This window comes from Oreochromis niloticus, linkage group LG17 (assembly GCF_001858045.2).
Source record: "Oreochromis niloticus isolate F11D_XX linkage group LG17, O_niloticus_UMD_NMBU, whole genome shotgun sequence".
In the NCBI taxonomy this organism is placed as follows: Eukaryota; Metazoa; Chordata; class Actinopteri; order Cichliformes; family Cichlidae; genus Oreochromis; species Oreochromis niloticus.
Window position 1 is genome coordinate 34,288,326 of NC_031981.2, and position 60,948 is coordinate 34,349,273.

At 40.1% G+C, this 60,948-nt stretch overlaps 4 protein-coding genes across 4 annotated transcripts; 3 read left to right on the top strand and 1 right to left on the bottom strand.

Moving 5' to 3' along the window:
• Positions 1-486: 486 nt before the first annotated feature.
• On the bottom strand, positions 487-2,605 carry LOC100694279 (C-C motif chemokine 20). The gene is made up of 4 exons (XM_005460445.3): positions 2,457-2,605; positions 1,246-1,357; positions 1,011-1,099; positions 487-923 (listed from the first exon to the last, which is right to left on the bottom strand). Coding segments are annotated over exons 1-4 (267 nt in total). The 5' UTR covers positions 2,521-2,605; the 3' UTR covers positions 487-921.
• A 12,465-nt stretch (positions 2,606-15,070) lies between these two features.
• LOC100701494 (plexin-C1) lies at positions 15,071-29,380 on the top strand. The gene is made up of 17 exons (XM_025899878.1): positions 15,071-15,086; positions 17,160-18,120; positions 20,025-20,147; positions 21,077-21,211; positions 21,286-21,386; positions 21,463-21,568; positions 21,647-21,812; positions 22,080-22,182; positions 23,056-23,131; positions 23,529-23,570; positions 23,674-23,807; positions 24,184-24,363; positions 25,627-25,735; positions 28,153-28,332; positions 28,415-28,582; positions 28,978-29,074; positions 29,231-29,380. Exons 2-17 carry the CDS (start codon positions 17,239-17,241, stop codon positions 29,281-29,283), a joined length of 2,655 nt encoding a protein of 884 aa, XP_025755663.1. The 5' UTR covers positions 15,071-15,086; positions 17,160-17,238; the 3' UTR covers positions 29,284-29,380.
• A 3,449-nt stretch (positions 29,381-32,829) lies between these two features.
• On the top strand, positions 32,830-47,199 carry LOC102078415 (plexin-C1). Its single transcript, XM_019347265.2, has 16 exons — positions 32,830-34,274; positions 34,704-34,826; positions 39,171-39,305; positions 39,380-39,480; positions 39,557-39,662; positions 39,742-39,904; positions 40,048-40,150; positions 40,339-40,414; positions 40,802-40,843; positions 40,962-41,095; positions 41,602-41,781; positions 42,571-42,679; positions 43,292-43,471; positions 43,556-43,723; positions 46,232-46,328; positions 46,940-47,199. Exons 1-16 carry the CDS (start codon positions 33,270-33,272, stop codon positions 47,023-47,025), a joined length of 2,808 nt encoding a protein of 935 aa, XP_019202810.1. The 5' UTR covers positions 32,830-33,269; the 3' UTR covers positions 47,026-47,199.
• A 9,056-nt stretch (positions 47,200-56,255) lies between these two features.
• Positions 56,256-59,773, top strand: LOC102078315 (kinesin-like protein KIF1B). Its single transcript, XM_025899689.1, has 4 exons — positions 56,256-56,342; positions 58,543-58,657; positions 58,756-58,889; positions 59,042-59,773. Exons 1-4 carry the CDS (start codon positions 56,326-56,328, stop codon positions 59,196-59,198), a joined length of 423 nt encoding a protein of 140 aa, XP_025755474.1. The 5' UTR covers positions 56,256-56,325; the 3' UTR covers positions 59,199-59,773.
• Positions 59,774-60,948: the final 1,175 nt, after the last annotated feature.

A 60,948-nucleotide genomic window follows, 5' to 3' on the forward strand; every position in this document is an offset into this window, starting at 1 on the left:
ATTATGTGGAAAATGTACCAAGTGTGTCGGAATGTAATATAAAATGAAATAAATACATTTTCGTGGGAGTACTGTGAGTAATGTGGGCACATGACTAATGTTGGAAACACATTTATAATGGAGCACTGGCAGCTAACAGAACTAGTTTTAACATGTGCATGTGACTGTTGTGAAATATGTTGAATCTGTCCTTTAATCCCGACTGGATTGATTGGTTGAGGCAACACATTCACTTTTAACTCAACTCTGAATGTTGGATTAAGTGTACAGTAGAACAAATACCTTGTTTAATGTATTTTACAGTTGTAGCACATAGACAATTAACAGCTCAAGATGAGGCCAAAAGAATATGTCAGAGATTACTGGATCAAAGGTTGGTTGCTTTACTTCATCTGGGCCTTCTAGAAAACACCAGAACAGGGATTAGATATTTAAAACAGATCCAGGCTTTTCTGATTAATTACAAACTTTTATAGAAACCAGAGGTTTTGTATGGATTTGCTTTTTATTGGCAATAGAAAAACACAAAGTACAATTATAGTGCTGATACAAAAATGAGCAAATCTGTTGTGTATATAATGACACAAAGTGTATGTTTCTCTCAGAGATGCACTTTGTACTCATTCACGATTCAAAGCTGAATAGTACAGTATCATATATGTTTTATATACATTCATTTTTCCCACAACGGTTCTAACATTAACGTCTTAATGCCAGATGCATCTTATCTGAAATATACATGGGTGTCAAAAAATAATTAGAATTTTCTGACGGTTATTTATGGTTCAGCCTTTAAAAGGATTAGGATACAGTATTTTTCTGTACTGGTGAACTGTGCGCATGGCTAAAGATGATATACGATGTCTGACAGTTCGTTGAAGCGTCCGCTGTCCTCTCTGATCTTCCTTTTCTCGCTTAGCGTTCTGTAAAGAGGCAGGAGTTATGATGATTCATGTGCATAACCTGTGAAAGTGTATGCCATTTTAAGAGCATGTTGTGTAACTTCTTACATAATAAATCCAGCCTCCTCATCTCCTTCTGGACCCAATGATCATTTGGATTGGCACACACAGGTTGTTCCCTCTTCTTCAACTTAAACCTACACATATGAGTATCGTTATTAAAAATCTGTGGATAAATGGGGATCAGTCACTTCCTCGGTCTGTGCCAAGTCATTATGATGGAATTTGACAGTGTGGGAAACAAAATGTGCCAAAAGTGAAGGACTTCACAGTCGATACTCACAAAACAGCTCTGATGTTGCAGTCCCCATCTGTTTCCTGCATAGTGTAACTGACAATGTATCTCTTCTTTTTTATCTCATTAACGTAGCCAAGGCAGCAGTTGGCATACGAGCCTGGAGAGAAAGTTAAAGAGAATTATGATCAAATAAACCAGCCCACTTGAGAATCTCACTGGAATTTGACCGTTTTGACAATTTGAATAGATTTGAACGTCTGTCAGAGCAGTCCAGGAAGATTCCCACATCCCCTTACTAGGGGATCTATTTCAGGATCTATTTCAGCAAATTTCTCTTGCTCCACTGCTCACTCCTCTCCTTGGTTTTATTGTTGTTTTTAGCTGACTTCACCTTAACCTCACCATCTCTGCCTGAACTGATGCTGCTGATTGAGAATCCCTCTGAACAAAGCCAGCTTACACAAATACTGAGATAATATGATGTGTGTAGACCTGTTGCACTTGGCAGCAGCTGCAAATAATTTCACAGCATGCACAGAAAAAAAAGTGAAAGCACTTGAACGTGAAAGGGCTGGTTTTACATGAAAAGTATTTGGATCCTTTAGGAATCTTTACTTTAATCAAAGTAGCAATACTACAGTATAAAGGTATCAATAGTATTTAGTCAGATAAGCAGCACTCATTTCAAAATCATACCCACATTACTGGTTCATGATTAATGTCTGTGTCCCTTGAACATTGCAGCTGCATCAAACAATCATTTTAGACATAAACATGCAGTACTTAATGAAATAATTTTGCTTTAGTCTAACTTTTCTTTTATTATTTAATTGTTTAAGGAATGTTTTTAGAATTTCATTTATTATTTAAGTCCTATGTACAAGTGACAGCTGTCCTTATGACCTTTTTAAAATTCTGCATCTTGCCACATTTAAGTGATCTATAAAAGCAAGATGACTGAATACATGTTCATTTAAAGAGTTGTGATAAACTGCTTTGAAAAGAATCTCATTCACTTAAAAATTGTCCTCACAGTTTCAAAGAGACGTGGCTTCAGGAGCTGTGGTTAAACCAAGACAGGGCATAAAAAGAAGCACTCAGGTGCATATTTTCAGTAATTTGCTTTGTCCAGAAAATGCTTTTGAGATACCATGAAGAGCTGCATGGTTAAACTTTTGTGAATTCTCTTAAAAATACATTTTTAAGTGGAAATGTTAAAGTAGTAATTTGAAACCAGACAATTCTGTTTCACTTACCTTGTACCAGACTCAGGTACGTGCAGAGGAAGAGCAGCATGAAAACAAAAGCATGAAACTTCATGGTTGCTGCTGCTGTTCTTGTGTTGCTCACTGCACAGAAAGTTAGAGGCAGAATCTATCACCCCCACTGTCTTGAAATTGTTGGGCAAATATATAGTTTTTTCTCAAATCCCTCCCTCAGTGCTATTATGAAAGAGCACAGAGGGAGGGATTACTTTTTGTTTCTTTAGCTGAATCAACAAAAAATCCCAAAGATAACACAGTTTGACATACATAAAGAAAGAGTTATTAGCTAAAAAATACAAATTGATATCTGCAAGTATCCCTTTTAAAATCTGAGGATAATCTAGCTTTCATGTGAAAGGCTAGCTCAATTGGGGAAATATGACCCAGTTCATCAAAGGTCATAAACATGATACTGGAGTCATGCGAGGATGATGAATTAAATTGAGGGACATTTTTTAAATGTAAAATATTGTATTTTATTTATTTATTTTTCCATCTGTTTTTGTAATAGCATATCTATTTCAGGCACGCAAGGGACTGAAGCTTAGGTAGACCCTGGAAAAGTCGGGGCTAACGTAGAGAGACACAAACATTCTTGTTCACAAATACACGGCTGCCAGTTAACCTAACATGCATTTGGAGTGTGGAAGGAGACCAACATGAGATCCAGCCATTAATCAAAAGACATCAGTGTAAAATATTGGGGAAGCCTTTGAGCTGCAATCTTTGGGGATTCGGAGAAGAACCAGTGGCACTAGAACAACCGTTAACACTATTAACTTTAATACTTAGACAAACATTTACAGGGAGTGCAGAATTATTAGGCAAATGAGTATTTTGTCCACATCATCCTCTTCATGCATGTTGTCTTACTCCAAGCTGTATAGGCTCGAAAGCCTACTACCAATTAAGCATATTAGGTGATGTGCATCTCTGTAATGAGAAGGGGTGTGGTCTAATGACATCAACACCCTATATCAGGTGTGCATAATTATTAGGCAACTTCCTTTCCTTTGGCAAAATGGGTCAAAAGAAGGACTTGACAGGCTCAGACAAGTCAAAAATAGTGAGATATCTTGCAGAGGGATGCAGCAGTCTTAAAATTGCAAAGCTTCTGAAGCGTGATCATCGAACAATCAAGCGTTTCATTCAAAATAGTCAACAGGGTCAAAAGAAGCGTGTGGAAAAACCAAGGTGCAAAATAACTGCCCATGAACTGAGAACTGAGTGCCCAAAAGCACAAGGTGTGCAATACTCAGAGACATGGCCAAGGTAAGAAAGGCTGAAAGACGACCACCACTGAACAAGACACACAAGCTGAAATGTCAAGACTGGGCCAAGAAATATCTCAAGACTGATTTTTCTAAGGTTTTATGGACTGATGAAATGAGAGTGAGTCTTGATGGGCCAGATGGATGGGCCCGTGGCTGGATTGGTAAAGGGCAGAGAGCTCCAGTCCAACTCAGACGCCAGCAAGGTGGAGGTGGAGTACTGGTTTGGGCTGGTATCATCAAAGATGAGCTTGTGGGGCCTTTTCGGGTTGAGGATGGAGTCAAGCTCAACTCCCAGTCCTACTGCCAGTTTCTGGAAGACACCTTCTTCAAGCAGTGGTACAGGAAGAAGTCTGCATCCTTCAAGAAAAACATGATTTTCATGCAGGACAGTGCTCCATCACACGCATCCAAGTACTCCACAGCGTGGCTGGCAAGAAAGGGTATAAAAGAAGAAAAACTAATGACATGGCCTCCTTGTTCACCTGATCTGAACCCCACTGAGAACCTGTGGTCCATCATCAAATGTGAGATTTACAAGGAGGGAAAACAGTACACCTCTCTGAACAGTGTCTGGGAGGCTGTGGTTGCTGCTGCACGCAATGTTGATGGTGAACAGATCAAAACACTGACAGAATCCATGGATGGCAGGCTTTTGAGTGTCCTTGCAAAGAAAGGTGGCTATATTGGTCGCTGATTTGTTTTTGTTTTGTTTTTGAATGTCAGAAATGTATATTTGTGAATGTGGAGATGTTATATTGGTTTCACTGGTAAAAATAAATAATTGAAATGGGTATATATTTGTTTTTTGTTAAGTTGCCTAATAATTATGCACAGTAATAGTCACCTGCACACACAGATATCCCCCTAAAATAGCTCAAACTAAAAACTACTTCCAAAAACATTCAGCTTTGATATTAATGTGTTTTTTGGGTTCATTGAGAACATGGTTGTTGTTCAATAATAAAATTATTCCTCAAAAATACAACTTGCCTAATAATTCTGCACTCCCTGTAGAGTCACAGATTATATTACATAAAAAACATACAGTAACTGCGTTATCTGTATGTACAGCAGAGTTTCAGCAGAGAGAAAATCCAGTTCACACATTACACATAAAGAACTTGTCTGGCAGTACCTGTAGTCTGGGTTTGATGGCAGTTATGGATTTGTCCAAAACCAAATGATAAACAATGAATGTTCATTAGAACAACCGCGATCCAACCACTCATTAGAACTTTCTAGCCACACATATGTACTTCTCAGTATATGTGGCATTGCTGTCAGACTTCTCTCTTTTCCCTTTTGACTCTTCAGCATGGAACTCAAGGGCAACTGGATAAACATCATTTTAGATATTATGTTTCCATCCAAGTATGAAAGTTTTTAATACTTGGAGGATTTAAGCCTTGTCTCCTCTCCTATTGATGGTTTACTTACTCAACAGTGAACTGTGATATATTAAAGGTGTTACCCTGATATATGAATGGAAACGTTTGTAAATAATACAATTATTTATTTATATATTATTTTATTACTGTAAAAATGTCCAACATATGTTCACAGCTATAATGATCGTAATTACTGATTTTATATATAAAAAGACAACATGAAGGCAACATGAAGCATTCAGTGGATTTTATTTAATTCATTTATTTAATTCATTTAATGTACATAATTCACCTACTTACTACACATAATGTCCCCCTTGTATATATTCATTTTATTGTATATAATGCTCTTCTCTCCCCTTTTGCACAGTTGAGGAGCGTGTCAGTCGGGTTTTCAGGATGACAGAGGCGCGCACAGAGGGCAACAGTGGTTAGCACTGTTGCTGCACAGCAAGAAGGTCCTGAGTTCAGTTTCACCATCAGGCCGGGGTCTTTCTGTGAGGAGTTTGCATGTTTTCCCCGTGTTTGCGTGGGTTCTCTCCGGGTACTCCGGCTTGTTCTCACCGTCCAAAGACATGCAATGAGTGGGGATAGGTTAATTGATTAATCTAAATTGCCCATAGGTGTGAATGTGAGTGCTAATGGTTGTCTGGTTGTTAGCACTGCGACAGACTGGCGACCTGTCCAGGGTGTACCCCGCCTCTCGCCCTATGACAGCTGGGATAGGCTCCAGCGACCCTGAAAAGGATAAGCGGAAGCGAATGGATGGAGGAGCGTGTCAGGATACATTTCACTGCATGTTGTACTTGTATAACTATGCATGTGACAAATAAAGAATCTTGAGTGGCTCAAGTGCGCCATCTAGTGTTGGTGTGAATTACTTCTTGCAGAAAAGGATCGTGATCTTTTCTTTTCGTACGAGTTTCTTACTGATACTTAAAGAATTAGATTCAGATATACTTATAGTCTCAAGTCCTGTTTTCCTTAAATGGCATAAGATATCCCTTTATTGTTAATACACCAACTTTGAGGAAAAAAATGTTCACTTGGTTGGTATAAATATATATATATGAAGAGATAATCAGTGTTATTCACGTCACTGTCAGTGGTCACTTTTTTATGTGTGATCAATTTAAAAAGAAGAATTGTTATCCGTGTCATCCGGATAGCACTGTGTCATCCGTTTCTATTGACGTACTCTAAACCTGTGACTGCTATACTTTTTAAAAATACAGAATACTGATAGAAACCAGATGTGAAAGATGAATCTTTGCGAATCTCACCATCACCATAACAGGAGAAAGGGTTTCTGTTGTTTGTTTCCCTCTGTTGTTTTTCCTTGTTTGTTTAATGCAGCCATTGCACATTTCTGTACTTTCAGACAGCTCTTCAGGTAACTCATCAACACTTTTCCAGTGTCTGTAAGAATAATTACTCCTGTCTGACCACCTCCAGGTGTCTCTGAACAGACCGATCCATGATCGTCGATCTGGGCGATTCAATTTACTGACTGCTTCCTTTACTGTGCACATCCACTGGCCAGGTCTCTGTGGTGTTCTCTCCAGAAGCCCTGAGCCTCATCCCACTTTTTGGAGTGTCAGTCAAATTGAGCGATTTGTCTTGTTCTGTGGAATGAACAGAAAAGTCAAGATTAATAACAAAGAATTTACATTTTTGATCTGAGAAAATTCTTTTCTTTTTCATCCGAGTGTCGAGGTACAGGAGCTCACGTGGACTCTGCTCCAGTGCCTCCTCACAACCCACTCTCATACCACTGGTCCCCCCGCCAAGTCCCATCAACCACCATCCAGCCCCTTAGCTCATGTACATAGTGTTTCACGTCACCTTCATAGTTCATAGATCATAGCATGTCCCCGTGTGCTCATAGCTTGTCTTCATAGTCTCCACTTCATTCATGTCTCCTTAGTATGCCACAGTTTGTTCTTAGTTTGCATTCACTGCATTTCACAGTTTATGTTCTTACCCCGTTGTTTTTTCATATCATTGTAAATAAAATCTTTGTTCACGTCAAAGTTCTGATTCTCAGCTTGAATCTGTTTTTTTGGTCCACTCCATGTTTTGGCTTCCAGCCGTGACAGTTACTTTGAGTACGATTCTTTAAGAAGTGACAAAAACATTAGCGTCCGCTGTAATCTCTGCTTGGGAAGAAACCTTTCTACAGTGAAAAATTAAACTTCAACTCTGAGCAAGCACCTTGCACGCTGCCACGGGAATGTGAAATTCACAGAGAGGCGATAGGCCCCCACACCTAGGGGGTACCTGAGACGTTTCTTAGAGAGGTGGAGTCTAGTGTGTCTAGTGTGGACGGAAGGCCAAAATGGAGAGAAAAAGATGCATTTTCAAACGAAAACATATTAGTATGGACATGGCCTAAGACCCGACCTGACACAGACACACAGACAAACAGGCACACACAGACATGCATTCCACATGCATTCCACCCTCATGTACACACATATACAAATACTCAGCATGGAGAAAAACAGAAATGAACACTGTACACACACTCACACTCCCCAAACATACTTCATACCCCCAGGTCCAGATACCAGAAGATGTTGCCCATTGCACTGGAGTGGAGACAAGCAGACTGCCCCCGGCCATGCAGCAGCAGGGAGGCCCAGCATCCCAGACCCCGACCAGACAGCCAACTCGTCCTCCCGGCTACCGGTCCCAGAGAACGCCACTGGGAGAACTTTAAAATATACACCGTTCAATAGTTGACCTTAATATTGCAGAGAATGTGGCAATTTTATGGATTAAAGTTAGTAATATATCCACAAACAAGCTGAAAGTCTGTAAAGGCTGCCTGGTTTGCAGTCCTGAATATCACGCCACAAGCAGAAATCACTGCACTGTTAATGTTAGCTATGTTATTTTGCTGCATCTGTTCAGTGGCGTCGAGCCAAACGGACTTTTACTTTTGTATCAACGAGCTGAGTCCGAGCCCGTCACCGTTCTGTCTGTCTGTCCTGCACTGTCTCTCTTTTTCTTTCTCTCTGATTGTTTAATAAAAGTACGAACATGTATTTATAAGTTACACTTGTGTTTGAATCCTGCAGCTTATCACACATTTGATTTTCATGTGTGACTGACAACTGCAAGTGTCCAGAGTGAGGACAGACTGAGGGACCCACTGCTGCACATCATCTGTGAGGCTTTGCACCCCGATGATCCACCCGGACAAACTCAGCAGTGTCTCAGGAAGAACCAGCACCCGCTGAGTTGCAGAGAGTAGACAGACTGTTCTTCCTTCGTGAAGTACTGCTACAAATGTTTAGAATTACTAATTATCTTTCCAGAATCAGTCTTATTAAGTAATGTTAAAATAATTTTATCATTAAGGTGTTTTCAGTGTGAGAGAAAGTACTCAGGGCCGGCAAGTTAAACACTATCAAAGGCAGTAAAAAGTTTTATATTCAGAAACTTAAAGTATGTGCTGCTGATACTTACATACACAGCTATTCTAGCTTTCCTAGATGTTGCACTTTTTTCTTCTTTTTTCTACCTCTACATCATGTCTTTGGCTCTGGTGTCACCTTCTGGTATGACATGGAACTACATAAACTTACTACAAATACTTCCTGATCATTAAAACCACAACAACTTTAGTTTTTTCTTTCAAGACGCAGGTGATTCTCGGCATTGCAATACAAAGAATGATCTTTAAAACAAAACTAATTACTCCAGCTCTGCTTTTCGTACTCTGTCTGGAGTTTGTAATATCTGCCTTTCCCAGCAGAGGGAACAGTGAAGCAGCAAGGTGCTATAATGCAGGACACCTGACGCAGTCATCCAACAGCATTTTTAATGAGCACTTTTTTCTCAAAGTAAAATGACAAATGCTTCATCAATTCATATGTCAAGTCAAAAAGAGATATTTTACAAACACCTAAAAAATAAAGCTTCAGCATCAAGCAAACAAATTAACAAAAAACCGTTTGTGCACCAGTATATGATATTGTCGCCATGTGGAAAAAATGGGCCTCATCTGAAGCTTTCTTATAGCTAAATTCATTAGGGAAAGACAAACAGGAAGCTCAGAGAAGCCTGAGTACTCACCTAAATCCTACCCGTGACTCCCCAGCCCAGGTCAGTCACAGTGGGGGATCTAAAATGTCATTGAAGGGAATTTTTTTCAGATCTTGGTACACTAACTCACAGACCATTAGGGAGACAGATACACAGGCACAGGATAGCTTTTCTTCCCCAAAAGTTGATTCTGTTCATCTGGATGTAGCGTTTTCAGTGGGAGAAACATTTCGTCACTCATCCAAGTGACTTCTTCAGTCTCAGCTGACTGCAGGTTTCCCCAACCTTATAAATTGTGCAACTGTACTGTTTATAAGATTATCTGCCGATACCGATATGAATCCAATACATAATGAATAACTGTTTTTATTTAATGTCTTGCTGCATTTTGTACAAGTTTATACCAAAGTTTTAAAAAACAAAACACTTAAGCTATTCTGTTATACCTGTATGCAAAAAATGCACTACGCCCAAAATATTTCGCAGTTCAGCAATAGGCCTACTGATCTTTTTATTTTAACTTTTAGCAGAACTTTAAATACTTTGTTTATTTAAAGTAATATTCAAAAAGTAATTTAAAATGCAATTTTATGCAGTTTTCAAAAACTCTTTGGTTCTGAAAAAAAGAAGTGCAATATCAGCACAAAATAATGTTTATATTCAACAACTTAAAAGAATAAATGCAAACACGGTTTCACAACACTCGTCTTTTATCAAGATGGATGTCAGTGTAAGCTGTTTCTATCACATTTAACCTGAGAATTTTCTGTACAAAACTTAACACAAGTATGAAAAAAACTGTTTTTCATAGTTTTTTTTTTTTTTAAATTTTAACCACAAAACTGTTTAGTCTGCATCACTGCGTTTTGCAAAGTCTATCGATTGTACGGTCAGGCTTAGCAATGATAACGCACACATGTCGGAGCTCCATATATCGGTTGTTAAGCTTAACGTGGGAATGTTTTGCACACATTCATAGATGAACTTACACACTTGCTTTACGTCTCTGGGATAGCTTGCTCGGAGATGAAATGCCGGTTTGGAAGCATGTAGCAAGGCTCCAAATGCTTTCAGTGTGAAGTATCTCCAGACAGCCAACATGCAAGGAAATGTCTGTCCCCTTCCTGATTGCCTAATTTTTTTGTATGTTTGCCACACTTAAGTGTTTCAGATCATTAAAAATGTAAATATTAGACAACACAAGCAAACACAAAATGCAGTTTCTAAATAAATCCAAGCCTGCATGCAGACTTCCCATGTCTCACTTAAGGTCAGAGTTCATGACTCCACGAAAAGAAAGAGACTGGGCAAAAATGGCGTGCATGGCACAGTTCCAAGACAAAAACCATTGCTGAGCAAAAGGAACATGATGGCTCATGTCAGTTTTGCCAGAAAACATCTTCTTGATCACCAAGACTTTTGAGAAAATGCTCTGTTGACTGTTGAGACAAAGGTTTACATTTTAGAAAGGTTTGAGTCCCGTTTCATCTGGCGTAAAAGTAACACAGCATTACAGAAAAGGAGCATCATACAAACAGTAAAATAAGGTGGTGGTAGTGTGATGGCCGGGGTCTGCTTTGCTGCCTCGGGGCCTGGAAGACTTGCTGTGGTAAATGGAACCATGAATTCTGCTTTACCAAAATGTCCTGAAGGAAAATGTCCGGCCATCTGTTCATGACCTCAAGCTGAAGCACGGTTCTGTAGCATGCCAATGATCCAAAACACACCAGCAAGTCCACCTCTGAATGACTTAAGAAAAACAAAATGGTAAATGGACTGGTTTTTATATAGTGCTTTTCCACTCTGAGCACTTTACACAACTTGCCTCATTCACCCAAGCACTTTTTCTGGGCTCTAAGTGCCTTCTATCTAACATTCACAGTCCGATGGCTGCATCAGAGAGCAATATGGGGTTAGTATCTTGCCCAAGGATATTTGGCATGCAGACTGGAGTAAGGTATCGAACAACCAACCTTCCAGTGAGTAGATGACCTGCTCTATCACCTGAGCTACAGACACCCCAAAAGTGAAGACTTTGGAGTAACTTAGTCAAAGTCCTGGTGTAAATGTGACATAGGTGCTGTGGTTTATACAGGAAAACCCTCCAATGTGGCTGAATTAGAACAATTCTGAAAAGATGAGTGGGCCAAAATTCCTCCACAGTTCTATAAAAGATTCATTGCTAGTTATCACAAATGTTTGATTGCAGTTGTTGCTGCTAAGGACGAGCCAACCTTTTTCACACAGTGCCGTGTACGTTTGGATTTTTTCCCCCCTCAATAATAAACACTATAATTTAGAAACTGAATTTTGTGTTTACTTTTGTAATCTTTGTCTAATAGTTGCATTTACTTGATGACCTGAAACGTTTAAGTGCGACAAACATACAAGAAAAAATAGGAAATCAGGAAGGGTGCAAATAGAGACTTAGACTTAGACTTAGAGCTTTTTATTGTCATATTGCAGTTTCTTGCACAGCGAAATTGGGTAGCTGGACCACAAAGGTGCTAAAGTAAGAAAAAGAGAAACCGATACACATCGAAGGTGGAAAAATAAATAAATAAATAAATCGAATAAAATAAAAAGCAGTGTATATATATATATATATATATACATGTGTGAGTGGAACTATATACATGGTGTATGTGTAGGAAACATTGAAACAGACTGGGATCAAAATAATTGCACTTGAGCCAAAAATATTGCACAGAACATGGAAAGACTGAGATATTGCACATAGATGATCAACAGCAGTGTCAGAGTGGATGTATTGGGGAAGTCTTTACACACTCTTAGTTTCCATTAATAGTTCTGACAGCCCACGGGAAGAAGCTGTTCTTTAGTCTGTTGGTTTTGCACCTGATGGATCTGAGCCTTTTTCCAGAGGGCAGGATGTTGAAGAGGTGGTGGTTAGGATGGAGGTGGTCCTTTATAATTGCCCTGGCTCTGGAGAGACATCTTGAGCTGGCAATTAAGTCCAGGGAGGGGAGTGGACAGCCGATCACCTTCTCTGCAGTTCTGATGATCCTCTGTAGTCTCTTCTTGTCAGCTGTTGTGCAACCAGCGTACCACACAGGGATGGCGTGCACCAGCACACTCTCGATAGCGGCACGGTAGAAGGACACTAGGAGTTCAGTCTGCAGCCTGTTCCATCTCAGAACCCTCAAGAAATGGAGGCGCTGCTGGGCTTTCTTTACTAGGGCTGATGTGTTTGTGGACCAGGATAGGTCCTCGGATATGTGGGTGCCGAGGAACTTAAAGGAGGACACCCTCTCCACATAGTCACCTTTTATGGAGAGGGGGGGAGGATCAGTCCTTGTTTTGCGGAAGTCCATGACCACTTCCTTGGTTTTCTTGGTGTTTAGGGTGAGGTTATTGTAGTTACACCATTCTGACAGCCGCTGGACTTCATCCCTGTAGGCGGTGTCATCATCGTTGGTGATGAGCCCCATCAGAGTGGTGTCGTCTGCAAATTTGATGATGATGTTGCAGGGGTGCGTAGGGGTGCAGTCACTGGTGTAGATGGTGTATAATAGTGGACTCAGCACACATCCCTGTGGTGAGCCAGTGCTGAGCGACAGGGTGGATGATTGCTGGTTGCCAACCTTGACTGATTGTGAACGGTCTGTGAGGAAGTTTTTGATCCATGCACATGTGGAGGGGGGGGAAGTCCAAGTTTACCAGCTTGTCTATAAGAATGTCTGGGATGATAGTATTGAAGGCCGAGCTGTAATCAACAAAGAGCATCCTTACTGATGTCCCAGGATTCTCCAGGTGATGCAGAGCAGAGTGGAGAGCAGTGGAAATTGCATCCTCTGTGGACCTATTTGCCCTGTAGGCAAACTGGTGGGGGTCGAAGCTGGGTGGGAGGCAGTCCTTTATGTGTTTTAGGACCAGCTTCTCAAAGCACTTTGCAACCACTGGAGTCAGTGCGATGGGTCTGTAGTCACTGAGGCTACTGATGGTGGTGGACTTGGGGACTGGGACTATTGTTGATGATTTCAGGCAGTGAGGGACAGTGGCATGTGTCAGGGAGAGGTTGAATAGTCTGGTGAACACAGGAGCCAGCTGGACGGCACAGGCTTTGAGCACTCTACCAGGTATTCCGTCGGGGCCAGCAGCTTTACTTTAGTGAAAAATACTTTTTCACACCACTGTAAATAACTTACCTCACCAACACTTTTGGGAAGGCATGATGTGGACGGTACCTCACCACGGTCCCCCAAAGAAACATAGACATCCAAAGATATTCCAGACATCTGAGGACTTTAACAGTAAACATCATTTTACTGAGAAATCTTGTAAACACAGAAATTACAATGTGAAGAACATCAGGAAACTAAATATCTTAAAAAGCAGGGAGAACACAAGAAGAGGGTAGGACCACAGACAGTTTATAAAAACTGACACACTTGGGCTAAGCAGGAAATAGGAAGCATAAAACTGAATTGAATTGAATTGAAGTGCAGCACAAGAAGTTAAAATATGACACATTGTTTTTAGTCAAAGGACTTTGCAGAAAGTGCAAATAACAGAAAACAAAAACACCAATGAAATTAGTATCTCTAATAACCATACAGCTCTTAATCTAATGTGTTCATAAGAGACACATGAAGCGGAAAATAAACTTTGTCTAGGTTTTTTGAGTATTAATAGTATTCATACATGCAGCAAATATTTTCACCCATTGCTCTGCTGAGACCTGCCTCTATGACATTCCTTTAACCTCTTTCTAGATAAAGTATGATGACAGGGCAATAAGACTTGGGCCGCAGTCTTCTTTACACAAGGTCCTTCAAATACAGCTGATGCCTTGTGTTATTGTTGTGATTTGATGCTGTCTGCTTTTTATTTTGCACCTTAAACCTGAATCAAATAAAATATTGTTTTAAATTGATCTTACATTTCAAACAACTATTTTCAGAAAATTAAACGTGGCAGATAAGTAGTTTATTTTTTCTACTCAACTTTATTGATGATGTTTTAATTTTCTGCTGTGTTTATATAAGCTGCTCTTTGTCTTTCAGTGTTGGTGGTTATCTTACTTTGGCAGAAGACATTCACAACTGAAATGAATAAGCTCTGACTGCTGACTGGTTATATTCTATAACCAGGCCAGTAGATTATATATAGAATATATACTATAACCTATAATACTAGAAGTGCTGGGTATACAAGTCTGGCCTAAGTCTTCGGTCAGAAAGACTGCAGCAGTCCAGGAGTTGAGTTCACTGTCTTTAATTAAGCTCCACAGAAGAATTGGTTACATCAGAGCTTGCCATGTGTAATCCAAATGTGGTGCAGCCATACATGAACTTATAGTTGTAGAAGATACAGTATATGTGAATATGAGCTTGGATGTAGGTTCATTAACAGACACGTCATCACACCAAACCGTGTTACAACTGTGATGCACTGCTTCTGCTCCTTCCGTCTCTCACTCTCCCTCTGCGTGCTGCGCACATGACCACTGATGTGCTCATTGCCTTTGGGTGCGCTTGATTCTTTCCTCTAGACATCCCGAGGCTGAGTCAGCAGGGAATTTGCTGTATGACTGGTGGTGACTGAGAAAAAGTTCCCTCTTTGTCTCAAAATATGTATTACAGGGGTGGGGAGCTCCAGGCCGCAAGGGCCGGTGTCCTGCAGGTTTTAGATATCACCCTGGGTCAACACACCTGAATCAAATGATTAGTTCATTACCAGGTCTCTGGAGAACTTCAAGACATGTTGAGGAGGTAATTTAGCCATTTAAATCAGCTGTGTTGGATCAAGGACACATCTACAACCTGCAGGACACCGGCCCTTGAGGCATCTGTGAGCAAGTTCTGAATTGTTTAACATAGATGTAGTTTTATCTTATAAGCTACTTAATAGTTTTGACTGTTGACTGGAGGAACAATAGAAGGGTAACAAGGCAGAAACAAGAACGTAATAATGTAGTAATTTAAATGCATGCCAATAGATGTATGTAATTCCAAACATAAAAAGGTTTTTAAAATGATACAAAATAAAGAAGAAAAACTAAAAAGTACAAGAAAAGGGTGTGTTTCCTGAGGAGGAAGAATGGGAAGCAGAGAGAGGTGGTCAAATTGTCCCAGTTGGGCGAGAGATGTCGCTCTGTAGGCATACTTGATGTTACTGTACAAATGGTCCAGTGTCCTGTTTCCCCTGGTAGGACACTACCATGCTGGCAGAATTTGGGGAATACAGATTTCAAACATACCTGATTAAAGTCCTCAGGAACAATATGGACACCCTCCACAGTGGCCTCTAAGACCGGTGAGCGGTCACTGTCTATAATTCTACTGTTATGGCACCAACCCTGAAGCACATAGCTCTATGCCCCTTCCCTTAGAGTCTTTGTTGCCGTCATGGCAGTGTAATGTCCGGCCCGGTACCTCCACTGATGCATCGGGGATGTTTGGACGAAGCCAGGATTCAGCTACAAACAACACTCACAGAAAAAGCAGTTGTAGTAAATCACTGATTGCAGCTCATCTGGTTTGTTTACCAAGGGACCTGGCATTGGTGAGATGGATGGAAGTATGAAATGCATTTATTAAAGTGACTCTGCATCAGTTAGAGATATTTCTTGAAGGATGGTCAGTCATTAGGTCCTGCTGGCCCAACAAGAAGTGAAGTCATTTTGGATAACATCAGCAATGTCATTCTGATAATTCTCAGTCAAAGCTGAACTTAACTATGCATATTTATTTTTGGGTATTGTTTTAAAAAAAAACATGATAGCACTTCATTAATTTGTATTTAGGTCTTTGTTTGTAAGATAAAATCACAAAGTGCTTCACAGAAGCTAGAACATAAAACAACATCAACCAAAGCCAAGTTTAAAAAGATGGGTTTATAACAGTTTTTTAAAATAACTGACAAAGTCTACAGATCTCAAACTCAATGGAAGAGAGTTCCAGAGTCTGGCAGCCACAGAAACAAAGGCTCTGTAGGAGACATGTCACTTGATGATTACCACTTTATTCAGAATTTTCTATTCAGCTTTTACTTATATAGCACCAAATCCCAACAACAGTCACCTCAAGACACTTTATATTGTAAAGGAAAGACATTTATAACACAGACAATCAGACATACAACAATAAGAAGAATAGAAATGCAGCAAAGATTAAAACTAAAAGTGTGTTTGTACTTGGATGTAGTGGGTCTCACTGAACTTCATGCTGGATGCCATCTGAATGTCCTCCTGGGAACCGGAGGAAAAAATGTGTCTTTGTTTAACTTTTGCCTACTTAGGAGGACATGTTTCAGGAGGATAAGCAGTAAAAAGTTTTTAAAATCTTTCTTTTTGGTCACTGACATTTAATGCATGATAGAAACCCCAGAGCTGACACTAGATGTCACCATTGTTGTCCTCCTGTTAGAACATGTGATACTTTGTTCAATACTGATGGAAAGGTCATTAGATCCAGACACACCGCACAGTATCGTGTCTTTGTTAACGTCTCAGCTCCTAAGTGCTCCTTAGCTCCTAGCTGAGAGTTTCCGTTACATTCCTGAACTTGGGACTGAATGGCTTTTGTGTCAGAATCATTTCTCAGTTCATATGTTTCCATTGATTTAAGCCAAATCTGACATTACACTAACATTTATGGAAGGTTTAAAGAAAACGCCTTAATACAGCTGAGGGGTCTAATTGCAGTGATTTTGCTTAAGGATGCACTATATCAGAGTTCCTTTGTAACATTGGCCTGTACAGAGATACGGGGTGGAAATGAGACGAAAGCAGCTGAGTGAAAATGTTCAAATATTTTCACTTGCACTTGGCATGCTCCAGCCCTCCTGCTTCCAGCAGTTCTCTTTTCAGCTGCGCGCGCTGCACTTTCCACACCAGTTTAGAGACACAGAGAGCAGAGTGCCACGCAGAGCATCGCTGTGTGAGCGTGTCCCAGGTAGAATTATTGTTATTCTAAGATGATCCTGCTGCTCGCTCTGCTTTCTGTTTTCTCCAGAGAACTGGGTCTGTGCTGGAAGGAGGATGGAGGCTTCACCTTTGATGGAGACATCCGCCAATTTGCCGTAACCTCCAACATGCTTTACATTGCCACAGAGGAGAGGCTGTACCAGCTGAGCCACAACCTGACTCTGATCAACAGTCTGACCCAGAGAGGAATCTTAAAGACCGGAAACAAGCAGGATGATGTGCAGTTTTATCGGGTTTCTGACACAGCTGAGTGGAACGATACTTTCAGCATCAACGTGTTGTTGCCTTTCACAAAGAATGACTCTCTGATCAGCTGCGGTGGGACTGGCGATGACTGCGGTCACTGCGAGGTTCTGGACCTGAAGAACATCTCCAAGCTTCTGTACAGAGAACAGATCCAGGTGGGGCCTCTGAAGAGCAGCAGCAGGTCAGTCAGCTTTCTGGTGGATGTGAAGAAGAAAACAGAAAATGACACGTATATTCTCACTGCGATACAGAAGAAAGGGACGTTTGAAAAGAGGTGCCCTTCTGATTCCGAAACTATCAACCTTCATAATACAGATAACAAACAGGGTGGAGGTATATTTTCTCTAACTGATGGAGCTTCAGGCACACCTAGGATTAAAAATAAAGGTGATGTGGAGTTTGTTGACGGGTTTCAGATTAAATCAACCATCTATCTGTTCTCCAACGTGCTCTCAGCTCAAACAAACAGAGTCCGTCTCATTTGGGTCGAAGGCGAAAAAAGCAAAACTGACACACTCAAGTCTCTGCGGGGCGCAACTCTCAGTGTCTCTGACAGTGAAAGCAGCAGACTCGTGGCCTCCTCGGTCATCCCGGGAGAGCAGCCGGTGCTTTGGAGCGGCGTGTTCAGTGTGGATGGAGGAGACACCAACACCGAGCTGATGGTGTTTGACATCAGCCCTGATTACAGCAGGAACACCGACAGAGATCCAGACTTCTACACCTCTGTGCCATCAGAAGTGACGGTGAGAGCTTTTTAAACTCTGATTTAATGGTTGTTCATTTAATGGCTCCAGTATCCTCCTCTGGTCATGCAAAGTTAGCTAAATATCCCTTTAAAATAGAATAAAAGAACTAAAATATGCATTTTAACTACAACAAAAAGAAAGTTTTGTTCTTTTGTGCTTCTTAATAGAGTTATTTATGTAATATCATTTCAGCTGCTGGAAAAATCTCATGTTTGAGCATCATAGACTGAAGAAAGATGAGAGAGCAGTTTAAGACTTTTGTACAATTGGTGATAAAATAATCCATATATTTGTTTCTCCACACATACTATAACAAAAAAATTTGTTATCTATGATCCAGCATAACTATTAAGCCAACTACATAGAGCCCACTCACACCTGGACAAGGGAAAATTCACGGTCAAGATCCTGTTTCTTGACTTTTCAAGTGCCTTTAATACCATTCGGCCCTGTCTGCTTCAGGAAAAACTAAACAGGATGCAGGTGGACCCCTGCCTGGTTGCTTAGATCTACCTCACTGACAGACCACAGTACGTCAGGCTGAAGGACATCATGTCTGACACTGTGGTCAGCAGCACAGGAGCACCATGGGGAACTGTGCTTTCCCCGCTTCTCTTCACCCTGTACACCTCTGACTTCTGATACAGCTCTGAATTATGCCATATTCAGAAGTTTGCGGACGACAGGGCCATCATGGGGTGTATCTGGGATGATCAGGAAGAGGACTACAGGAGTCTGGTGAGGAACTTCGTCACATGGAGTCACACAAACCACCTGCAACTCAACACCTCAAAGACCAAGGAACTGGTTGTGGACTTCGGGAGGTCCAGAGCAGGTCCACTGCCGGTTTAGATAGAGGGAGAGGAGGTGGAGGTGGTCAACAAGTACAAGTACCTCGGGCTGTGGGTGGACAACAAACTGGACTGGTCATGCAACACAGAGCATCTGTATAAAAAAGGCCAAAGCCGACTGTACTTTCTCAGGAGGCTGAGGTCTTTTAACATCTGCTAGAAGCTCCTGAGGATGTTTTACCAGACAGTGGTTGCAGGAGTACTGTTCTATGCTGTGGTGTGCTGGGGGAGCAGCACAGCAAAGAAGGACTCATCCAGGCTGGAAAAGCTGATCAGGAAGGCTGGCTCTGTGGTCGGCATGAAGCTGGACACTCTGGTGACAGTGGCAGAGAAAAGGACACTAAAAAAAACTGCTGAACATTATGGACTATTCTGGGCATCTTCTGCACAAGGCCATAAACAACCAGAGGAATCTGTTCAGTGACAGGTTGCTTCTCCCAAAGACAAGAACCAACAGACTTACAAACTCCTTTGTCCCACATGCCATCAAACTGTTTAACTCCTCTCTGGAGGGGAGAGGTAGGGGAAACAGGAGGACAAAGGAGGGGGGAAAAACTAAGCTGTAGTGCCTTTTCACTGTGCAATACTTTTGTTAATAACCAACGGTGCAATAGACTCACAATACTTGAAATGTGCAATTCCCTTGTATTCTTATTCCTATTTATTCTATTTATCCCTTTGTATACTCTGTATTTATATATGTCTCTGTATTTATATATGTGTATATATGGTATATTTCTGCTCACATTCTGTAACTTCTGTTGGTGTTGTGCTATTGGAAACCGAATTTCCCGGAGGAACCCACCCGAGCGATTAATAAAGTTTTATCTAATCTAATCTAATTTAATCTAATCTAACTGTGGGATGTCCTAATGGCCACACTTCATCTCTGAACCTCATATTTCAAACTAAAATGACAAAATCAAGAAATTCAACTGACTTTGATGACAATGCAGCAACAGACATGCTTCAGTGAGGCTTCAGTACTTTCAGTACTACTGATGTTCAGTTCTTCAGGTCAGTTATTTCTGATGTTTTCCTGTTTCTCAGCCAAAGATCCTCAAACCAAAGGCAGTGATTTTCAGGCAGAGCTACATGACCTCAGTGCTGGCAGTGAGGCAGAGAGGCTGGATGGTTTTCTATATTGGGACAGGAGACGGACACCTCATTAAGGTTTGTATAAATTATCATACATCAGTTATTATTAACAGAAAGAAATAAAGCTAATGCTCAGTATTTCAGAGCCCATCTAGTAGCAGTAGGGTGTCTATTGAATAAGCTGTTAACTAAACACATTTATTGCATTAACTGTTTAGGAATTACAGCCATTTTTATACACAGGCTGTCATTTTCAGAGTCAGTTGAGGCCTAATTTCGTTATGTCGCAACAGTTCGCTGGAAGTCAACGTATTAGGCCTAAAGAAGAGTCAGTGCAAGTAAACAAGGCTGAACAAGCAAAAGCAAGCAGACAGAGAGCAGAGCCTGTAGGAGAGGCCAAATCAACATTCCAGGTCAGGAACATCCAACAAGTCTGAACAAGTACAGAAGACAACCATGTGGATGTTTGCAGCAGTGTTTCATTAGTTTACAGCTACAGAGCGTCTTGGAATCCCAAGAACACCCTTGGAGAAGTAGTTCTGTCTTCCTTTATCAAACTGTGAGCTCAAGAGACACCTTCAGGAATGTAACTACGGAAACCATTGTTTACACTCGGGCACAGGAAGACCAGATTAGACCTGGATGAAAACATCTCAAAGAGGCCCGAAAATCAATATTTGGACAGAAACAAAGATTTACTGGATGATGGTTAATGGAGGGGGGAGAAAAGTGTAAAAGCTCTATAGTTTTGTTTTTAGTGTAAATTCTAACACTTAATATTTTTTTATTGATTGCGTTTGCAACACTTGTGAACTTAATTATATGATTATCAGATTTAGTTTCTTTACATTCTTCCTAGAGTCCCATGTTTTTGAAAGCAAGGTTGTAACTAGATTGATCACTCTCACTGCTTCTTATCTGACATAAACAACCAAACAAAAACCAAACAAAAAAACCCCACTGAGTACAGAAACAATAGTACAGTCTCTCCTTCTTGTTGTCAGCTGTCTGTGGACAGGAAGTATCACGCTGCCTGTCCCACGGTGCTCTACAGGACCAGTGATGACCGCAAAGAGTTTCTCAAATTACATCTGGATCCAGTGGATCATAAACATGTGTATGTGCCATTTAGAAACCAGGTACTTATATTATTTACTGATTATCTTAACATCACATGTACCTGTGCTGCATTTAAAAGTGTTTGTTGTTCTAGATGAAGCGAGTTCCTGTGTCAAACTGCAGCATGTACACAAATGTGCAGGAGTGTTGGTCTGCACAGGATCCATACTGTGGTTGGTGTGGCTCTAAAAGCAGGTGAGAGATACAACTTCTGTAGCTGACGTCTTCAAACAATTCTGGACTTGGTGATCATTTCTTCTTCTTCTCCTAGCTGCACATTTGAGGATGACTGCACAGATTCGGACTGGCTGTCCATTCCTGATGAGTCCCAACACAAAATGATTTCCCACAAAATTGAAAAGGACACAAACGGACAGGTACAGCTTACAAACACACTCGGGACTGTAATCATTTCTGGTTTTCATTTATTGTTCACTTGTGATCTTCATTTTCAGATTTTATTAAAAATCCACACACACCTGACTGTGGGCCAGGAAGGGCCGTCTAACTTTGCCTGTCACTTCGCTGCAAGGTCCGGCTCGATTTGTGCTTCGAATAACCCTCCTCCACAGTTCCCACAATGCACCTGCATCCTGTCCGATCGTACACTTCCTGCTGATGGTCAGTGACTTTTCATAAATAATTCCAGGAATAAAATACTTCACAACAAACGTTATTTATTGATTTGGAGTATTTGCCAAAACAAGAAAACTGAATCAGAAATATTAATGACAGAGCTACTCTGCCTGATGAAATATTCTTTACCAGCTGACAAATTCTACCTGTTTATTATTATAGTGGTGGAGCTCATCCAAACATATATATTTGTAATAGTAGAGACTTTGACACTTATAAGGTTTTTTTTTTTTTAAATTTTTTAATTTACAGGTCTGCATGTCACAGTAAAATTCAGACTTGGGACATCACGACTGTCAGAACAACTGAGGTTAAACAACTGCTCTAACATGAGTGGACCACCAAGTTTCATGTTGTAAGTCCATAAATACCAGAAATTATTCAACGACTCAGACTGTGGACAGAAAGATCAGACAATCAAGTCGCAGTTAGAAATCAAAGAGAATGAAACCTTCTTGATGAAAGCTAGAAAAGTTGAATATTTGAATGAAACTGTACGGACAGGATGGACAAGAGATGAGTGGTCTTGTTGTGGGAAGTCTTTATGCAGGTTTATTTCAGGGGAGCAAAGCCATGAGTTACAAGTGTTTACAAGTAAGCACTTGTAATGTGCTGTGGCCCGGAGCTTACTTGAAAACATATTTCCATTATTACATGTTCTTGGCAGTCAGCACAGTAAACTCATACAGCTTCCTCAGTTCAGCGGAGTTTGGTTCAGTAGAACTTCTTGGCTGAACATCAGCTCTCTTCTTGTTATTCATTCAGGATGACTCAGACTGAATGTTTCTGTTTCTGCATGAAAAGTATGGCAGTCTCTTTTCATTCCTCTCATTTCCCAAACTGCATGTAGTTGATTCCTCTCCTCGACTCCTTTCCTTGGCATCTTGGTCCCTCCTACCAGCTGTGGCAGCAGAGGAAATGAGGAAGAGAGATATTTAACAAAATAAGACATCCTGTCAGTTGAGACATAAATAAATCATAAAGAACTTTAGCGACTGTGGCTGAGGAATAAGAACTGCTTTAGTGCAGAATGGATCGACTGGGCTGACACGCAGTTTTCCTCGAGAAGTGGGTGGAGAGCAGGCAGGTGGGGTGAGTGTGTGTGTTCGGAGGTCCAGGTGGTTATGAGTAGGAAAAAAACCAGCTTTGCCCATTCTCCCCTTCATGTGCTCCTTTTTTCCTGATAGTGCTTTTTTGTGCTCATCTCACTCCTCTGTTTTCTGTTCAGGTGTCGGCAGTGTGTCAAAGCTGGTTGTGGATGGAGCAAAAACAGCTGTTCCTGGGCTAACCAAGGAGAGACTGATGTACTAATGACTGATTTTATGGATTTTCTTACTTCATATCAGTCTGTGTGCTACATTATTTTAAATTCATCACTCAACTTTTTAACATTCAGAAAGAAACATGGGCTTAATGGTAGAAAACGACATTTTTTAGTAAAGGCCAGACATGCTAAGAAAAACACAATTACTGAGCAAAATTCTTACTGATTAACTTATTTTGACTGTGACATTTTCAGGTATTTATTGCTTCATCAATAAAGTGATTTGCATGTTTAGTTTATAAAAAATGACAATACCTTTATTAGCAGTTTCCCTCTTTTTGAACTAAGATAATGTTAGCCACAACAGGTCCTAGATCAGTTCTGATAGATTACAGTGCTATGCACATGCTAAGTGCTGAATCCCTCCCCTCCTGCAGGACAGAGTTTGCCACGAGTTGGAGTCTGGGAAGAGCTTCTCTGTGAGTCTGATCCTCATTGTTCCTCTGACACCTAATCTACATCCAGTATAATGTCAGCAGAAAGAAATTAAATGATCTGATTATTTTTGTGTCTTACTGTCAGATCCCAGAGATCTCCTCCATCACTCCCAGTGTGGTGTCTTTCTATGGGACAAACCATGCAGTATTATTAGGTCGTAACCTTGGTGATGTGACAGGAGTGAGGATCCAGACGCACGCTGACTGTACTCCAAAAGAGTGAGTCACTGTACACATAACTAAGATGATGCTGGGAAATGACGAATTAAAGAGCAGATTTTAATCCAGGGGAACACCACCCATTTCACAAACCTACATATTCTATAATTTAACTTTGACAGGTCAATTCTTAAATGGTTAACAGTGTGTTTTATAAAATACTAACAAATCCAGAATATTTACAATAAGAATAAACAGGGTTTACGGCCTGCGGTGAAACTCTTATTTTGTCAGTCTCCCTTTACACAAAACAAAAATAAAATTTAAATAAAGAAACAAAAGAAGAAATTAGTAAAAATAAAACAACAAGTTTTGTCTGTTTTCAGGTTTTCTGCATATCATGGTGATGTCATTGAGTCTGTGTGTCTTTGCTCAGGTCTCCTGTTTGGGGCAACACTGATATCAGTCTGACGTTCCACATTCCCAGCACACATCTGAAAGGTGTGGCCAACGTATGCGTTCTCCTCCCAGATGGTAGTTGCCATGGTGATGCTAACATCACTTACCGCTCTTCGCCATCCTGTGGCAACATCACTCCAAGCAGCAGCTGGATGAGGTAAGATTAGTTTTGAACAAAACATTAGTGACAGCTGCTGATCGTAGATCCAGAACTTCCAGCAGCTAATGTCACAGAAAGAGTTTAAACTCAAACTTTGCAGTACTGGATGATTAAAAGGAACTAGTGCTGATAATTGTTTTGAGGAGGTCACCTCTGACTAAATTCAGCTTAGTTTTTAGAACCAACCTATCAAATAGAACCAAATTAACAACCATACAATATCTGCAACACATTTAATGTGACATATGGAGAGCACTGTCTCTAAGAAATTATCTTCTGAGAAGTGCAATAAAAAACCTGATAAATCAAAATGATAATCATCTGCAGTTCATTTAACCCTAGAACACTATCGCCGGGTGATTTACACCCGAGCAAATACATTTACATGATTTCTCTCTCCTGCAGCTGTTTGCGTGTCGAGGAGCCTGTGCCTTCACCAGGGAAGTCTCAAATTTCCCAGGAATGAGTGGACCAAAGACCAGCTTTCCAGAGTCATTATTTTGTTTTAGGAGGTTTTTTTTTTTCATTTTGTTAGACATGGCACAGTTGAAAGTAAAAGAAGACCACTCTAATTTGTCATGTGTTGTCATATTTTGATATATTTGATTACTTTTTATTGGTTACATTATATCGGGTGAAAATCACCCAGCATTAGTGACTGTGTTACTATTTATAGCGATAGTGTTCTAGGGTTAAACAGGGAGTCTCCCTGAGGCAATAAAGGCTGATAGTAAAGGTGGTGTTAATGATCCAAATCTAAAACTACTTTAGTCTTATTTATTTATCACAAATATAACATGTTAGTGGGAAAGAATATAGACAGATGGATATTTTTCTGCTCCATCAAGCAATAAGCTTATCGTCACACCTTTATTGAGCTCCTCTGGTTTTCTGCTATAATGCTGTAAATCTTTCTTCCATCCAGAAGTGATGCAGCATCATGCCTCATCATTTATATTCTCAAGTAAACTCTTAAAGAATCCCACTGTGATCCTTTCATGCTTTGGCCTTTATAGCTACAAAGCTAAATTTGTTGTTTTAGTCCATCAGACACTTTGGTTTGCATCAGAACATAACAACTAGGTCATCCTCAGAGGATGACTCATTATACTCTAGTGTATAGAAATCTCTTAAACCTGCGATGGGAGCCACTGCTGTATGGTTTTACCATTACACTGAGGTGTCATAAGAATTCTTTCTCTGTGATCAAGAGGCTTTCATACTCTCTGCTCTGCATAAATGCTGCTCTGTGTTTGGCAGTGGGAAGAGGAAGCTCACACTCATGGGGTCTCACCTGGACCTTGTTGAAGGGGTCGTACACAGCCACGACGAGCAGGACATCAAGCTTCCCATCAACAGCAGCTATCAGGTCTGCAGACACACACAGTGTAAATGGGATTGTTGTTACACATCAAATATATCATTTTACATAATGTGTCTTTCTCTGGTTGATTTACAGAGGTAAAGATGTCATGGTTCAAACTTTCACATTTTAAAATGTTCAAAATGTTGGCTGATTTCAACATGAAAGCAGAACACATTCAGACTAGATGTGTTTTTAAATGCCAGCTCAAACAAACGTTTGTTCATCATTTTAAAAGATAATAGGATGAACACTAGTGAACGATGATTACTAAAGCACTGATGTTAAATGAATGAACAAATAAACAATGAACTAACGTTAAAGCAAGATTCAGTGTTTGAGAAGACAAATGAATGTGCTCCACTACGAGGTTTTCTATTCATTTGTACACACCCTTGTTGCCGGGTTTTAGTCAACTTAAAAAATGAGATCCTGACAAATAATTTCAAAACTGTTCTTATCTTTAACTCTAACCTGTACAATATAATTTCAAAACCAACTAACCAACTATATTTTAAAAAATACAATTTTTTAAAATATATTTAAAAAACATAATGAAACATGCAATTAGTAAGTGTGCACAAAGTTAGTTAGCCCAATACTTTGTGGAAGCGCCTTTTGATTAATCAGAGGATTGGGTCTCTCAGCATGGTATATCTGACTTGCCCATTCTTACTTGCTCTAAATGTGTAAAATTGTGAGAGCATGTGCACAGGCATGCAGGCAACACACACATGTAAAGGAAGCACTTAAAACATGCGGTTATCCTAACTGGGCGTTCATAAAGTCAGCAAAGAGGCACAGAAAAGAAGATCAGACACCAGCGAGGGAGGATAAGAAAGACAGACGCAACAACGTTGTCATCCCCTATGTAGCCGGTGTATCAGAAAAACTCAGGAGAGTTTTCTCCAAGCACGACATCCCAGTGCATTTCAGACCCAGCAACACACTCAGACAAAAACTGGTTCACCCGAAAGACAAAACTCCAAAACACAAACTTAACAACGTGGTGTATGCTGTACAGTGCAGCGAGGAATGCCCAGACCTCTACATTGGAGAGACCAAATAGCCACTTCACAAGCGTAACACATAGAAGAGCCACCTCCACAGGACAAGACTCAGCAGTTCATCTGCATCTAAAGGTCAAAGGTCACTTTTTCGAGGATGCCAATGTTCACATTTTGGACAGAGAGGACAGATGGTTTGAAAGAGGAGTGAAAGAAGCCATCTATGTCCACTGTGAGCGACCATCTTTGAACAGAGGCGGTGGTTTACGACACCAACTGTCTGCCATCTATAATCCAGTCTTGAGTTCCCTCCCCAGACGCCTTAACGCCCACTCACATCCTGGGCCATCTGACCTCAGGAAATTGCATGATAAGGTGGGGCCAGGTTTCACAATGAGCTCACCCGAAACCCTGGCTGATTGGGACCCACACCCATTTTCACACCTTGGCTCAGGTGATTAGAGGATCATCAGGGGGTCCTTTTGTCCCTCTTTGGGGGGACACTCCCACTGGGTTTAAATCTGGGACTCTCCGCCATTTGACCTTAGAACTGAAGAAGCTTCTCGGATGAGAGGTGAAACGTCTTCAAGCAACTTAAAGAAGTCCAGACACTTTTCTTTGCAAATAATCAGGCCCCATCTTATCTCAAAGACCTCATCGTACCATATCACCCCAATAGAGCACTTTGCGCTCAGACTATTGATTCATAGGGTATTTAAAAGTAGAATGCGAGGCAGAGCCTTCAGCTTTCAGGCTCCTTCTCTGTGGAACCAGCTCAAAGTTTGGATTCAGGAGACAGACACCCTCTCTACTTTTAAGATTAGGCTTAAATCTTTCCTTTTTGATGAAGCTTATAGTTAGGGCTGGATGAGGTGACCCTGAATCCTCTAGTTATGCTGTAATAGGCCCAGGCTGCTGGGGGATTCCCATGATTCACTGTGAGTGTTTGCTTTTTCACTCTATATATGTTTATAAACCACTCTGCATTTAATCATTAGTTATTATTAGTCTCATGCCCTCTTCCACAGTGTGTCTGTGTCCTGTCTTCCTTTTCTCACCCCCAACCAGACCAACATGTCAGATGGCTGCCCCTCCCTGAGCTTGGTTCTGCTATTATTTTTTTCCTGTTAAAAGGAAGTTTTGAATGTTCTGATGAATTTAGGTCTGGACTCCTTAAGGTTTGGGACTGATATATTTTCAACAAAAAAAGGAAGAGAAATGAAAACAAACTTGAGTCAGACACTTGTTATAGTGGTATATTGTAGCACAGTTTAAGTGTGTGTGTGTGTGTGTGTGTGTGTGTGCTTTTCAGGTCATGGTAGCTCCTGTACTAAAGAATTAGTGCTCAACTATACTTAAAAAATAGCATCACTTAAGCATCTCATCCAGACATTGACTGTATAACACTCCTTGCAGAGTCTCAGCTATGACGCACCTGCAGCTGAAAACACTTCGATGATTTCTAGCAGCACTGTGTTACTAAAAGCAGCCAATGAAACTTTAGCCTGCTCTTTAAACATCACCTACTATCCAGAGCCTGAGTTTACCAGCTTCACAGCCATAAGGACAGGAAACAATGTCCGCATCACCTTAAAGGTAACATTGTTTCTTTTGCTTTTTTTGTCACATGTACAAACAGGAGTTCCTTAAAGGTCAAACTTTGTTTCTGTTGTTTTAGAAAAAGTCAGACAAACTGGAGATGTCAAAAGACGAGTTATCAGTGTGGGGCGTTCAAGACAAACAGGAATACGGTTGTATCCTGGAGGCCAAAGAAACCAGTAAAGACACTGACTCCTTCAGCTGTGAGATTAAAGGGCTACCCAACACACGATTCCAAAAGTTAAAGGTAAATCTTTCTTTTAAGCTATAGGCAACACTTTCATAGAGATACATTTGTTGTGATAATAGGTCCAACATTATAGCAATTGTGTTACCATACAAAGTGCACAAAATATATTTCTGATATTATTTTAAATGACTGTTTTCAAAAAATAATGCTATAAATACTTTATTGAACTTCAATACACAATCAACATAAAACAAAACAAAAATGATCAAATGAGTCTGTGGTGAGAATAGCAAAAGTTTTGAGTAGAAGCTTTAAACTTGTATCAAGTCCAAAAACATCTATTAAAACAGCATTTTTTAAACAGTTATGTTCAAATTGTGATATTTCCTTCAGAATAGTTCTGTTGCTCTGGTGAGACTTCCCTCTGTGAAATGCTTTTTTGTGTTTTCTAGATAAAGTATGGTGACAAGACAATAAGCCTCAGTGATTCTTCATCACACCGTGCCTCTCCAATACTGCTTTCCCTGCTGATAATTGGACATATTGCCAGTAAGTTGTGTTGACATATTGGCTTTTTCTTTAAACCCTGAACAAATTTCAATAGATTATGTAGTACAATTTCTGGAGACCTTTTCTACTCCAACTTGACAGCGTTCTAGTTTTTCTGCTCAGGTTAAATTGGTTACTGTTTGGCTTTTTGTGTTGGTGGCTATCTGTCTATGGCGGAAGAGACGCCCAGGGAGATGAATGGATTTTGACCAATGATGCCCCTCTCTGTGTTCAAGTGTTTTCTTGTTATGTCTATTTGATTATTAAATCACTTTGATAAATAAATCTTCCTTGTTTAAAAATGTGCCATGGTGTGTTCTCCCTCTGTTTGTGACTTCTTGATGTCTTTTTTAAAAAAAATACACCAAATATAATAATATACACCAGAATCTCATTATAGCTTTGGAGTATGCTTGTGCTCAACATCCCACAAATAATTCAAATTTCAAGAGAATTTTGTGGGAAGACATAATTAAATACCAATCAAATATATATATATATATGTATATATATATATATATATATATATATATATATATATATATATATATATATATATATATATATATATATATATATATATATACATAAAAAACACCCAGCACGCCCCTGCGGGCGGTTTATCCTTCAAGCTCGGGTCCTCTACCAGAGGCCTGGGAGCTTGAGGGTCCTGCGCAGTATCTTAGCTGTTCCCAGGACTGCGCTCTTCTGGACAGAGATCTCCGATGTTGTTCCCGGGATCTGCTGGAGCCACTCGCCTAGCTTGGGAGTCACCGCACCTAGTGCTCCGATTACCACGGGGACCACCGTCACCTTCACCCTCCACATCCTCTCGAGCTCTTCTCTGAGCCCTTGGTATTTCTCCAGCTTCTCGTGTTCCTTCTTCCTGATATTGCTGTCATTGGGAATGCCCTGCCTGCTAGCATCTTGCACCCTGCTGTTATGTGCTGGATTGTCTCTGGGGCATCTTTACACAGCCTGCACCTGGGGTCTTCATTCGGAACCGCTACATCGATCACTACAGCCGTCTTCTTCTGTTTGTCTACCACCACTATGTCCGGTTGGTTAGCCACCACCATTTTGTCCGTCTGCATCTGGAAGTCCCACAGGATCTTAGCTCGGTCATTCTCCACCACCCTTGGGGGCATCTCCCATTTTGACCTCGGGACTTCCAGGTTATACTCGGCACAGATGTTCCTGTACACTATGCCGGCCACTTGGTTATGGCGCTCCATGTATGCCTTGCCTGCTAGCATCTTGCACCCTGCTGTTATGTGCTGGATTGTCTCTGGGGCATCTTTACACAGCCTGCACCTGGGGTCTTGCCTGGTGTGATAGACCCCAGCCTCTATGGATCTTGTACTCAGAGCTTGTTCTTGTGCTGCCATGATTAGTGCCTCTGTGCTGTCTTTCAGTCCAGCTTTGTCCAGCCACTGGTAGGATTTCTGGATATCAGCCACCTCCTCTATCTGCCGGTGGTACATACCGTGCAGGGGCCTGTCCTTCCATGATGGTTCCTCGCCTTCCTCCTCTTTCTTGGGTTTCTGCTGCCTGAGGTATTCACTGAGCACGCTGTCAGTTGGGGCCATCTTCGTGATGTATTCGTGGATGTTTCTTGTCTCATCCTGGACTGTGGTGCTGACACTCACCAGTCCCCGGCCCCCTTCCTTCCGCTTAGCATACAGCCTCAGGGTGCTGGACTTGGGGTGAAACCCTCCATGCATGGTAAGGAGCTTTCTTGTCTTTATGTCAGTGGCTTCTATCTCCTCCTTTGGCCAGCCTATTACCCCAGCAGGGTACCTGATCACGGGCAGGGCGTAGGTGTTGATGGCCCTGATCTTGTTCTTACCGTTCAGCTGACTCCTCAGGACTTGCCTGACCCTCTGCAGGTACTTGGTGGTTGCAGCTTTTCTAGCGGCCTCTTCATGGTTCCCATTCGCCTGCGGGATCCCCAGGTACTTGTAACTGTCCTCTATGTCTGCAATGTTGCCTTCTGGTAGTTCAATCCCCTCAGTTCTGACTACCTTCCCTCTTTTTGTTACCATCCGACTACAGCTGGATAGCGTAGTGGTTAAGCTACACGCCTTTGGAGCAGAAGATCGCAAGTTCGATTCCTGCCTGGGGCGTCTGTATCCAGTAAGGGTCCTAAGGCTAGACCCCCTATGCTAAGCGAGCCTACCGCAGACATGAGCGAGACAGATAAATATATATATATATATATATATATATATATATATATATATGAGTACAGCATTCTTTATTTCTATTAAATATCCTAAAAATGACCTACTGTACCTTAAACACAAGTGAAGTTGGAAGTAACTTAAACACTTTGAATTCATGTGCCAGGTCACCAAAGAGTTATTTATTCCTTCCCATATTTTGGTTAATCGGTAACCTCACAATTCAGGCATAACTTCAGGCCGTTGCCCTTGTGATAGTATAAATTTGCATTTTAGTTGTTTTATGTAATTTCTTTTTCATATATTTTGGAAGCAGGCATTGATGTAAATTCCTTCCACAATGCAAATAAAGGCGTCTCCCTAGTGTTTAATTATTTTGCATAGTGTATAGCGTGTTGTTATTTTATAAAATCACTTTTTTTTATTACAGCTGGAACCGTGTATTTAAAATAAATACATATGTTTGTCAGAAGCAAGCATATGTCAGAAGGCACACCATCTATTTGGTCAGGTTTTGCAAGTCAAAAACGTCACATGCCAGAAAATAAGAGAAAAGTACTTCCCAGCACTGACACTAGATGTCGATGTTGCTGTTCTCCAGTTAAAACGTGTTGGGAGTTTTTACATTACATTTTTAAAAGTTGGCTGAGATTTCTTCTGCTCATGTTAATCAGTGGACACATCCCTTGTTCAATGGAAAGATCATCACATTAGATCCAGACACAACATATGTCAGAATTCTGCCTGTGTTAACGTCTCAGCTCCTCTAAGTGTGTCCTTAGCTGAGAGTTTCCATTACATTCTTAAACTCAGCACTGAATGGCTTTTGTGTCCGAATTATTTCTCAGTTCATATATTTCCATTGATTTAGGTCAAATCTGGCTTTACACTATCACCAAATCGCCTCTTATGACATCCCACATATATTTATGTCCACAGTTCAATTTCCTTATTTGTTAAAGGGGAAAGGAAACTACATCGAACTCAGTTTCACTGTTTGTTTTTATTTGATATTCACTGACAGACAGATGTTAATAAGTACAGCATTAAACAGATTGTAACAAATATGATGTCGAGTAGTGAATTGCTTCATGATTTTTGAGTGAACAGTACCCATACTACATGATATGGACTGGGAATTCAGTTGAGAAATGATTGTAATTGAAATGCTCTCCATCCACTCTGGATTCTGATTCTTGTTGAGATGGATATCATCATATGACTTGCAAGGTTGTTATAGTTAACTAAAGCTAAACTAAAAACTAAAATGTGATTAAAAAAACCAAAAACATTTTAGTTAACTAAAACAAAACTAGACCAAACTGAAAACTAACTGAAACAATCTTATGAAGCTAGAACAATAATGATGAATTATGAAGCGCCTTGAGGCGACTTTTGTTGTGATTTGGCACTATATAAATAAAATTGGATTGAATTGAATTGAACACTAACAAAACTAAAATGAACATATGAAAATATGCACTTAGTGTTTGTTAGTTTGGTACATTTGAATCCGAACTTGCTTTATGAGGCTTTGATGCACATATTTTTTTAGATTTCTACAACAACTATTTCAACAGTGTGTGCTTTTATTGTAATACTGTACTGATTTTGCTGATTGTTGCCTCTAACATAAGACCTCCATACAATAATAACTAAAAAATGACCAAAACTAAGACTGAAACTAAAACTAAACATGTTTTGAACAGTAAGAACTAAACTGTAGTGAGCAAACTTGCTGCAGAAAGTAACTGACTAAGGGACACATCTGGGTTCCTTTGGCCTGTACAGAGGTACGGGGTGGAAATGAGACGAAAGCAGCTGAGTGAAAATGTTCAAATATTTTCACTTTCACTTGGCACGCTCCAGCCCTCCTGCTTCCAGCAGTTCTCTTTTCAGCTGCGCGCTCTGCACTTTACGCACAAGTATAGAGACACAGTGTCAGAGAGCAGAGTGCCACGCAGAGCATCGCTGTGTGAGCGTGTCCCAGGTAGAATTATTGTTATTCTAAGATGATCCTGCTGCTCGCTCTGCTTTCTGTTCTCTCTGGAGAACTGGGTCTGTGCCTGGAAGAGGATGGAGGCTTCACCTTTGATGGAGACATCCGCCAATTTGCCATGACCTCCAACACACTTTACATTGCCACAGAAGAGAGGCTGTACCAGCTGAGCCACGACCTGACTCTGATCAACAGTCTGACCCAGAGAGGAATCTTAAAGATCGGAAACCAGCAGGATGATGTGCAGTTTTATCGGGTTTCTGACACAGCTGAGTGGAACGCAACTTTCAGCATCAACGTGTTGTTGCCTTTCACAAAGAATGACTCTCTGATTAGCTGTGGTGTGACTGACGATGACTGCGGTCACTGCGAGGTTCTGGACCTAAAGAACATCTCCAACCTTCTGTACAGAGAACAGATCCAGGTGGGGCCTCTGAAGAGCAGCAGCAGGTCAGTCAGCTTTCTGGTGGACGTGAAGAAGAAAACTCAGACTGACACTTACATTCTGACCGCGATCCAACAAAACAAAGAACAGTATGAAAACGACAAGTGTGGTATTAATCAGCAGACTGCCAACCTTCAAGATACAGATAACAAACAGGGTGGAGGTATATTTTCTCTAACTGATGGCGCTTCAGGCACACCTGGGATCAAAAGTAAAGGTGATGTGGAGTTTGTTGACGGGTTTCAGATTAAATCAACCATCTATCTGTTCTCCAACGTGCTCTCAGCTCAAACAAACAGAGTCCGTCTCATTTGGCTCGAAGGCGAAAAAAGTAAAACTGATACACTCAAGTCTCTGCGGGGCGCGACTCTCAGTGTCTCTGACAGTGAAAGCAGCAGACTCGTGGCCTCCTCGGTCATCCCGGGGGAGCAGCCGGTGCTTTGGAGCGGCGTGTTCAGTGTGGATGGAGGAGACACCGACACCGAGCTGATGGTGTTTGACATCAGCCCTGATTACAGCAGGAACACCGACAGAGATCCAGACTTCTACACCTCTGTGCCATCAGAAGTGACGGTGAGAGCTTTTTAAACTCTGATTTAATGGTTGTACTGTTGACATTGTTCCCACCTTTTGCTCCAGTACCTTTACTGGTCAGTGATGCAAGTACAACATTAACATAAACATTAACATATATATGTACATATATATGTACATATATATATATATATATATATATATATATGTACATATATATATATATATATATATATATATATATATGTACATATATATATATATATATGTACATATAGCAGCACTTCATTGCTGAACCTTATATTTTTAAAATCAAAAGATAACATCAATGAACTTGGGTCAGTTTGATAATAACGCAGCAAGATGCTTCAATAAGACTTTAAGTAGTATGATGCAAATTCTTTTCTAGGTTCATTCAGTACCTCTAGTGTTCAGGTCTTCTGGTTTCTCATGTTTTGTTTGCGTCAGCCAAAGATCCTGAAACCAAAGGCAGTCATCGTCAGGCAAAGCTACATGACCTCAGTGCTGGCAGTGAGGCAGAATGCCTGGATGGTTTTCTACATTTGGACAGAAGATGGGCTGCTCATTAAGGTTTGTATCAACTAATATACATCAGGTACTCGTCATAGAAAACATGCTTGTGTTCACTTTTTCAAAGTCTATTTTCTGCTGTTAATTTCTGCTATAATAATGTGAGTGAGCAACAATTTCCCTGTTTCTACAACATTTCATTTATAATACTAGCTTCAATGTGTGTGTGTGTGTGTGTGTGTGTGTGTGTGTGTGTGTGTGTGTGTGTGTGTGTGTGTATCTCTTTCTCTCTCTCCCTCTCTCTCTCTCTCTCTCTCTCTATATATATATATAGATATATATGTAAAAAACCTTGAGATCTCTATCTGGGGCTTCCAGATACAGGTAGACAAAAAACTGTATCGGGAATCGGACATAGTATACTGTAGCTCCTGTGAAAACTAAGGTCTCAAATCAGAAGTATCTGACTCCGTGGTATAATTCTCAAACACGTAGCCTAAAGCAGATGACTCGTAAACTGGAGAGGAAATGGCGTGTCACAAATTTAGAGGATCATCATTTAGCCTGGAGAAATAGTTTGCTGCTTTATAAGAAAGCCCTCCGCAAAGCCAGAACACCTTCTATTCGTCACTGATTGAAGAAAATAAGAACAACCCCAGGTTTCTCTTCAGCACTGTAGCCAGGCTGACAAAAAGTCAGAGCTCTACTGAGCCAACCATCCCTTTAACGCTAACTAGTAATGACTTCATGAACTTCTTCACAAATAAAATTCTTATCATTAGAGAAAAAATTACCAATAATCATCCCACAGATGTAATATCATCTACAGCTACTCTTAGTACCATTGATGTTAAGTTAGACTCTTTTTCTCCAATTGATCTTTCTGAGTTAACTTCAATAATTACTTCCTCCAAACCATCAACGTGTCTTTTAGACCCCATTCCTACAAAACTGCTCAAAGAAGTCCTGCCATTAATTAATTCTTCGATCTCAAATATGATCAACCTATCTCTAATAATCGGCTATGTACCACAGGCCTTCAAGGTGGCTGTAGTTAAACCTTTACTCAAAAAGCCATCTCTAGACCCAGCTGTCTTAGCTAAATATAGGCCAATCTCCAACCTTCCTTTCATATCAAAAATCCTTGAAAGAGTAGTTGTCAAACAGCTAACAGATCATCTGCAGAGGAATGGCTTATTTGAAGAGTTTCAGTCAGGTTTCAGAGCTCATCACAGCACAGAAATAGCTTTAGTGAAGGTTACAAATGATCTTATGGCCTCTTACAGTGGACTCATCTCTGTGCTTGTCCTGCTAGACCTTAGTGCAGCGTTCTATACTGTTGACCATAATATCCTATTAGAGCGATTAGAACATGCTGTAGGTATTACAGGTACTGTACTGCAGTGGTTTGTATCATATCTATCTAATAGACTCCAATTTGTACATGTAAATGGAGAGTCCTCTTCACCCACTAAGGTCAATTATGGTGTTCCACAGGGTTCAGTGCTAGGACCAATTCTGTTTACATTATACATGCTTCCCCTAGGCAGCATCATTAGAAGACATAGCATAAATTTTCACTGCTATGCAGATGACACGCAGCTCTATCTATCCATGAAGCCAGGTAACACACACCAATTAGTTAAACTGCAGGAATGTCTTAAAGACATTAAGACCTGGATGGCTGCTAACTTTCTGCTCCTTAATTCAGATAAAACTGAGGTTATTGTACTCGGCCCTGAAAATCTTAGAAATATGGCGTCACTCTGAGACAGGATATTTCTAATTTTAGAGATGTTGCGCAAATGGAAGAAAGCAGTCTTACATTTTTGTTTCATATGCGCGTTGAAGGACATGTCCTGGTCAAAAATGACTCCAAGGTTCCTTACAGTGTTACTGGAGGCCAAGGTAATGCCATTCAGAGTAAGAATCTGGTTAGATACCGAAAAACTAGTTCATGCATTTATTACTTCGAGGCTGGACTACTGTAATTCATTACTATCAGGATGTCCTAAAAACTCGCTGAAAAGCCTTCAGCTGATCCAAAATGCTGCAGCAAGAGTCCTGACAGGGACTAGAAAGAGAGAACATACTTCTCCTGTTTTGGCTTCCCTTCATTGGCTTCCTGTTAAATCCAGAATTGAATTCAAAATCCTGCTCCTCACATACAAGGTCTTAAATAATCAGGCCCCATCTTATCTTAACGACCTTGTAGTACCATATCATCCTATTAGAGCACTTCGCTCTCGCACTGCAGGCCTACTTGTTGGTCCTAGAGTATTTAAAAGTAGAATGGGAGGGAGAGCCTTTAGTTTTCAGGCCCCTCTTCTGTGGAACCAGCTTCCAGTTTGGATTCGGGAGACAGACACTATCTCTACTTTCAAGATTAGGCTTAAAACTTTCCCTTTTCCTAAAGCATATAGTTAGGGCTGGACCAGGTGACCCTGAATCCTCCCTTAGTTATGCTGCAATAGACGTAGGCTGCCGGGGATTCCCATGATGCATTGAGTTTTTCCTTTCCAGTCACCTTTCTCACTCAGTATGTGTTAATAGACCTCTCTGCATTGAATCATATCTGTTATTAATCTCTGTCTCTCTTCCACAGCATGTCTTTATCCTGTTTTCCTTTTCTCACCCCAACCGGTCGCAGTAGATGGCCCCGCCCCTCCCTGAGCCTGGTTCTGCTGGAGGTTTCTTCCTGTTAAAAGGGAGTTTTTCCTTCCCACTGTCGCCAAAGTGCTTGCTCATAGGGGGGTCATATGATTGTTGGGTTTTTCTCTGGCCTTGAGGCGACTTTTGTTGTGATTTGGCGCTATATAAATAAAACTGAATTGAATTGAATAGTAGCGGACAAACAGAGGAAGATGGCTGTAGTAATAGATGTAGCTATAATGACTGACAGCAACATCAGGAAGAAGGAACAAGAGAATCTGGAGAAGTACCAAGAGTCGAGTGAAGAGTTCGAGAAGATGTGGAGGGTGAAGGTAACAGTGGTCCCAGTGGTAATCAGAGCAATCACGGTGCAGTGATACTCAAGCTAGACGAATGGCTCCAACAGATCCCAGGATCAACATCTGAGATCTCTGTCCAGAAGAGCGGAGTCCTAGGAAGAGATGCTGCACAGGAACCTGAAGACGTCTGGTAGAGGACTCGAGCTTGAATTATTAACTGTCCGTAGCAAGCAAGAGGGGAATTTTTTATATATAAAATTGAATACCATACGGTCTCAAAAGTCATTCTGATAAACAAGGCCTGCATCAGCTGTTGAGGAACCAGGACACACTGATGAGTGTGTTTGCAACTGGAACACAAAGGCACATGTCGATAACTGCTGAGAATAGGGAGGTGTTGGAATGCTACTAAGCAAGTAATCACAGCAGAAAAGGTTACATGAAGAGGATGTGGGACTTGAGGATTCTTTGGCACACGACATCTATACTAATGACGAAGCAACTTGTTGCTCAGTGTTCCAACATCTGGAAGAAGCAACTGCTATAAAAACTAGAGATTGATGAGGCAGAACACAAATATAGAGGCTAAGTCAGCACAGAGGGAAGTTAGCCAACTACTGGAGATGCAAAAAGGTGAGTTGAAGAACAAGATGGCTAATAAGTGCAGCAAGCTGTCCATACCTGAGTCTGCCAAGCAAAGACTCACAGCTTTGGCCAGCCACTTGAATGAGGTATACCAGAGAGATAGAAGCCAGTCCTGAACCATCAAAGGTGTACTCTCAGAGGCAGGGAAACAGTATGAGAATAGTGAGTGGGGAATTCTTTATTCTTTATTTAGCTATTTAGTGGAATATATTATAACCTGTTTACATGGAACTCAGCATTTGGTCTCCAAAGAGATGTACGTGCAAGTGAAGAAGGTCATTACAGTGGATAATCTCTGCATTGTTTCATTGGTTAGTCTTGAACTAACCTGTCTTGAACCTCTCTTTATCAAACTCTAAAATCAAGAGATGCCATCAAGAATGTATATACAAAAACCATTTTTGCACTTATTGACAGGAAGGACACGAGACCTCAAACAGTTGGCTTTGACCTGAAAAATATTCTTTGGAAAGATGAAACAAAGATTAGCTTGATGATGATGGGGATGTAGAAGCTGTATGGTTTTTCTGAATGCAAGTTGTAACATTTAACATTTGATATATTGTCTCTGCATGATTTTTGATTAAATATTGCTCGATACTGTATATCCAATTTGCAGATGATTTAAATTCTGCTTACTGTCCCATGAAACAAGGTATAACCAGATTAATCACTCTTCTGATACTTCTGATTTGAGAAAAACAAACAAATAAACAAAGAAATTTTTTTTAAAAATAAATGAAGAAAAAACATTGAGTACAGAAACAATAGTACAGTGTCTCAGAAATGATCACCTTCTTGTTGTCAGCTGTCTGTGGACAGGAATTATCACGCTGCCTGTCCCACGGTGCTCTACAGGACCAGTGATGACCGCAAAGTGTTTCTCAAATTACATCTGGATCCAGTGGATCATAAACATGTGTATGTGCCATTTAGAAACCAGGTACTTATATTATTTACTGATTATCTTAATGTCACATGTACCTGTGCTGCATTTAAAAGTGTTTGTTGTTCTAGATGAAGCGAGTTCCTGTGTCAAACTGCAGCATGTACACAAATGTGCAGGAGTGTTGGTCTGCACAGGATCCATACTGTGGTTGGTGTGGCTCTAAAAGCAGGTGAGAGAAACAACTTCTGTAGCTGACGTCTTCAAACAATTCTGAACTTGGTGATCATTTCTTCTTCTTCTCCTAGCTGCACATTTGAAGATGACTGCACAGATTCGGACTGGCTGTCCATTCCTGATGAGTCCCAACACAAAATGATTTCCCACAAAGTTGAAAAGGACACAAACGGACAGGTACAGCTTACAAACACACTCGAGAGCGTAATCATTTCTGGTTTTCATTTATTGTTCAGTTATATCCTTCCGATTTTAGATCTCACTGAAAATCCACACACACCTGACTGTGGGCCAGAAAGTGTCGTCTGACTTCACCTGCCAGTTCTCTGCAATTTCTGGCCACCTTTGTATTGGGAATAACCCTCCACGGTTCCCCCAATGCACCTGCTACCTGTCTGATCACACACTTCCTCCTGATGGTTTGTCACTTTTGATAAATAATCCTAGGAATGTATTGATTTAAAACATTTGACAGATTGAGTTTAATCTTTTGTTGTTTATTATTATATATTGGTCCAACTCATTTGACATTTATCATTTAATATATATATTTATTTTACAGGCCTGCATGTCACAGTAAAGTTTAGATTTGGAAAAATACTCCTGTTAGAACAAGTGAAATTAACCAACTGCTCTGACATCCATGGACCTCCAACTTCTATCTTGTAAGTCCAGTCAGATTATAAAGATAACAAATAATCATAGACGAAAACCATCATTCCCAAGACTTATAAAATAACCATGTCCTAGTCATACAAAATAAATATGATCAAATAAAATAAGTGAATCTTATGAGTAGTTGTATGAGGCACATTCAAAGTCCTCTGATCCTATATGATTGTTTTCTGTTCAGGTGTCAGCAGTGTATCAAGGCTGGTTGTGGTTGGAGCAGAAACAGCTGTTCCTGGGCTAACCAAGGAGAGACTGATGTAATAATGAAACTATCGTATTTTTATGAATTTATGTAGCAGTTTTTCACATTTCATGTTGTACATTTGTTGTATGGAACATTTCAAATCCAACAATATTGCCTTAATTCGTAGAAAGTGAGACTTAATCTCTGCTTAAAAATTCAGATTTTCTTCGGTGTCATTTACAGTAGGTCATGAGGCTAGACTAGTTGATGAATAGAGTTTAGATTTCCCTCATTGTAAAATGATTCACTTCAGTTTCTAAATGAAAATACTCAGGTTAGCTGTTTCCTACCATTTAAACTTTTTGAACAAAGCTAATGTTAGCTACAACATGTCTGAGATCAGCTCTAATAGCATCTGCACAGTGTTGTAATCCAAGGCTAAATTCATTCTCTGCTACAGGAAAGTGTTTGCCAAAAGTTGGAGTCTGGGAAGAACTTTTCTGTGAGTGTAATGCTCTTTTTTTATTGTTCTTCTGATACTTTATCTACATCCGGTAGAGCTTTTAATGGCAGAAGAAGGAAATTATTTTAATCTGATTATTTTTTTGTTTCACTGTCAGATCCCAGAGATCTTCTCCATCACTCCCAATGTGGTGTCGTTGTATGGCACAAACCATGCTGTGTTATTAGGTCATAACCTTGGTGACGTGTCAGGAGTGAGGATCCAGACGCACGCTGACTGTGCTCCAAAAGAGTGAGTCACTTTACAGATAACTAAGATGATTCTTGGACTAGAAAGAATTCCAAACAGGGAGACATATTTAAAACTGAATATTCTACAATTTAATTTTGACAGTTGAAAAAAAAACTTTAGCTTAACAGCTTTTAGCTTTGGAAGAGGCTGCAGAAAGTACAGGTACGAGCGATGCACTATTTGCCTCCCTCTCAGTGTCGGTGCTCAGAGAGACTGTTTGGTATCTGAGTGTAAAACTGAAACTCAGGCCGTGCTTCCTGTGCTTTTGGTTTGAAGAAGTCCATCTCTATCAGTTGCTGTGTTAAAAGGATTCCTCGGTATCCCGAGGAATCCTTTTATAATCACAGGAGATGCGTTAAGTTTGGAAAACATTTCTTCATACAGACAAATCTTTAATTATACTGTGGAAGATTTTACTGATCAGTTTTTGTCTGTGTTCAGTTTTTCTGCATAATATGATGATCTTAGTGATGACTTTTCTCGCTCTGTGTGTGTGTTCTGGTCAGGTCTCCTGTTTGGGACAACACTGGTGTCAGTGTGACGTTCCACATTCCCAGCACAGATATCAAAGGTGTGGTCAATGTATGTGTTCTCCTCCCAGATGGTAGTTGCCACGGCGAAGCTAACATCACATACTTGTCATCACCATCCTGTACAAACGCTACTCCAAGCAGCAGCTGGATAAGGTACACCTAATTTAACTGAAACCACCTAACAAAGCCGAGATGTTATGAAAACAGATAATGTTAATTTCTTCGAATGATTAAGAGGAACTCGTGTTGAACTTGTGTTTTTGGGGAACAGGTCACCTGAAAAAATACCCAAGTTCACTTTAGTTATTAGTACCAAACTATGAAGCAGAGGAACTGAAACTTTCACAGAAGCTGTAGCACACCTAAAGTGACACAAGCAGGGCACTGCCTGTAACATATTGTCTTCTGAAACTAGAACTTGTTTGTTTATCACAAATATACCACGGTGATAAAGAAAATGGATCTAAAATTGCTCTTTTTTTCTCAGCCTTTTTCTCAAACACTAAACCTTCTCGTTCTACAGAGGTCACACATACTGGTATTGCCTAGGAAGTCCTCTTTTTTTATCTTGCATTTTCTTCTTCCATTAAGAAATGATCCACCACGTTGGTTTGGTACTTAAACTCCCCAATAATACTACTGTGATCCATTAATGCTTTGTTTCAGTCCATCAGACACTTTGGTCTGCAGCATAATATCTAAACACCTACACAGTCCCAACATTTGCTATGAAAATTCAGTATCCTCAGGTTGCTCTTATTGATACTCAAATACATATAAGAGTAACCTACTTGAGTCTACATAATATATAGACTATGTAATATATAGACTCAAGTAGCAGTGGTCAACTATTGTTTTGCTGTCAAAGCAGAGTCACTGTAATCAAAATTCTTTTGAAAGGTTCTCTGCTGTGACTAAAATGCTGCTCTCTGTGTCCTGCAGTGGGAACAGGAAGATCACAGTCAGAGGGTCCCACCTGAAGTTTGTTGAAGGCATTGTACACAGCCATGCCATGCAGGAAGTCGCACTTCCTAAAAACAGCAGCTATCAGGTGGTCTGTACACACGCACAGTGTCTAGTACAGTTAGTATACATGACATACACCCTCTCACTGCATGCCAAAGCTCTTAAGTAATCTTCTTACAGTATGTCACCTGTACACATTTACAGACTTGCAGCTCGAAGCTTACCCTTAACCGATAACACAACAATAAAACTACCATCCTCTTTTTGTGCCACCAAAAAAGCTCTGGACCCCACACTCTGTGCTGTGTTAGCATGTACTGTCTAAAAATAAAATGAAAAAAACAAAACAATAAACATATTATAGTTTTCCTGTAGTGTATCAAGTTGAATTGTATCAGTACACAACGATATTACAGAAATGCAGTAATCAGAAAAAACACTTATATTTTATTGGGAGTCAAATTAAAATAAAAAGGCAAGGTTAAAATAAACACCTTGTTGAAGACTGAGGGTAACTGGTAAGATTATTTGGCACAAAACAAGTTCTGGAGAGAAGCTGAATCATTAGAAATAAAGATGTTGAGGCACTTCTGATTCTGTGATTGAGATTACTAAGTTTATCATGTCACCATCATGACCATACCATGCTAGCTATATAAAGAGTCTATGATTAATATAAAAACTCAATTCATTGCAGAGTCTCACCTATGACTCACCTTCAGCTGAAAACAGTCCTGGGATTTCTAGCAGCACTGTGTTTTTGAAAGTAGCTAATCAAACCTTGGCCTGCTCCACAAACATGTCCTACTATCCAGACCCTGAGTTTATCAGCTTCACAGCCACAAGAACAGGAAACAGTGTTTGCATCACTATACGGGTAATGCACGTTTTAAATCGCACATTCACAAACATGTGACATCAGCTCGTAGAACATCAGTCTTTGTTTGTGTTGTTGTTTTAGAAAAAGGCAGACAAACTGGAGATGACAACAACAGAATTATCAGTGTGGGGCGTTCAAGACAGTAAGGAATACTGCTGCATCATGGAAACAAACAAAACCAGTGATGAGACTCACTCTTTCACTTGTGAGGTTAAAAACCCACCCGACGTGGAATTTCAGCTGTTGTTGGTAAATGTTTCTTTCATACTAACACAAGGCACTGTTTATGGACAGACAAACATACCTATCCGGTCTTTAAGTCTGGCATGATTAGCCATTTCTGGGTCCAAACTCCGCTTCAGTCAAACAAACACTGCAGCATCACCGAGAGTTAAAAACTGTCTAAATTCTTTCATCGTTACTAAAATGATCAGTGTTGCTGCTTTACCAGGTGTAAAAATTAAGTTTAACATCCAGGCATCCATAAAAACTATTTATGAAATTTAACAGAGTTAGATGTTAGCAGGAGGTTAGCTCACTAGTTTCCATCTAATTATGGTATGTTCTGACTGAGAGATTTCTGAAAAAATAAAGACATACAGCTCTGCTATCACTTCCAACATAAATGAAGACAGAAAGTAAACAGTGGTGACATTTGGAGGCTTACTGAAGTTGGACAAGCTGGTATACAGTGATGTGCTACGTGATCGTTAGCGACATAGCTATGTTAGCATAACACAGACCTTTCCAAAGTGTGGGGCCCGCCCCCCGAGCCATCGCAGGAGGGGCGTGGTATGAAAAGGGGAAAAAAAAGAAGCAGCATTCAGCATAGCTGAATATGTTTCCAAACCAACTTCATTCTAAGCCAAAGACTAGAAAATATGGTGAAGCATAGTGCCAAGGTAGGTCTCCCCTGCATAATTGCTTTTCCCTTCGTCGGGAGCAGCGTTGGGCTCTTCAAATCACGGACAAACAGTATCCCACATTCTTGATTTTTAGTCATTACAACAAGTGTTTGTGAACTAAAAATCAAGAATGTGGGATACTGTCTGTCTGTGATTTGAACCGGGAGAACAAATTGTGGCAGGATCAGCCTGATATTATTTGTATCCCACTGTAACTTTACTGTATAAAGAGCTAACATCTCCAAAATGTCAGGAGTAGTTAGTCATTACAACAAGTGTTTGTGAACTAACTACTCCTGACATTTTGGAGATGTTAGCTCTTTATACAGTAAAGTTACAGTGGGATACAAATAATATCAGGCTGATCCTGCCACAATTTGTTCTCCCGGTTCAAATCACAGACAGACAGTATCCCACAGCTTTTTATGTTTTTAAACCCATTTTGCACAGAGAGGCATTTTTGGAAAAATGTATTGATAGCAATGTTGAATATTATTACATGTAAAATAATTACACCGTGATGCCTGTGGCTTTCTAAATAGAGGGACAGTAACTGCATGTGTATACGTAAGCATGTAAAACCTGAAGATAGAGACAGAATACTGTTAATCTTACTATCTGCCATTCTGCAGTTCATCTCATGTAAACAATAACGTGGCGCACAGCATGACGTGAAAAAAGGCACATACCTTTGACGTTGTGTGACGAACTCTGTATTCCTCGTCCACACGTAAACGCAAAAAAGGAGTTTTAAAAAATCTCAGTTTTCGGTGATTCGAAACGCCGTTTACGTGTGGATGAAACAGCTGCGTTTTCAAACCTACCCGTGTAGGTGCGGACGTAGCATAAAAGAATTTTCTTACTACCTGTAATTTATTGCAGATTACTTGTATTTGCTTAATTGTTTACTAAATGTTTGAGGTGTGAAATAAACCGCAATGGAGCAAAATATGGGTGTGTGTGGTTGGAGGATGTGTTTGTGCGTGCGTGTGCGCGGGGGGGGGGGGGGGGGGGGGACATTTTTCTTGTCAAAGGGGTCCCAGCAAAAAAAGTTTGGGAACCACTGGCATAACACAAACACATTAGCACAGTGAAGCTGGAGGATGAACGCTAACTTTTTTCCACTCGATAAAAGTTAACGTGAGGGTTCCCGATGGTTAGGGACAAATGCAATCGCATGGCAGGATGCTGTAAACGGACCAAACTTAAGTCAGAAGAACAACTGAGATAATCCATCCAAAATACGAGGTTAGTCATTAATGTACTGCTGCATGGGCTGGGCTGTAGTTACATGGTAACGTTTTGAAAACTGACCTTTAAAATAAATAGTGGTAACAAAAACCGAGAGGCCGACAGTGATCACTGACTGTTTTTAGGGGCTTGTTCAGATTAAGTAGAACAAGATACAAAGCATTACAACACTTTAAAAACACAACAGTCTTAATAAACATGGAGTAGTTTGGACCCCGAAGCAGGGTTCATACGTCATCACTTAAAGACCGGATCATTGTGATAAGAGCTCCAAATTACAGTGTGCTGTGAAACAAAGTCCACAGTGCAGTACTCTGCTAATGGTTTAGGCACTGAAATTATATCTTTCAGATATAATATCAAGTGATTAGGTTCAAAGACAAATAATGCTATAAATATTCTTATTCACTGAGCTTCACGCAAAGCACAATCAATCAGAATGGATCCATGATGTAACTGCTTTTTGCTTTTAACATAACGTCAACTATCCTTGTACAACTTTATTTACAGCCTGTTTCATATTATGATATTTACTGTATGAATAATATTTTGAAAATCTCCGACCTGCTGCTCTATTGACACTTTCCTTAATGTTTTCTAGATAAAGTATGGTAACAGGACCGTAAGCCTCAGTAAGCCTCGGCCTTCATCACATCTTCTATTGCTGCTTTTGCTGTTGATACCCTGTGTTATTGCTGGTACGTGATTTTGATACATCAGCTTTTTATTTTATGACTAAGATTTTTTTTCTTAGTTTCAGTGTCGCTGTTCGCATACATTGTACCAGAAATACTTTGTAGAGCCGACACTAATGCTAGCGTTATAGTTAGTTTAGCTGTTAGCTATAGAGTCCTTTTAGGGAATCAGGCTCCAGAGGAACAATGGCCTTTCAATGGTTTATTTTGCATAGTCAGTTAAGTGTGTCTGATACATGGTTGATTGTCCTTAACTGCTTGTTAAAAGTCCTAAACAAAAGAGCTATACAAATAATAATTAACCTCCTTGGCACAAGCTATCAGTCCTTTGAAACTGGGCTTTCTAACATGCTATATAGCCTTTTTTAAAGCTACGTTCACACGTCACAAGTCTCCAAAGTGGTTAGTGAGACAAATTTTATTTGTTTTTATGCCATTTGAAGCCCCATTTGTGTCTACTCCCACAATGAAACCAAGGATCTTTTGTTTATTAGGCAAGTGTGTAAACCCCTACACTATAGAGCCACAGACTGATGAAAACGTTTTCTACTCCACTTTAGTGACAACTCTCTAGTTTTCTGCTTGATTTAAATTAGTTACCGTTTGTCTTTCAGTGCTGGTGTTTATGTATCTGTGGAGGAAGAGACGTGCCACAGAAATAACATTTAAAGTTTCTTTCCGGTCTCTGCTGGCTGACTGACAATCTTCACGGAGTTGCTGTACTAAAAGTTGATTTTTCCAGTTGTTATATAATTTTTTGTATTTTCATATATTTTTCATTAGTCATATAAACATAAAACTAATTAAGGCTTTTCTTGAAATGTTGAATTATTTTGTTCAAGCAGTATCCCATTAAAGATTTTTCTGATATCTACTTTTGTGATAGTTCTCTGACTAAACCAATTGTTGGGATTGTATATTTAAGACATTATAATGTCATGTTATATTTAACATTTCCTAGATTTCTTACATTGTATGTTAAACCTTTTGCATGTTTAGAACAATAAGAGTCATTGTAATAGATAGTATGCTACTTCTCTTTCTCTTAAGTGAAAGTGACATATGTACTTTTTGGCTCTAAAGCCATATAAAGCATTTCTACATGCTATCTATCTATTTGGAGATTGATGGAGTACTGGATTGGGCTCCTTTTTGGCCTCAGAACTGCTTTAATTCTTCATGATACAGATTAAACAAGATGCTGGAAACATTTCTCTGAGATTTTGCTCCATGATACTTGCACGGTTACTGCAGTGGACATGAATGGTTGGACAAGGTCAGCATTAATACTGTGTTTAAAGGTTTGTAAACAATGCTCAGGTTTAAAGTTTGCCAAAGAAATATTCCCAACATCATTACACTGTCACCACCATCCTAAACCACTGATACAAGGTAGGATGGATGGATGCTTTCATGTTATTTACACTAAATTCTGAATGTACCATCTGAATGTTCCAGCAGAAACGGAGACTCGTCAAAACAGGTAAAGTTTTTCCAATCTTGGCAAAGGAGTGGGTCTTCTGCTCCTGTAGAGCCATCTGCTTCAATGTCCTGTACATTCAAATATGGGCGTCCGCACACCTCGGTTGTAACAACTGCTTGAGCCTTCCTGTTAGCATGAAGCAGTCTAGCCATTCTCCTCTGACCTCTGGCATCAACAAGACATTTTTACCAAGAGAACTGTCGCTCACTAGATGTTTTCTCTCTTTCAGAAAATTCTCTGTAAAACTTAGAAACGGCTGTGTGGGAAAAATCCCAGCAGATCAGCAGTTTTTGAAATACTCAGATGTCTGGCACCAACAACCATGCCACATTCAGTCACTTTGAATTTAAGTGACTTTTTGCTCAGTTTGAAATTCAGGCTGGATTGACCATGTCTACATGCCTAAATGATTTGCCATGTGACTGGTTGAGTAGATATTTATTTAACAAATGCAAGTTAAAAAAAAAAAGCATAGCTAGGATTAAAAAAAAACAACCTGTTATTACTGTACTACTGAGATTTACTGGTTGTCACTAGACAGCGGGTAAGCTCAAGGATGCCCTCTGGCCACCACTTTCAGTAAAGTAGAACTTCTCTGTTCTCATATTTTGTGCGTGGGAGAAAATAAGAGAAAAGAACTTCCCAGAACTGAAACTAGATGTCACCTTTGCTGCACTCTATTAGAAAATGTATCACTTGGGAGAATGGTAGACAACATGATATACAGATTATAATCAATAACGATTACGGTCAAAATAGACACAATTCAAACTAATATCGAGAGATTTGGAAAGTACTGTGTGTGTATACTATCTTAGAGCAGCAGTGTACAGTGTCCAGGGACAGCCGCTCGCCAACAGAGAACACCTGAGCAGCCAACAACAGCAGCCCGCTCCAGGCATAGCATAGCATAGCATCTTTATTTATAATGCACTTTACATCCAACAATGTTGGCCAAAGTGCTACAAATATAAAACAGAGAAAAAACAGTTTAAATTACATATAAAATATCTTAAAATTAAAAATAATATAATTAATAAGAAAACATATTAAGAGATATCAACAAGTCCTGCTGTGGTGAAAGCCAAGGTAAATAAATATGTTTTAAGACGTGATTTAAAAACAGATAAGGAAGGTGCCTGTCTAACATGTAAAGGCAACTCATTCCACAATTTTGGTGCTGCCACAGCAAACGCCTGATCCCCAGGGGGAAGAAAAGTGAAAATGCACTTTTACAATCAAATTATGACACTTTAAATAAAAAGTAAATACACTTCTAAAATGCTTACACACTGCTGTGGACATACTTATAGTATAGTAATGGTCAGTAACTGCTGTGCCATACACATTGAGGAATAAAAGATTAATCTTTTTTTCACATTTAGTATACCATACACACGTTGGTCTACATTATACATACATTATTACAATATTTTATTGGGTGAAAATTATAATGAGAATAGGACTGTGGGGAAAAAACCAGTAACTAAACATTTCATTCATTTAGTTTTCTTTAAACACATCATTTTGGGCTTTGAAGCACAGGCTAAGTGGTCCTGCCTGCATGTGGCCCTTTCCTGCTGGAATTGTGTACGTGCAGAATGGGATGAAGGCCCACAGAAACTGGTTTCCTGTGTACAAATGTGTAGCCGACGAACAATCCCGATGACGCCTCCCACAGCTCCTCCCACGGACCGTGACACCACCAACAGAACAAGCTGAAAAAAGTAGACAGGTTGTGAACGTTGCTTGGTTTTCAGTCCTGAACAGAGATGGGCAGTTACTGTAATCCGATTACTTTTTTCAAGTAACGAGTAAGGTAAGGGATTACTATGGCAAAAAAGGTAATTAGATTACCGATGCATTACTGCGTTACTAAAACCATGATTCTTTTGTGAATGTCTCATGACAGTGACGTAAGCGAGTGCGACGTTCGTGGCAACAGCTGTGTCCATATCAAGAATGGATAATATATCGAGTGCGGGACAGAGTATGAGCGTGCAGCGTTTAAAGCGTGGAAGTACTGACCTTATTTTGAGTTTGATTCCGTAAAAAGTGACAAAAACATTAGCGTCCGCTGTTCACTGCGTGGGAAGAAAACTTCTTTTTACAGCAAAAAACCCCTAAACTTCGGAGCAAGCACCGAGTGCGCTACAACATAATGCGAAATTCACAGACAAACTCGCAGATTCTTCCACTGACCGCTGCGGCACACCTGCACCAGGGCAAACCTCCGCCTACCCCACTCCTGCTATACAGGTGAAAATAGAGCAACAGGACCGCTAAGTCTTTGATTTTATTTATTTTCTGCTGTGTTCTACTTGCATCTATTTGAAAGACTGAGTGTAAACACAAAAACCTATTTTATTTTATGTGCTGGAATGTGCAGAAAATAAGTTTAAATGTTAAACTTCCAGTCAGAGAATGTTGCATATAATTTAATTCTTGCTTGATTCATAAAGTTAAAAGATTAAAACTAATAAAACAAATTTTTAAAAGAGACTTTTCCATTTGATTACATTTTATATGCTGGATTAGGCAGAAAGTAGAATTGGGCTGAAAGATCTACCGCTTCATCACCTATTCAGGTTGTAAATCATGTTTTTAAAAAGTAACTAAGTAACTAATTACTTTTGAAAATAAATAATCAGTAAAGTAACAGGATTACTTTTGGGGGGAAGTAATCAGTAATTAGTTACTGAATACTTTTTTCAAGTAACTTGACCAACACTGGTCCTGAATATCACTTAAAGTCATGGTACATGCGGGATTCAGGATTTATTGGGCTAATTTAATGGTAGCTCACTGCTGCCTCCGTTTGGTCGTATTGAGCCGAATGTACTTTAACATTTGTTTGAACGAGCAGGCAGTTCGCTCAAAGAAAGGTGGTTTATTGATCTGTGTGCCAACTGGGTTATCATCTTATTTGGTGCCTCTAATAATACAAACAGTAAATGTGGAAAGGCTCCTTCTCTTGTGCTATTTTTGTAGTGGCTTAACAGGGTTCATACCCCTTTTTCAAAGACAAATTCAAGCACTTTTTTTTCAGGGGCGCCGACGGTCCGGGCTGATGAGCTCTCCCGCTCGCAGAGAGAGTAGGTACGGCCGGATGGCTCCCCGGCCTCAGTCAGGTGATGGAGGGGTTTTGTGGCGGGTGCCGTGCAGGGAAGGCAGACACATCTGCACGGCATCCGCAGTCATGCCCCGCCAACTTAAATATGATACTGGGTCCTGCATTGTGGGTGTTGTTGGTTATTGTTATGCTGAGCTGGAGCTCTATGTGGCCAGCAATCGTCCTGAATAAAGAGATGCTTAAAAGCATGAATGAGTCGTTGGGTCTGCCCTGGTCATTCACAGTGACATTCAGTAGTGCCCCCACTGACACACAAAACAACTACACAACACACTAGCTATACACTCCACGCTAAATGTCACAAATCAAAACTCGCTCTCTCTGTCTTGCTGCTGTCACTGCTCGAGATCCGAATTTTGCTTTTAGACTTTGCGACTCATTTTATTTCTCTATCTAATAAGAAAACTATTCAGTCAGATAGTTATTTGTGGTGAATGAAAGACCCTTCTCTTTTCTGTAGAAAAAAGTATGTGGACGTATCTAAAAGTTAAAGTAGTGTTTGAATCCTGAAAATGATCACACATTTGATTTCCATGTCTGAGAACTACAAGTGTCCAGAGTCAGAACAGACTGAGAAACTCACTACTGCAGATCATCTGTGGTGTCTTTAAGGGAAAAATGATGGGACAGAGCCTTTCCACCCCTGATGACACAGCAGGACAAACGTGTGTGAGGAAGAGGAGGAAGAAGGGAAAGCGCCATCGAAGAGATGGAGAGAATGGTCGGGCTGTTCTCTCTTTGTCAAAGACTGATAGAAAAGTTTAAAATAAGTAATTATCTGTCCTAAATAAAGCTTATTAGGTCGTTTAAATAATTTTACCATGAAATTATTTTGAATGAGGGAAAAAGTACTCAAGTACTTTGAGGTAAAAACTATGAAAGGCATTCTAGAAATCAGTGACAATACCCAGCCCTAGTTGGGACAGTGTTTAATGCTGTCACTGTTTTACATGGTTACCATACTGTAATGATCATAACGTATATGTATGTTTGTATGGTCCCTCTCTACTCCTAGATGAGTAAAACAATTGTAATGAAACTTACATACAGGCATAAACACTACCTTGGATACCATGGCTGCCAACATGGCAGTTGCATCCTGTGGTTTATACCAGTAATTTATACAAATCCCAAAATCATATTTGTTTGTTTTTTACAGTGATTGAGAAAACAATAAAAAATTACTCCTTTAAAAAATTCAAAAATAGTCCATACAACAATACATATATGTATATAGTAATATGAAATTATTTTCAGTGAGGGAAAAAGTACTCAAGTACTTTGAGGTAAAAACTGTGAATGGCAGTAAAAATTTCTATATTCAGAAACTTAAAGTATCAGCGCGAAAATCGATGTCAGTATTTTTTTTTCTTCAGTTGTCTGAAACATGGAGTATTTTGACACAAGGACACACACATATACACCAAACATACAGAGAGGGACACACAGGACAAAGACAGAAGGGGAACCTAAATGTGCAAGAAACTAACATGGAATAAACTCGGGACTAACTAAATGAAGCATAAAAAATAAACCATAATCCACGGGGCGATCGTGGCTCAAGAGTTGTCTGTTCGTCTTGTGATCGGAAGGTTGCCGGTTCCAGCCCCGGCTCCGATAGTCTCACTTGTTGTGTCCTTGGGCACGACACTTTACCCGTTGCCTAGTGGTGGTGGTCAGTGCGCCCTGTCAGGACAGCTGTGGCTGCAATGTAGCTTGCCATCACCAGTGTGTGAATGTATGTGGGAATGGGTCAGGGGTCGGCAACCCGCGGCTCCGGAGCCGCATGCGGCTCTTTAGTCCTTATTTTGCGGCTCAGCGTGGTTTGGGAAAATAAATTAGAAGTAACCGAAGTGCATTTTATTTGTGTTTAGTTCTTTTTAAAAAAACAAACAAACAACGTAGTTCTATTTCATCGCTCAAAATAAGCGTCACACTCGCAGAAGCCGGTGTACCCACCGAAACGCCGTGCATCTATCTAGACTTTCAACCCCAGGTAGGCCAATTATGGATCTTCGGATCCACATTATGTCGGCAGCTGTTCTCCACCATGAACTATGTTAAAAACAAACACCGCTCAGGCCTCACAGATGACAGCTTACAGTCCTGCGTAAAGATGAAAGCCCCGATTTGCAGACGCTGTGCGCAGAGGTTTGGGACCAGAAGTCTCATTGTAAACATATCACGGCGGACCCGACGATGTTTCTATGAACACGCTTTTCAGCATCTCTTTATTGACCACTTTTCACACACGGTTGCTGTACGCATACAGCCGGCTGTAGCTTTTCAGCTCACAGCCCGACAACACAACAGCAGAGAGAGCACAGGCTTTAAGGCGGTGAGGCGTGATTGCGGGTGCCGCTCAGGTGCTTCCGACTCCCATTCAGCGGCACTGCAGACCATGCCCCGCCACACACATTAACCAGGTAAAATACATATTTAGGCAGAATTTTGCAAATATCTATTTTTTTTTAGCGGCATAGTGCTTTTTTTCCAATTACTTTTTAAAAGTCAGGTCAAGGCTCCAAAAGCTCAAAGGCGATATAAGGGTGGCGGCTCACAACAGTTTTTGTTTGCTACATGGATCATTTTAGTTCAGCTGGGTGTCTTTCCTTTTGTTATATTTCTTTAAGAGTTCAAAATGTGTTAATTACATAAATAAAATGTAATTTTCTTTGTAGCACTTCATTTCAAAACTTTTCTGTTCAAACAAGCCTTTTGTTGATCTACGTATTTTATATTCTTTACATTATTTACATTTGATCTTTTACATTGTGTATAAAGTCTATTGATTGTATTGTTTATTTTAATATTTGTGTACAGCGCTTTGTGACTGCCTGTCTGTGAAAAGCGCTTAATAAATAAACTTTACTTACTTACTTTAGTTGTCCACACAAAGCACAAAGGTAAAAAAAACAATATATACAGTGTTATCTTCATTTTAGATTTCAAAAAGTATTTGCGGCTCCCAGTGTTTTCTTTTGCGTGGAAACCGGGTCCAAGTGGCTCTTTGGGTGTTAAAGGTTGCTGACCCCTGCTCTAGCCGATCATTACACGAAGGAACCTTTTAAATACAAGCATGCTCATGCTCACAGGTGTACATACGGGTGCTCACACACACAAACTACACCCTTTTTGGCTACTACCTCAAAGCACACTGTGCGCTGTCGATCTTACGTGCTGCACAATAATGTTTAATATTTAGAATTTACTGTTATATTCCCATAGATCATCGTGATGTTGTTTATTATGTTGCTCTTTTTTTTCTTCTGCTTGTTTTCTCTTTTTTCTTTCTCAACAGGTGATCCAGGTGATTGATAGATGTATTTTTTGTCTGCTTATTTTGTTAGTTTTTGTTTTTTGCCCTTTATCCCTGTTCCTCCTCCCCGCTGTTTTTCTTTCCCTCTTTCTTTCTCCCCTTTCTTTTCCCAAGTCAAGTCTGTCCCGTATTTAGCAAGTGAAAATAAAATAAAATAAACAATAAAAGCTGAATCAAATAGACCATTACAGCAAGGCTGGGATGGTCCATTTGGTAAAGTAAATCCGTTGGGCATCTTTCTTCGCCTTTAGACAATAATTCTGATGGCAAAAGAACCAAACGGGACAGGCAAGAAAAAAAAAAAGAAAAAAGGAAACGGGTGGAAGGAGGATCAGTTGCAAATGATTGTGCCGTGTTCCTCCTGGATTTTTTGAAGATCTTGAAGGTGTTCGGGTTGACAATTGAAACCTTTTAGAATGGATGGGGAAGGAATTGGGCCCTATACGCTGCTGCTACAACTGGAAATAGGTGGGACATAAGACCTGCATACACAGGAACCAGCTGTTGTTTGGTGAAAATGGTGTCAGTGGAGTTTGAGCTTTTGACCAAGTTGTCCTCTACTTGACTTTAAAATTGGCGTGAGTTTCTGATCTTGGTCAGATGTTGTTTACCTGCCAACATACATGAATATGTATTTCTCATAAAGGCATATGTGTCATGGTCCTGGGTCGGTGACCCAGTGTTTGAGTTTTATACGTTTATTTTTGATTCCATCATGGTTGATCACTGTTAGTGTTTTGGTTTCTGTCTCATCATGTCGAGCTCCTTAGCTCTTTAGTATTTCCTGAGTTCTAGTTTGAGGTTTTTAATTTGGCTTCCCTGTGTTCTGTGTTGTCTACTCTGTGCCCTCCTGTCCCTCGTCTCAGGTTCCTATTTTCTTTCTGTCCAGTCTCTGTACTAAGTTTGTCGGTCTCAGCATCTCCGCTTCTGTTTGTTTTTGCATGTTTGGAATAAAGCTCACTCACGTCTAAGCCTTCTTCATGGCAGAATTTTCAAGTAAATGGTTCTTAAAGATAGGACAAGTTTGGTAGCTTTTCTTCATGAAAACTTGTTGTATACGATATGAGGGGAGGGGAGCGAGCAATCATGTCATGCACAACTTTTATTCATTCAAACTTTCTATCTGCTATTGTGGAATATACAAGCCTAGCACACAGACGCACCCATGTATACATTTGTATGCACAGACATATTTTTCACGCGCACACACACTTCTATGGAACTCCAAAGTGTTCAAAATTAAATAAATAGGACATGATGAAATAAGTAACTATGTGAATAAATAAGACACAATAATGTAATGTGAGAATGATATTGTGAAATAATGGAACACATTTTGAAAAAAAAACTCATTATTGTGAAATATATTGCATTCTGCTATATAAATTTACTTATTATTGTGAAATATTATTTCATGGTCTTTATTTTTCACAATAACAGAGATTGTTCCTGAGGCATTTTATTTATTTCCAGCCCTTTTTAATCCAAAATGTCCTTTTTTCAAAGTCAGTCTTTATATCAAAATCCCGTTTTTCCCGATGGCCTATTTATTTCATAATGCGACTTTTCAGCAGAATGACTTTGTCTGTCAATCAAGAAAGACAGGGTGGAGCCAGTTGTGTGATTGGCTGCTCCTTTACTCAGACATAAGTTTTTGTGTTTTTATGCATATGTTTATAAAAACCTTCCATGGTTAGACTTTATTGTTTCTCTGATGTTGCTCTGATGACCGTGACTTTTTTGACGGCGTTTTTGTTGCTGAAGACAGCCAAGTGTCTGCATTTGTTGACAGTTTACAGAAGGCAGTGAAAAATGCAAGTTTAGTTGGTTTTGTTCTTCTTTTTGGTTAATTTGACATAATAGTTTTTACTATAGTAACCAAATGTCTGTCTTCTGCAAAATGACCACTGTTAAGTTAGAGTAAATATAATAAAATAGGAAGGAATTATAAAGTAAATGACAAGATTTTCTATTTGTTACATGTCATAGACACAGGGAAGAGGCACATGTGGGGATTCCCAATGGACAACAGCACAAGAGACTTCAAGGAAGGCCTCCAAATTGGATGAAGAGGAGATGGAGGTGTGTGTCGACATGGATTAATGTGTCTTTTGTGTCACTTTCACTTCAGGGACGGCAAACAGGTCGTCCCCTGTCCCTTAACATCATTTCTGCTAAGAACATCAAGTCATCCCACAACAACAACAGGTAGATGAAACTCCCACACTGAGTCAGTTTGAATGAGAACACACTAGTCACAACATTTGAAGGTGTAAAATGTTTCCATTCAAAGATCTTTGAAGGTTTCTTGTTGCCTTCTTGCTTGTATTCTCTTCAGTTATTATCATGAAACACATTTATTTATTTTTTTAAAACAGCCAATGTGTTACATTGTTACACTGTGATATAGCCTCCTAAGCTCCAAACCAGTAAAAGCAATCTTTGGAGGCAACACCCTTTTTAGTACTTTTCTGTATTTGTTTGTGATTGTGTGACACTGAACCACAGTGCTATGTATATCCTCTGTAACACTCAGACGTTTCCAGATCAATGTTTTCCCCCTCAGCTGTTTCCCACTATAGAGTCTTACCTCAGTAACAATGAGGCCAATGAGGCACCAGCAGAGCATATCTGGCTCTCAGTCTGTGGCTGATAGTGCCCCCTGCTGTGAATAACAGGAACAGTGTAACCTTGTATGGAGCTCATAGTGATGGTCTTAAGATTGCTGCTGCAAGGCAGTCATTTGTATCCATGTGTGCTGTATATTCTGAGCATATGCAGTTATGTGACCTCTCAGGTTTTATGTATCAGGACATAATTAAAAAAAAAATCAGGTCCTTATTAGGTCTTAATATGAGATAAATGCAACCTCAGATGAACAACACATAACACATTATACCACATCATTATTTATTTAACAAACACTAAGCTGAAATTCAGATGTTTAAAAAACTAAGTACATCCAAGACTATTTCCATAATTAGTTAAAAGGGTCAATATTAGCCAAGTGCTAATCAAATGCACTAGATCATCAGTAAGTGTAACCACTACTGTCAGTGTGCTGGTGTGGCGTATTCAGGTAAGTGGTAACATACTGAGGAGGAGAGAAGCAGCTGTTCATACCCATGAATCTGGGAAGACTTTGAAGTGGATCATTTTACAGCAAGAAAGATTATTTGCAAGTTAAAAAAATCAAAGACTGTTTCCAATCTTACCAGGAGTGGATGTCCCAGAAAATTCACCCCAGACATCTGAGGCTCTACAGGCCACAGTTAGCATGCTAAATGTTTGAGTTCATGACAGTGTAATTATAAAAAGACTCAACAAATATGGCTTGTTTGGAAAGGCTTCCAGGAGAAACCATTTTCCCTCTAAATACAACATGGCAGCATGGGTTAGGTTTGCAAAGTTGAAAACCTAAGCCCTAATGCACAGTTTCAACATTGGTGAAAACCAAACGCACAGCATATCAGCACAAACACCTCATACCAACGGTTTTGCACGGGTGATGATTATTTGGGCTTTTTTTGCTGCCAAAGAACCTGCAAAGTGTCCAGGTCACTGAGTGAGCCATGAAGTATTCTAGAGTCAAATGAGATCGTCATTGGGTCAGTGACTCCAGAGCGCAGCAGCAAAGCAACAACAGAGTGGTGCTGCAGTGGCTCAAAGTTGAGACTTCAACATGATTAAACATTAAGAAAGCTGTGAATGAATAAATATCTGCAAACTTCAATGAACCGAAGAAACATTGTAAAGACAAATGGGCCAGAAATCCGTCCACACTGCTGTGAAGCACTAATAAAAAATAATTCCCTTGAGTTTTTGCTGCTAAAGTTGGTTCTATCAGCTGCTGAATCACAGGATGTACTTGGTTATAGTCATTTGTGCATTTTGGGTTGATTTAAATAAATAATTATGTGTTGTAATAATCCAGATCTAGAACCTTAAACTGCTTTTTCACGTGCCTGTAAATGAATTTCTTTCTTATCATTGTCCCGATTGGTGTCGGCTGACACTTGACACTCTGTAGCTCCTGATTTATCTGTTGTCAAGGTCTCACCTCAGTGCGATTCCTCACGTTTTGTCATGATTAAAGGATGAATGTGAACACCACTTCAGTCACTGTGTTCACTTCCTGATATGTCAGAACTGTGCTCACGTCACTCACTTTTTTTAACAACATGACACACTGCTGTAAACAGAGACCCTGTAATGTTAGCACCAAGTACTTCATAAAAAATAATGCTGTCAAGCTAACTTTTCCTCTTTATGTCTTTTTCAGGACTTTGTATTGCTTTGAGGCAGTGTGGGACAGTTTCCTGCACAACTCCCTCCTGCTCAACCGCATCACTCCCTATGGAGAGAAGATCTACATGACCTTATCTGCGTATCTGGAGGTCAGCCGCTGCTCTGCCGTGTTGTACCTGTTTGTACGTGTTTTTAAGTCTCTTGATGTCATCGTGTCTAACACACACCCTTTATCTCCTCTCTACAGCTGGACCATTGCATCCAGCCTGCCATTATCACCAAAGACATCTGCACGGTCTTTTACTCCCGAGACGCCAAGGTTTCCCCCACCCCGTTCTCTCAAGAACTCTTTGGGACTGGATACTCCAAACCTCCTGACTGGTAAATCTGGGCTGCTGTACTGTGGCCATCTCTGTCTCACAATCAAAGATATCTGCCCTGTAAACATATTTTTAGGAACACTGACCTCGATCTGCAAACGGTTATTGACAGGTTATCTATTTGATTCTAACTTGGTGTGATTTGTATTAAAGGACCCCTGAGAACAGCTCACGTGCCTCCAGTCCCTCCTGCTCAGACTATGAAAACTTCCCAATGGTTCCCACTCTGGAGACCTCCTACCTTGCGCGGGCTGCAAAGAACAAGTTCCTCAACTTGGTGCCTGATATTGAAGAAATGCGACCAGGGTGAGTAATGCCATATTAACCCAAATACTGTCACTATGACATGTGTCTCACAGACCAAATGTAAGTCGATACTCATGTTCTCTAGTTCAAGCAGAAATGATGTGAATGTGTGAATCTCTGAAGTGAAGTGTGTTCAGCAGCACCACAGGGAACCATGTGTTCATTTTTCTATTCTTATTCTGGAATCAAAACCTCATCTAACTCTCATTGTGTTCATTTTTTTTATTTTATTTTAACATTGTTATTTTTTTTTCTTATGCTTTTAATCATTCCACCATGAAGGTTTCTATGAAATGTAACAGAGGGCATTTATTTCTTAATTTTTTTAACCTTATTTTGCACATTAACACATATCTATAGCAAGGACAGAGACACAGTCACATATGTTGAGTCCAGGATTGTATTTGAGCATCAGGAACAAATAATAAGAGCACATATCAGGAGTACACTGGATAGCTGTTTCTCAAAGGGTTTAATAGAAGGAAAGAAGTTAAAGGGACTACATATTCAAAGGTCTTATTTCTGATACTACCCCATGAAAATATTTGCTCTGTGTGCCGTGCTGCAGCTGCTACATTCGGCTCCGTATTCACTTTTTGGCGCCTACGCCTCTCAAGATGTGTTAATGTAGACAGGCATTAAAAAACTCTGGTCAACCAACCAGCAGTCTGCCTGCTGTGTTGTATGTAATGCATGGAAGGAGAGCTACCAACTGTCTGTTTCATATAGTTAAAAAATAAAGCTCTGACGTGACCTCGGGTCAGCCAGCCAGCCAGCCTGACAGTCAGAGAAACAGAAACGTGCTGGATTGTGGATCTCTGAGCTGCCCATCAAAGATGCACCTATGCACAGATCAAATCTCAAAAGTGCAATGTACCTCATATACATGTTGATGTGAAGCGCTGCCAGAGCAAATGTTTTCACTTCATTTGCAGAGGTGTTTTTATTTTGGATTGTGTGCTTATTGTTTGCAATGTATATATATTAGTTTATATATATATTACTATATATTAGTTTGCAGCTCTTTGCACATATTAGTAAAAGGTTCAGCTAACTGATCAAATAAAGTCTGTGCGGTTTAGTTGTTACACTCATATTAATCCAAACGATGGTGTGGCGGCCTGTTCTAGTGTGAACTAAGAGAGGGTTTGAATGTAAGAGAGAGGGGGGGGAAAGGAAAAGGAGACCTAAAATGTAACCCCCTGCACCTCGACTGAGGAGGTGAGTTACATTAGTGCTTCCTCTTTATTAGAAAGCGGTGTGAGTGAATGGTGTATGGTAATCTTGCACCATTGAACTGTTAGTGAATGAGGCAACAATAAAAGTGTGAAACGTGCATTAGCAGATCAAGTGGTGCCTGCTTATTTCCTGCTTTATGTGAGCTTCTGCTGTAGTTTATTATGTGCTTTGTCCCAAGAAACCACCCTTTTACTGTGGCGCACAATAAGATCTCCTGATGTTTGGTGTCATCTTCCTGTGATCTCCTGTGAACAGGTGGATTCATTCACTTCAAGTTTATGTATGTAGCACCAAATGACAGCAGGCGTTGAGCATTGTAAAGACTCTAGAATAATTATGGAGGCACAACATTTAAAGCTCCCATCCCACATACCTAAAAGTTAGTTATATGATAAATAGCCCCGTGTTTGTTTGCTTGATTTGTAAAATGCAAAGTGGTGACTTTTTCTTTTCAAGTACGTCCTCATATGGAGACAGTTGTTTTTTAATGGCATCAAACAAGTCATTGTTTACAA

What these genes read in the sequence shown, in the direction of transcription:
- LOC102078315 (XM_025899689.1), top strand. An exon ending in CCTTATCTGCGTATCTGGAG is followed by an intron (nt 58,658 to 58,755) that starts GTCAGCCGCTGC and finishes TCCTCTCTACAG; the next exon opens with CTGGACCATTGCATCCAGCC. An exon ending in TACTCCAAACCTCCTGACTG is followed by an intron (nt 58,890 to 59,041) that starts GTAAATCTGGGC and finishes TTTGTATTAAAG; the next exon opens with GACCCCTGAGAACAGCTCAC.
- LOC100701494 (XM_025899878.1), top strand. Translation starts at nt 17,239, where the DNA reads ATGCTTTACATTGCCACAGAGGAGAGGCTGTACCAGCTGAGCCACAAC. An exon ending in ATGTGCCATTTAGAAACCAG is followed by an intron (nt 21,212 to 21,285) that starts GTACTTATATTA and finishes TTGTTGTTCTAG; the next exon opens with ATGAAGCGAGTTCCTGTGTC. An exon ending in AGTCTGGGAAGAGCTTCTCT is followed by an intron (nt 23,571 to 23,673) that starts GTGAGTCTGATC and finishes TCTTACTGTCAG; the next exon opens with ATCCCAGAGATCTCCTCCAT.
- LOC102078415 (XM_019347265.2), top strand. Translation starts at nt 33,270, where the DNA reads ATGATCCTGCTGCTCGCTCTGCTTTCTGTTCTCTCTGGAGAACTGGGT. An exon ending in GGACCTCCAACTTCTATCTT is followed by an intron (nt 40,151 to 40,338) that starts GTAAGTCCAGTC and finishes TTTTCTGTTCAG; the next exon opens with GTGTCAGCAGTGTATCAAGG. An exon ending in CTAACCAAGGAGAGACTGAT is followed by an intron (nt 40,415 to 40,801) that starts GTAATAATGAAA and finishes TCTCTGCTACAG; the next exon opens with GAAAGTGTTTGCCAAAAGTT.
- LOC100694279 (XM_005460445.3), bottom strand. Translation starts at nt 2,520, where the DNA reads ATGAAGTTTCATGCTTTTGTTTTCATGCTGCTCTTCCTCTGCACGTAC. An exon ending in GTACCTGAGTCTGGTACAAG is followed by an intron (nt 1,358 to 2,456) that starts GTAAGTGAAACA and finishes CTTTCTCTCCAG; the next exon opens with GCTCGTATGCCAACTGCTGC. An exon ending in TGCAACATCAGAGCTGTTTT is followed by an intron (nt 1,100 to 1,245) that starts GTGAGTATCGAC and finishes TCATATGTGTAG; the next exon opens with GTTTAAGTTGAAGAAGAGGG.